The 62,519-nt window shown below is 44.1% G+C and overlaps 3 protein-coding genes across 6 annotated transcripts in view; 2 read left to right on the top strand and 1 right to left on the bottom strand.

Annotated features, from left to right (window-relative positions):
• Nucleotides 1–11,018: 11,018 nt before the first annotated feature.
• Nucleotides 11,019–15,067, bottom strand: LOC115549312 (zinc finger and SCAN domain-containing protein 21). The gene is made up of 2 exons (XM_030364454.1): nucleotides 14,834–15,067; nucleotides 11,019–13,685 (listed from the first exon to the last, which is right to left on the bottom strand). Exons 1-2 carry the CDS (start codon nucleotides 15,024–15,026, stop codon nucleotides 12,625–12,627), a joined length of 1,254 nt encoding a protein of 417 aa, XP_030220314.1. The 5' UTR covers nucleotides 15,027–15,067; the 3' UTR covers nucleotides 11,019–12,624.
• Nucleotides 15,068–15,466: 399 nt separating this feature from the next.
• Nucleotides 15,467–48,067, top strand: LOC115548460 (myosin IXb). Of its 4 annotated transcripts, none has more exons than XM_030363112.1 (42): nucleotides 15,467–15,850; nucleotides 16,166–16,946; nucleotides 20,839–20,933; nucleotides 21,227–21,289; nucleotides 22,931–23,030; nucleotides 24,740–24,840; nucleotides 25,503–25,626; nucleotides 25,798–25,887; nucleotides 26,011–26,127; nucleotides 26,511–26,645; nucleotides 27,080–27,201; nucleotides 29,048–29,189; nucleotides 29,933–30,122; nucleotides 30,575–30,650; nucleotides 30,893–30,985; nucleotides 31,121–31,160; nucleotides 31,344–31,466; nucleotides 33,121–33,201; nucleotides 33,330–33,440; nucleotides 33,585–33,707; nucleotides 34,205–34,354; nucleotides 35,372–35,517; nucleotides 35,902–35,979; nucleotides 36,978–37,238; nucleotides 37,461–37,545; nucleotides 38,324–38,521; nucleotides 39,374–39,474; nucleotides 39,587–39,651; nucleotides 39,951–40,141; nucleotides 40,782–40,889; nucleotides 41,156–41,326; nucleotides 41,568–41,600; nucleotides 41,695–41,806; nucleotides 42,158–42,231; nucleotides 44,324–44,516; nucleotides 44,949–45,077; nucleotides 45,684–45,789; nucleotides 45,980–46,111; nucleotides 46,293–46,416; nucleotides 46,641–46,744; nucleotides 46,924–47,060; nucleotides 47,326–47,541. In XM_030363112.1, the coding sequence occupies exons 2-41, from the start codon at nucleotides 16,167–16,169 to the stop codon at nucleotides 47,054–47,056; spliced, it is 5,400 nt and encodes a 1,799-aa protein (XP_030218972.1). In that variant the 5' UTR covers nucleotides 15,467–15,850; nucleotide 16,166; the 3' UTR covers nucleotides 47,057–47,060; nucleotides 47,326–47,541. The 4 variants fall into 4 exon arrangements, with proteins under 4 accessions (XP_030218972.1, XP_030218970.1, XP_030218971.1 ...); XM_030363110.1 differs by having other exon boundaries at nucleotides 15,468–15,850; nucleotides 46,924–47,048; nucleotides 47,326–48,067; XM_030363111.1 differs by lacking the exon at nucleotides 38,324–38,521 and having other exon boundaries at nucleotides 15,469–15,850; nucleotides 46,924–47,048; nucleotides 47,326–48,067.
• A 1,313-nt stretch (nucleotides 48,068–49,380) lies between these two features.
• Nucleotides 49,381–62,519, top strand: part of mfsd14a2 (major facilitator superfamily domain containing 14A2) — a 16,130-nt gene continuing 2,991 nt past the window's right edge. Inside the window, exons 1-11 of the mRNA XM_030363114.1 lie at nucleotides 49,381–49,641; nucleotides 52,224–52,319; nucleotides 54,531–54,593; nucleotides 55,104–55,231; nucleotides 55,713–55,827; nucleotides 56,075–56,293; nucleotides 57,687–57,800; nucleotides 59,146–59,217; nucleotides 59,618–59,730; nucleotides 61,307–61,404; nucleotides 61,890–62,047. Of these exons, the coding sequence (XP_030218974.1) occupies nucleotides 49,558–49,641; nucleotides 52,224–52,319; nucleotides 54,531–54,593; nucleotides 55,104–55,231; nucleotides 55,713–55,827; nucleotides 56,075–56,293; nucleotides 57,687–57,800; nucleotides 59,146–59,217; nucleotides 59,618–59,730; nucleotides 61,307–61,404; nucleotides 61,890–62,047 (1,260 nt within the window). The 5' untranslated portion in view covers nucleotides 49,381–49,557. The remainder of the gene's footprint in view (nucleotides 49,642–52,223; nucleotides 52,320–54,530; nucleotides 54,594–55,103; nucleotides 55,232–55,712; nucleotides 55,828–56,074; nucleotides 56,294–57,686; nucleotides 57,801–59,145; nucleotides 59,218–59,617; nucleotides 59,731–61,306; nucleotides 61,405–61,889; nucleotides 62,048–62,519) is intronic.

Genomic DNA, 62,519 nt, shown 5'->3' with positions numbered 1-62,519 from the left:
TGTTTAAAACAGCACTGTGAACAGGAAGGGTTTGATAACATATAGGCCTACTTATGTTGAAATGTCAAATATAACACACATTCGCACACAGGGATCCTAGAATTCGCTCAAAATCAAATTACAATGGCAGAACACTGGCATGGACCATAATAGCCGGTCACAATTTACTCTGCAAAGCTCTGCTGGAAAAGGGTAGGCAGAGTGTGGGTCACCTTGGCCTGGACAATCAAAAGTCCCCTTAAGTGGAATCCAATGAAACATCTCCCTCCTCTCTAACCTGCCTCAGTCCTTGGGCGCTGCTGTGAAGACGTGGGAACAAGGTGAGGAGAGGATACAGCGGTGGCGTCATGCATACCGTGTTTGGCTTCAAGGAGCGGACAGAGAGGTCAGGGGGAAGATGGATGGACTGTCTTCCATTTTGCGCGACAACAGAAGGAAATGAGGGAGCGGCATGAGACCGTGGAAGGGAGAGAAGATGGATGGAGGGTGCGGCGTCGACTCAGAGGGGAATCTGTGTTAAAGCGTCTCACTGTTTTCACCCTGTCTCAGCGAGGGAGACGGTAACAGCCAATGCATGGGAGCCGTGTGGTATTCCTCACGTGTCTTTCCCCGTCGTGTGTATGGTGTTCCTCTGACAGCTCACCAGCAGCTGTGTATGCGGTGCACACACACAAAGAGTGCATTAGCCTTCGTTGTTCAATAAACAACACATCTTCAGGGTCTTTCAATGAAGTTCATTGGGTGCTGACTGGTTTAATTAATTTTCATTTTGCACTCCAGTGGTGTCTAAGAAGGCCTTGGTAGGCTAAAATAATAGGCCAATTACGGTAAGTAAGCCACAAATATCCTATTTACGAGGTGCTACTCTTTTTCTCGAAACCTTGTACCGTAATCTATATTAGGGTCCAAGCAGAGCGTGAATGGTTTTCTAATGACCCATCAATGATAAAAAAAGAAATGTCCGTATGCTGGTGGTCTGCCCTCTGAATAGAGGTAATGACTAAATAAAGCAAAAGGTTTGTTTCGCACTAGAACTCGTCCTTTATCTGACTGCTAGAACAGTCAGTGCACCAGTACTGAGGTTGTATTTTACGGAGCAGCTCTGAGATATACTCTATGACCCCATGTTCTGGATGCTTCCTGGTCCCCAATTTGGACAATAACCCTGCACCCCCCCCCCCCCCCCCCCCCCCCCCCCCCCCCCATCATCCACAAACGAGATTGCTAGGGATAGCGAAAGGACACAATCTCTTTTTTTTTGTCCTTTAATGACAAACACATCCAAGTTTTCTTTCTCGCCGTGCGTGGACTGCTATTATCTGCGGGGTTTCTTTTTGGAGGCGACCAAACTTATTTGTAAAAAAAAAAAAACCTCCATAGCAACATCTTCTTCCTCAGCAGGTTCACGGCCAGGCCTTCTGAGATGGACTGTTGTCCACACACTGACAGTGGAAGAGAAGTCTGTTCCCTTTATCGCTGGCAATCAAAATGTCGCTTATTTTTTATATCGCTTTTTTTCTCTCACAAAGATGTTCATGCGTCAAAGAGGGGGACGAGAGATTTTAAAACACACTGCCTCCAACCCCAGCCCCACCCCCACCCTCCCTACATGGGTTCCCGGGGGTGGAGGAGTTAAAGGCCTCCACATGGCGATAGACATCTAAGGTCTATTCAACCTGACAGCTGCACACCATTCATTGTTGGACATCTAACATTCTATTTAGGGCCGGGTGCAAAATGCTCCCCAAACCAACCTCGGTCACATACTGAAATAGTTGACGTTGTGTTGCTGCCGGTTATCGTCTGCTTCAAACAATATCCCTCGATAGGTATATCCTGTCTGGACTAAACTGCAAAGAGTGCACTTGAATGGACATTGGGCCACGCCTCTGCTCTAAATAGTGCAATGTTAGAGATGTTAAGCCATGAAGGCATTCAAAGCCTTTACACAAACGGATATCGCTATACTGACTCGAGGCTGTGCTGTAGTTGGAACAGGGAGCAGTTTAGCTCTGATGCTATTGAATTCATCTCTTGTGTCACCACTTATTCTAAGAGAGAGGATGTACTATATATTCACTTTAAAAAATACAAAATGTGGCCACTTGGTTTGAGTGGGAAATGTTTCCTAATCGGAGCAGATACTCATCCTCTGCCTGCCTGTATTCTAATGAGTCACCAGAGGTGATGTGGCGAGGGGTCCTTTATGCTGAGTAAACAGCCCTTGAAGAGAAGCAGCCAGCTCCGGACGTGACCTTGGTTACACTAAGTCCAAGGAACGGCCAAGGTCCAGGCCGGAGCAGAGCTGTTTAACACAATTATGCTGACACATCATCCACTCTCTTGGCTCCTTCTTTACACCGCTCTTATTTTCCTAAGTGGCAGTATCTTATCTGCACGCGATAAATCTGCTGTATTTTTGCCTTGTTGGAGCGGGGGAGAGTGTTAAACGGATGGTCGATCACACCGTTTTAATATGTTCGTACTGTTTTCATTTAGAAATGGTCTGCTTCAGCCACTCTGGATGTGGCAGTGCGGTGTCCGACTGCATTAAGACCGTGATGTAACCGACGTTTGGTCTAACTTTTTGTAGAAAAGGCAAAAAGAACAAAACAACTGCTTGCTTATGTAAACCTAAAGAATGGGAGATGCGAAGGTCCGTTTAAATTGAGGGCTGAATCAAAAATAGGTTATGGCAATCGTACGCCTGGGAGTCTGCCCCTCCTATCAATGCATTTGTACACACATCTGCCCGGTCAGAACTCCTCCACAGTAACTGGGGAGACCCGATCTGTTGCCATAGCAATGAAACGATGTCTTGTAACGGTTGGCCTCAGTATCCGAGTGATACTTTGGATGAGGCGAAAACTTTCCTTGATCCGCCCAAGGGTCAAAAACAATTTGGATAAAAGCATATTTTGGCATTAGTCAATGTGCTTGTTTCCGATCATTTGTTATCCAGCTATGGCTTGATCCATCGGAGCATGAAATATTAAGGGCGGGGCAAGTTGACCGGATCAGGAACTTATTGATCCTGCTTTCGTGCCACTTGGATTAAAAAGAGTCGTAGGTGAGCTTCTCAAATCAATCTCTTTGCTCAAGATGCCAGCGCTTAGCAATCAAACCCACGCACACACACTTGGACTCACACACACACATACACATACACAGGCGCACTTACGCATGCCCGTATGCAGGCACACACACACACACACACACACACACACACACACACACACACACACACACACACACAACGCTTAAATGCTTTTTCAAAACCGTTGTTGTCTTGATACTTTTTTTGCTTTTGCGTTCTTGAATCTATGTCATTGTTTACCCATTAGGCACAAATGTTAGCACATTTGAAACCTTTCCCTATTTCATAAACATTTCTGTTCAGACTATCTTTACAGATTGACTACATTCAGTTTTAGGCCCATCCTTCAGAGATCTATTTCATTGACAACACCAACTCCAAACAAGACGCTATTGAATGATAGTTTACGTTTTCCAGAGACCTCACTGTACTGTCTATGATCCGTGACAGCTTGCAGAACACTGCTGCTTGACCGTACCCAGTCCTCCTCAGGTCATCTGTAAAGACATTGATTCAAACAATAGCCACCATCTTGATGGCTTATTTTTTGTGCATCTGAAAGTATTCACTCCAAATAGTTCAAAAAGTATCTTAAAAACCAAGCATAGTTCCTTGGTTTGAAGGGAGAAATGTAAAATAGATATTGATGTAAGCCTATGTGTTGAATAACAAATCCCACTGACTGTGTGCATAGACCTAAACATACAGTAGCCATAGTGGGGTGCCCTGTCGACCTGAATGATCGGAATGCTAAGTTGTCAGTGACTCCCACCAACAAAGGTCAGGGAGTCAATTTCACATATGTCGTTTTCTAGCTTGTAAGCAACTGGATATCTACTGATCCCACTGGGAGGCCAGTACACCAAGGTGTTAATTGTTGTTGTTGAAGCTGCAGACTACCAGATACCCGTGGATTTCGCCGTTGTATATTCGTTTGATTTCTAGGGAAGTGCAACTTCTAAAGATGTAGGCATCCGTCTGTTTCAGCAGTGGCATTGGCGGTCATTCCGGATCTGTCCACTAGGTGGTGCTCATGTACACACAACTAAACTGGGGGCAATCCTGTAACAAACAATGCGACAAAAGCGGATAAGCAAATAAAGATTTAAGTTAATGATCCGTTTGTTGTCATTTGTTTCACTTTTCTTAACATAGACGGAAACCTGTAACGTTAGCCTAATTGTGCCATGAGCACAAACGGCTGGGTAAAGATGGCGTCCATTAAGTTGAGTTCATACAGTTCGTACAAGAATTGTCTAAATGGAAACGAATTCGTCCATCACCACATTGTACACCAGAATTGCTGAGTCTTTCACAAACATGACTGTTTACAGGACTAAACGGAATATCTCACCCAACTCTAGTGTTGAACGTTTCTCACCCACTTTGACAATGCCAGATGCGAGCTATTTGTCCATCAATCCGTCCCTGCAAACAAAGCCTTCTGCCTAGTTGAAGTTTATCCTACTTTCTCCTCCTCCAAAGTTATAAACATCAGAGCAGCCACCTCTCAAAAATGACAAGCTTCCCACACTCTCAAGCCACACTTCTATGTATTTCGCACTCAAATTACACTACATTTTTTTGTGTCCATCTTTTTGATGGATACATCAGAAATATTTCATCTTTTTTGATGAATACAGGCCACTTAAATAGTAGTTTTGGCTCAATTAATTTGTCCCAATGATGCAACATCAATGTGTGTTGAACTTGAATAAATCTCCATCATTGATTGAGCCCTTGGAAATAAGGATGTGATTGAAGAGGGAATTAATATTATTCTGTCGGAGCAGAAGGTCTTTTAATGTCTCTAACAAAATTTGATGTGTTATATTTTCCCTAAAATTGTCCGCATAGGTTAATTTTCATTTTAGGGTGAAATAATATTATTTTTAGGCTTATATCTTTTATGAGCGATCTTGGGCTATTCGGTCGATGTGATTGGCTGGGGTTTTCGAGCGATCTGATTGGATGGTTTTTTTGAGGATTGGACCGGCTGGGGCTTTCGAGCTATTAGAGTGGTCTTCAAGCATCCGACAGGCTGGGTTTTTCGAGCAATCTGATTGGCTGGGGTTCTTGAGCTATCGTACTGGCTGGGGGTTTCGAGCAATCGGAGTGTCTGTGGTCTTCGACCAATCGGACTGGCTTGTATTTTCGACCGAGCTGATTGGCTTGGGTCTTCAACTATTGGACACCAGTAGAGAAGACAGTGAAGGAGACAACAAAGCAGTTTTTGAAGGAAACAGTGGAGAAGACAGTTTAGAAAAGAGTGGAGGAGGCAGTGGAGAAGACAGTGGAGGACACTACAGAGAAAACAGTGAAGGACGTAGTGGAAAAAACTGCGGAGGAGTCAGTGAAGGAAACCGAAAGACATTAGTGGAGCAGCCGCCTATATCATGGCCTTTATGCACTTTTAACAGTGAGTGGTCAACAAAGTGGCCATCACACACACACACACACACACACACACACACTCTCTCACACACACACACACACACACACACACACACACACACACACACACACACACACACACACACACACACACACACACACACACACACACCGGACAAACACACACGCACACGCACACACTTGCTGAAAAATATGCTGAGTTCAATCATTCTTTAACCCCATGCCCTAATAATAGGACCCCCTGTTCTTTAAGACTACACTGAGGTTGAAGTTCATATCCATTTGTATTCATTGCAAATAATACAAAATAGTAAATAGTATAAAAACTACTATTTAGTTTATTTTGAACAAACACATTTGTAATAATCAATTATGAGCAAGATGTAAAATTGCTCGAAACCGTTTTTTGATTTGCAATAATAAAAGTGTGGGTTGAAAGGCTGCATGTTTTGCGAAGTTCAGGGTCGTCCCACCCCAACCCACGTTATCTCACTCCAAACTTTTCTTTTAACTTGGCTAAGGGTCTATGCAGAGGCCATTTAAATGGTTCATAAGCCTACGTATTAAAAATATTGTTTTTAACTTTCAGTATAATAATCTTGATGTGCATGGGGTAACAAGAATTAACATAGAGGTATCAATCCGCCTTTTTAGAGTTAGCACAAGGTGTTGCAGGCAGTTGCAGAGGACTGAAAAAGAGATAGCAACTGGTTTCCAGAATTAGAGTTGAGCATTTCTATGTCGATTATTTTGTGAAATGTTATACTCAACAATTAGTAAGATGCTTCCCCTGCCAACAGGGGAAAAAAGGATGTTCAGGAAACTGCTGATGTAATTAGTAGGCACATAATAATGGGGATGTCAAAATAAGCAATCAAGATGGTGGCTAATGGAATCAATGTCTTTACAAAGGATCCTGACCAGGACTTGTTGGCCTATGAGGAGACCAGAGGACCCGGTACAGTCAAGCAGCAGTAGCAGTGTTCTGCACGCTGTCACGGATCATAGACAGTGAGGCCTCTGGAAGCCAGCTAGGCCATTAGCCCTGAGCTAATAAATCCGGGTCAACCACCATTCCGTGCTCTGCCCATCACTCCAAACCAGATCCAGTTTCACACTCAGCCAATGGTCCGTCGCCGGGAATTTTATGCCTCACTCGGGTTTCAAAACAATGACCCTGTAAAAAACAGATAGATCCACTCACGTAACAGTTACAAATGATGTATAATGTTGTGGACTCTTATTACAATGTCGTGTCCTTTACCATTGGGGAAAGAGAATAAGAAACGAACTTGGACCTGGAACCGGACAAAACTAACTCAATATATAGGCCCATATTGTTTCAATCATTGTGTCATCTCAAAGAAATTCTGCACGTTGCAAAGAAATTGTCCTTGTGCACATATCCGCTATCTATTTCCTCTTCAGAGTGGATATTGGCTCAATCGGAGGGTGAAATTGTTTCTGAGCGTAACACCAAGCTAGGGTTTCACAGCTTGGCCCCGCTAAATGGACAGGTCCATTAGGGCCAAAGAGGAGCGCCATGCAGAGTGCTCTTCAAAGGCTGACGCACACACACACACACACACACACACACGCACGCACGCACGCACGCACACACACACACGCACAGGCGCACACACACACACACACACACACACACACACACACTCTCACACACACACACATGCGTCACACCGCAACAGGATCGCTGTTTCAGCCTAATGTCCTGCTGTACACGAAAAGTGGCACCGAGTGGCCACCTTCTGCTTGAAAGCATTATTTGTTGTGATTTACTGGTTAAAACCAGAACAATTTTATTCAATAATCTCCAACTAATTTGAGATTAAAATGAGGTCGCTGCCAGGTTGTCTGTAAACAGGAGTGTTTCTTTGGTTTTGGGGGCTCAAGTAAAAAATGTACAGGCCCCTTAAAAGACGAATGAATAATGAACTGCTTCAAACGCTCTGTTACACAATTCATTATTGATGCTTTGACATCCAAGATGTATTTTCTGTTGTGTTTGAGTGTTGGATTGTTTGCAGGTCATTAAATCATCTTTCCCTCTTAAGTAATAAACAACACACTTTGTATGGCTTTCAAAATGAGGAGGGAATGGGAATGGAGGGTAACGAATTAACATTCTGTTGAGTAGGACAACATTTCTTGCTTAAAACCACAAAAAACACACATTTACATTCTCTTTTGGTGCATGAGGTATCACCGAATGGAATGATGTCCAAGTAATTAATCATGCTGAGGGAGGAAACACAACATGTATATTGTCCTACGATAGGAATACAGAAACGCACACACACACCAAGCGTTGGGGGGGGTGGGGGGGGCAGTAAATTCCTCACCTGTCCCAGCATCCGCCCTCCCTACCTCTATCATCCCCTCCTTTCCTCCATCCCGCCCTCTACCCCAACCACACACCTCCCACCCCATGTTTTTTCTGACACCCCCCCCCCCCCCCCCCCCCCCCCCCCCAACACACACACACACACCGCCCCACCGCCCCCAGTCTCCCCGTCTCGCCAGCCGCTCGCTGAGGACTGAGAGATGGGAGATGTGTGTTGACGGTGCTATATGGAGTGGAGGTTCAGGGAGCCAGAGCCACACCGGACTCACTCCACACTGGGCTGGACCGGCCGCACGCACCCCGAGGTGCACTCTGCGGCTTCCTCTGCCCGGACTTTCTTCTCTTACAGATGGTGAGTCACTTTCCCTTTCTCTCTGATACACACACACACACACACACACACACACACACACACACACACACACACACACACACACACACACACACACACACACACACGCACGCACACAAATACAAGTACTCGATCCTGACAGCCTTCTTCAGTAAGGACAGCTTCTAAAAATGTCCTGAGCTAAACTAACTGACCCCGCTGTAACCATCAGGGCATTGTAAGCTGTGGGGGTGCCCAACTCGCGGGGCAATAGAGGGGTAGAGGGTTGGCCGATGGGAGATAAATGTAAACATAAGGGTTTTTTCAGTGGCACTGTGCAGAATGTACATATCAGAGAAGTTTGATTCATTCAATTGTGTGATGATATATTCGCATTTTGGAGACCACTGAAATCCCTTCAATGATCTGGAAAATTAACCAATTTTCCACTACCTTTTCTTTATTTAATTTGCTGAAATTGTTATCAGTTCTTCCACTGGCTGCCTCAAACCAAAAACAAAGTATTCAGGGAAGAAAGTGCTATTCCTTTCTTAGGCAGAATTACAGCTGGTTATAGGGGCACAGTGCGGCAGTGAAGGTCATGTTCTTGTCATGTTGTTTGTTCAAAACCCAGGATGGATCACCCTGCTTCATCTCAGAGAGTCCCAGACAGTAGGGGAGAAAGAATAAAGAGAGAGACAAGGGTGAGAGGGCAGCATGTACGACAAAGAACCGCAGCTGCCGTTTCGTCTCCTGAAAAGGCAGGTGAAAATGACGTAATGACATCTGGGCTCAGGTAACTTGAACACCGATAGCTTTGAAAACCAATCCAGAGCTTGAGATGTGTGCAACAACTTTAATTCCACTCATTCTGATGGGCTTCTTGAAAATGTTTCATGTGTGTGTGTTTCTGTGTTTCTGTTGTTTCTGTTGTTCCACATTATGATTTGAACCAAGTCCAGACAACGAATGGAGAGTAATTGACACTGTGGTTGCCTTGGATGGTAAACATCAAAGTGAGGAGACACAACGCATGTGTGAGCGTGGGAATGTGCCCGGGTTTTCATCGCATGCTGTTGGTCGCTATAAAGTAAACGTCATCTTTGCCCTCATCGACGTGGATAGATGGATGGAGGAGGGGGGGGGGGGGGGGGGGGGGGGGGGGGGGGGCATTGGCAGCGACACATCGTGATACCGAAGTGTCTCACGATGTACATTGATGGATACACGGATACACTGATGTCACACCAGCAGTTTATACTCTGAAAGACGAGCCCTTGCTTGTCCCGAGGCTTGAGAAGCTGAATACAAACGGGTGGGGGGGTAGGGTAGTGTTGTAATCTAAAAAAGAAAGCTGATAGCGTCATATTCAGGTTTGTACCCTACACCAACCCCCCCCCTATTCAAACGTGTTTGAGCGTTAACTAGTGCAGATGTTCAATAGTGAGGAGTCCTTTTATAAAGAGCTCTTTGGAAGCTACGAGACCCCATGGATGAAAAATGAATATTTATCCTTAAATAGTTCCTGCACAATTACTTTGAAATGCATCAAAGTGGCACCGTGTTCGATGTAGAGCCTTAATCATTGTCATATTAACACTTGTAGCCTACATAGGTCTCACCTCCCACCTCACTGTGACGATCGTCATGACTGCTCTTCCAGTCCAGCCCCGTCGAGGAGAATCTTGTGAAGACGCAGAGCTTAGCTCATTAGTGAGCACCGAGGCAAACCCTTTTGTTCACAGTGGCTAAGTTCAGTGTCTGACATGAAAAGAATGAGTTCCGGCGTTCCGGCACATTACCCCTCTGACCCCACCCTTCTAGGTAGAAGAGGAAGAAGAAATAGAAGACGAGAAAGAGGAGAAGGTGCATGAAGGGGCAGACCACCTGCTGAATGTATAGGAATGTCTTTTTTTTCCTTCTTGCACGTGCAGACATGTATCTGCATGCAACAAATGTGTGATCACTGTGCCCAGTTGCCCACCATGAATTCAAAATGTTATCGATAAATTAGCCAATATACAGTTCAATGAATTAAGATGTAAAGGGGTGATGACTTATTTATCATTATTCAGAATCATTTATCATATCTGTATTTTGTATTTGCCAAATGAACTGTTCATATGGGTTAGGGCAGAGGTCTTCAACAGGGGGTCCGTGGAGGTACTGCAGGGGGGTCGCGAAAGTTTTGGTTGATTCGACTTTTTTTATATATTCCCCCCATTTTTTCCACAAATTGAAATGTTTTTAAATACACATTAACATGAATCCAACACACTCCACGGTTACATGGACACTTTTGATCCGATTTCTAATAGATCTATTCCTATCATGCGATCCGAATGTAGGCCTACTATATGGCATTTACAAAAGTGGTAAGCGCACATCTGGAGTGGCTGCGACATTTTTATGTATCTGATTTTAATTAAAGCCTAGCATGAGAGAGCTTTTCTCTGCCTGCTCCTTCAATTACGAAGAAGGACAGCACAGCGTCGTAAGTTTCTCGTCCGGTCTTTATATCTACCCCCTCCTCCGCCGGCGCAAAAAATACGTATGGATAAGAGTGCGCAGCCAAGACTGTTGGGAGAGAGAGAGAGAGAGAGGGAGAGAGAGTGCTGTTATGTAAGGGATAGAACGCCGGTCCTTATCTGGAAAATAAGTGATAAGCAGAGAAATAGTCTGCCAAAGACGTTGACGTCGCTTAGCAACCAGACACGCTGGGGTTGATAAATTACCGGACTACTCCCGGAGTATTAAGAAAGAGACTAACAAACATCCCTTATTTTCGTTTTTTTTGCAATTGACAGACAATGTTGATCTTGGCAGGTATCAGTTTATTATGTTATGTTATGTTATGTTTATGAGTGGCAGTGGCATGGCCACCCTACTCACTGTACGTTGCACATGTTAAAATGAAAACATGAATAGATGAACCTGTGTATTATTTGAATATCTTAGTATTGAATGCAAAATAACAAGGTACATAGCACTATGGGACCAGTTTAACACAATTTTATACAATATATAAGTAGGGGGTCCCCGCTCCATCTCTCCATCAGTTTGGGGGTCCTTGGCCTGGAAAACGTTGAAGACCCCTGGGTTAGGGTTTATGTACTCCTGTGCCTACTGTACTGGAATCAGTGTGACCATGAAACTGGCTCAGTCCAGCAGGGACAGCAGTGAGACCCGATTTCTGGACCAATGCCGTTGTTCATAACATCATCACCAAAGACGTCATTTAAAATTATAAAAAAAAGTTAAAAGTTAAAAGCTCTGATTGAACTGTCATAAACCACAATGCTTTACAACCGCACTGCTGAATATATTATTCTTTGACTCTGGATGCATTGCAAATGGGATGGTGTGGTCTCTGCAGTATTTGTTATTTATCCTGTGGTTGTGTATGTCAATCTGTCTGCCTCTTTCTTTTTCCCAAATGGGTCCTCTCTCATATAGCTATAAAAAAATTTGAGATTAAAATCCCTGCACATGTATTGTGTATTACAAGTGTGAACCATCTGTAAACCAGAATCTGATTAAGATTAGGGAAACAGTTTACATCCACGTATTCAGAATACAACACCTTCTCGTTAAGTCCCCTTATTAGATGTATTTAAACGTAGGGCCTTTGGTCTCTGATTTCTGGCAATATTCTTCCTTTAAGAATAGCATATGAGTGCATTTATCATTATTAATAATACAATTACCATTATTATATCATCGCAAATTTTAGAAGAATCAGGGGATAGTATTAAAGAAATAGAACACTGTCATGTATTCCAATATTGAATTAATAAGTGGTCTCTGCAAAGCAGACTGGGTCTTGCTTTGCTTCCTTATTGCTCATCATTACGGATAGGTAAATGTAAACAGCATTCAATACAGTAAGCAAATCTGTCGGGCTTATGGTTTAAACTAATTACATTTCAGAATACATGACTCTGCAAATGCTGTTTCGATTAGCTTGGGGGCCCTCAATGACATCATATCCTGCTTACCAAAGCACATGCACTTTGGATATAAAATTGCAAACATCTTTCTCAAATTAATGGCCTAGGTAAGGTAATACTGAATTCAGCTTCCAGCAGCAGATGGCGTTGAAAAAAAAAGAAGAAAACTCACTTTCCATTGATCTTGTGCAGAGAAGCCTAATCCAGTTTGGGAAGAGGACACATACTCACTCTTGAGGGCCACCTGGTGGCTCCAAAACTCAACTCAAAAGGTTAACAAGGGAACCTTTACTATACGGTAAATTTTATCGTATAACTATCGTCCAAACATGAAAAAGCTATTCATATGAACGTAAATATTAATAAATGTGACGAAATAAAATCTGTCAATAAATATATGTAATAAAACCCAGAGGAATAGCTTGACCAAAACAAAAATGCCTGTCGTTCTCCATCCACCACCGCCTCACTAATAACTCATTGTCTGGCACGACATCGGCCAGCGGGCAGCGGTGGTGGCGGCGTCGGTCGATCCCGACCCGTCTCCGGCGGCTGCATAGCGTCCGTCCGGCGCCCCGGCGCAGTGTCCGGCGTCGTCCATCGCCATCGCCCCGGGGCAGTGGTGCCTCACGTGCACCGCCAGAGTGGCCTTGCGAGAGAAGCCCCGGCCGCAGGCGCCACAGGTGACCTGCAGGCCGCTCGCCTGCGGGCACTTGTGGACCTTCAGCGCCTGCTTGAAGTTAAACCTCTTCCCGCACACGGTGCAGCCGTAGGGCTTGTACGCGCTGTGCACCTGCACGTGCTTGGTGAGGTTGCACTTGTTGACGAAGCTCTTGCCGCAGACGGTACAGCCGTGGGGCCTCTCGCCCGTGTGGCCCTTCATGTGGGCCGTCAGCGCGCCGCTCTGGCTGAAGCGGTTGCCGCACTGGGGGCAGGCGAAAGGCTTCTCCCCCGTGTGCACCCTCATGTGGATGACGAGCTTGGAGTTGCGGGCGTGGCCTTTGTTGCACACCGGACAAATGTGTCGCCGTGCGGGGGCCGGTTGTGGCCCCTGACCTGGCCGGTAAGGGTTCGGGGGCCCATGCTGCTGCTGCTGCTGCTGCTGCTGTACTGCGGAGGCGAAGGCCGGTGGAGGCTCAGCCCATCGCCTCTCCGACTGGCTCCTGTAAGGCGACGAGCGTCGCTCCGGGTTATTCTCGGAGAGTAAACTCCAAAACAAACGGTCGGCTTCCTCGATTTCCTCCGCGGGATTTCTTTGGATGTCTTCCGGTCCGCTGAAGCCATCCTGCGGTTCTTCCTTAATGAAACTAAGGTTGATTTCTTTCGGGCTTTGGATTAATTGTTTGAGATCTTCTTTGGTGCTTTGGAAGTCGGTCCCCACGTGCCTTGGGGTGACTTCCTCTGGTTCGTCTTTAGGGGGCAGGGAATCAGGCCCCACCTGGTTTGGTCCACTGAGGTTCTGTGAGGTTCGCTCCTGTTGCTGCTCTGGGAAAACCACTGCCTCATCTCCTGAAAAGGACTCCTCGCAGCCTGGAAGGAAGAATGAAACATAATAAGACAAACTTCTTTGAAACTTGTGATGTTTTACACCCATCCACGCCACCACAGAGAATTATAACTTTGCCCTCAACCAACATGTAATTACTTGCTTCCTCTAGTGACCACTTGGGGGTGACATAATTATGCGTAAACATTTGCACCTGAGCAAAAGTATTCAGCTGCCTCTGGATGGACAGGTGGTTATGGTTAGTATAACGTTAGAGATGGCTATGTAACAATTATCCGCCAAAGACGAAGTTCATAGTGTGGAAGTTCATAGTGTGAATAGTGGGGAATAGCCCCTGAGACCGAAGGAGCCTGAGGTGTATATTTATTGTTTTAGTATATACTACCCGTCACGTGAACACTCCAAAAAATGTATATCGAAGTATTTGAAAGTAGGATAATTCAGTAAACACACGATTTGATATGGTTATGTTAGGTGTTTATGTTTGGTTAACAGTCTATCAAACCATAAGTATCTAACACTTTCTAGGATTCGTATCTATACCACTGCACTGATGCATCCTATCGGATCTTATGGATCCGATGCAATTATAACGAAGTATCGGGCCATCATATTGATATCCAAAATCCTATACAATTTTCATGGCACTTGGATGTATGAAGATAATAACTCAAAAGAAAAAAGAGTGAGTTTCTAGACTATAACTGATACTACAATTATTATTATTTATTATTCAAGTCACAGTTGGTTTACAGCTACACAATATAACAGGTAGGCCTACACACACGGCCAATAGATGTCGCTCAAAATCTCTAACTTGCAATGGAATAATATCCCCTAATATAAACCAAGGGCTGAGAAATAGCTTATACAGCAACTAAATACATCACAACAATGGTTCAATTGTTACATTCATTAAATATTTCCCAGAGAAGGTAAACGATCGCTATCATGTGTTATTCATTGGTTATGCAGTCCATGCCAGGGCTCAGTGGTCCGCTTGGCCAGGGGGCTCACAGAGAGCCGCACGGACGTCCGTTGTAGGGACGATTTAGGCACTTCCGAAATGACCAAACTCGTGTGTTTACAACATAAATAAGAATCCTGACCGTGCTAAACACGCAGATAAATCGAAACAGGTGAAAGAACATGTCTTTGAGAATATACGCACCAGCGTTGTGTAAATACCCCACTGGGTCCAAAACTCTGTCCAGCAGCTTGCCTTTGCGATCGTTTTCTTCTTTTAAACGAACGATTTCATTGTCATATTCAGTTATCGTTTTCTGAAATTCCACGAATAATGTTTCAATAGCTGTAGTAAGCATCTGGTTTACCAGAGCTCTCATTTCATGTAGTTTAGACATCGTAAATATTATCTGTCCTGCTTCCTCGCCTGCCCATGGTACTTCCGGCGATACCTTCAAATTAAAAGCCCCCTCATGCCTTCCCTGCTCCAAGGCAAATACAGTTCAGGCATTGTGATGTTAAAAAGCTGATGGAGGCTATGAATTTATGTTAAATCATATATTTTTACAAGACTTCTGTCTTCAGACCATACCTAGATGTCGATAATAATTAAATATGGCAGACTAATTAATTAAAATTCGTTTATTTTAAGGTTTATGTGCCAATACGATATTATATCAGTTAAATAAACCAGTCATATGCATCGAAAGTGTAATAACCCTTGTTATAAATGTGGGAGTAGCCCACAGGGAGTAGCCCATAGTCTTTACAGGCTATAGTCCTATTGTGAAAGAGACAGTTGTTTTATACTTCTTGAGGCAGAATGAAACAGCGTTGTTTTTTGTTGTTTTTACCCCTTAGCAAAGTCCTTATTTACTTTCTATGCTAATTAAATGGACCGGAAGTTATTATTCAGCTATTCTCGCTGACTTGTCGGTCCCCAGCGGTCTGACGACGAGTGCGTGTTAAGAAATCTAGGAAGTAACTTTTTTGCGCTCCGAAAGGATTTTACTGTAATTCATAGTTGTACGCTTCGAATGGGACCATATACATGTAGTTTCCCTTAGTTTTGTTTAGCCAGGTTTTTCAGACAGCGCAGGTGTCTTTCTATTATTTTTTTTCCCTTCAAGGTGTGCAAGCGACAGCGCCAGAGGTGCGGTGATTCCTGTTTCTGTCAGGAATGTTTTAACTCAAAAATGAAATGAACACTCTTCTCTCGAAAGTAAGGATTTTTTTCTTCTGTTCTCATTTGTGGCATGTTTATAAAACAAAGCATTTGACATCGTTTTATTTTTTTTCATGCGTTTCATTTTGACACGTTTTAATCGTTCCTTCGTGGAGTCGTTACCGTCTGCGTTTATTCGCATGTATTTTCTAGTTGGTTACCGCACCTATACTCTTCTAATGTCACGTTGCACGTTCATTTCACACTCAGACACGTTTCAGAATCGACATTTTCCAAAAGACAAAGCAGTTCCCAAAAATATGAGTCTATTCTTAAGCGTTTCAGTGTATTCGGGTTTCTTTTTCTCTTCAGGATGAGCAGTTTGCAGGGCGCGCAGACGAGCGGTCCCGGTGACCATCCGTCCCACGTCATCCAGATCTACCCTAGGCTGAAACAAGTCACCGCGCAATGCCTTACCCTGCAGGTCACCGCCGCCCAAACCACTGCCGCGGTCATACAACACGCAGTGGCCACCCTGGGCATTGACACGCAACGCTCTTACAGCCTTCTGGAGCTGAAGGAGAGCGACGGGGAAGAGACGGTCCTCGAGGATGGGGAACACCCCGTGAACAGGTACTTTCTGTGGCCCCCGGAGACCCACAGATGGCATCCCAAGAGCAAAGGCTACTACTTCATCCTGCAGCCTCTGCTCCAAGAGGGGGAGGCCTGGCTGGAGGAGCTGGTGGAGGACTACGATGACCTTTGCCGGCTCCCGGAGCTGAGCGAGGACGCCCTGCTGCAGACCCTGCGCAAGCGCTTCTACAAGAAGAAGATCTACACCTACGCCAGCAGCATCCTGGTGGCCGTCAACCCCTTCAAGTTCCTGCCCTGCTACTACAACCCCAAGTACGTCATGATGTACGAGAACCAGCCGCTGGGCAAGCTGAGCCCGCACATCTTCGCCGTGGCCAACGTGGCCTACCACGCCATGCTGAACCGGCGGCTGGACCAGTGCATCGTCATCTCCGGGGAGAGCGGCTCGGGCAAGACGGAGAGCAGCAGCTACCTGGTCCACTGCCTGACGGCGCTAAGCCAGAAGCGCTACGCCAGCGGTGTGGTGCGTACGCTGCTGGGCGCCGGGCCTGTGCTGGAGGTACGTCCCCCCCCCCCACACACACACACACACACACACACACACACACACACACACACACACACACACACACACACACACACACACACACACACACACACACACACACACACACCTCCTCGTCACCCCCATCTGTCACCACCAGGCCGACTACTGCTGTCACACAGCTCACAGCTGACACACACCCTCAGCCTGTCAGTGTTCATTGTGCCTAGTGACACCGGCCTTGTGGGGATCTGCCCGAGTGGATGAGAGCAGACAGACGGAGGTCAGCCGCTTTGTTTATAGTGGACGGGCGTTGAATGCATCCCCCCCATCCTGTTTTTAAAACATCAGACAGCTGAAACTGATTCCTTATATGGCCCTGACGTAAATGTATCTCTTGTTACATCAATGATCTGATGAACAATTGACATCAATGGTTAGATTACCTTCTAACCAAATTATCATTTTATTACATTTTTAGCCCTGGTCGTATATTTTGTCAGTAGGGAGTGGATTTAAAGTTCTGGAGTTTCTATAAATGATTGTCATTTGATTTACATGAAATACAGATAGTAACTGCTAGTTATTTGGGAAGCCATGTTGTCTATTAACTAGAGTTTCTCTCAACCTATTTTAGACCTGGTGATCTTGTTGTACCTCATTGTGGTCTTGAGGTATGTCTAAGGCTTGTGAGGGCTTATTGAACATACTGTATATCCGCTCGCATGCATTCGTGAGCAGATTTGTCGTGGTTGTTGCTCGACGCGGGACCAAATGTGTGTTCAGGACAGAGGTTGCACACAGAATGACAGATGGACAACACATGTGTGATCTCAGCAGGCGCCGGGCCATACAATGTAACTCAACACAGACAGAGAACAGGGAGGAACCTTTTAGCTTTACGTTCTTTCACGTGAAACTGTGCTTCAAAGGATTCCAGTTTTCGATTGGATTTATATCATAGGCTCCTAAGGATTCAATTAAATTCAATTTTATTTGTATAGCCCTTAAACACCATTACAGTGTCAAAGGGCTTAACAGGCCAAATATTTATGGCAAGGATGAAACTAAAAGGACCAAGATACATCCTACTGAACTTGACTATTGTTTCCAGTGTAGGGCCATGTTTCAGTTCCACACGTTGACGTGACAGTAGAGCCTTTGTGGTTCTGTTCCTGTTCTCTGGTACTTGGAAATACCAGACTATTTAATATCTCAGTAAATAATGTATTTCTTTTTAGCATTCCAGTCTCCATGCAAAACGGTTGTGTTGATAAACACTTCCAAACACTTCCCTCTCACACAAGTGTCATGCTCAGGCTTCACTCGTGGTCTCAATGAAATACCTTACCATATCGGTAGTAGTTCAAACACCAATGCTAATTATTTGTTAACATTGCATTACATGCTAGACGTTTCCTGAAACCTGAACAGCATGGCGGCTCTATGAGTGGCTAAGCTTACATACAATGAAGTTCGACCCACTTTGTTTCCCGTCACACACACCCATCCCGCCATTTATAGAGGCTCCGCTTCAGATTTTGTCTCTGAACAGGCCCAACAGGTTTCTAGGAAATAACGAATGGATCCTTTTCCTAGGTATCCATATTGTTCCTTGTTTTGAATGGAGGACATAGTTTTACTGATGATAATGACTCAGATGTCTCTCTAAAAAAACAAGTGTGGGGGTAAAGGTGGTTGACCAAGGATAATACTCAGCCAGCTGTGTGATAAGGATAGGGCAGGTCTAACAAGAGAAAGAAGAAACGGTTGGCACTAAGAAGAAACAGTTCCTTCTTTGGAGGTAGCTTGGCTTTAACACGTGACCTTCATATTTTAAGAATGCTTTTCAAATAATCGATTCCACAAGCGGGCTATTATAACAAGGGCTCAGTCTTCTCCTTCATGATGTAGGCACAGTACATTTGATTGTATGTGTGGGGCAACTGTGCGTGTTTGTTATTATCTGATATTTGATGTGCTTTTTGTGGCGGGATTGTTGTTATATTATAACAATATGTGTGGCATGACGAAACCAGAACAAGAGTTCAAAACTAGGCTGACCCCATCTGACACAAGTTTATAATAGTTTCATTTTTATTGGGGTGGGGGGGTGTTAAACTCGAGAACGAAGTAACGTGTCCATTAGTGACGATTTTGACGCAGAGTCTTGTGCTTCAGTGTGTGGGGAATGTTTTGGGCGTTGGCGTTGTGGGAAAACCAGGTAGAAGGAACGTCTACATGTCACGACAGGACCAGCCAGGTGATCTGGGATCGCTGCGTCTATAAAACCCAAGCTCTCTTCTCTCTTTCATACTCGTGTCTCTTGGGTCTCTTGTGCCTGCCGCTGTGTGCATTAAGGCCTTAACTTCTTCCATCGGAACACGCTTTTCACTTTTCATTTTCTCCTCCAAAACGAATGTCTCTCTTTCGCTGTCCCTCTCGCCCTTCCCGTCCTCTCGGTTCCCTGTGCACAGCGGTGTAAACAACCCCTTGATCCAGGCCATTCTGCAGGAAAAACACTGCTAAGACGTATTCCACACATTGAGTTCACTGTTTACCGAGGTGCGCTGTGGGATGGAACATTCCAGAAACCTGCACCTGTGTAGAAGCAGCCCTCTCCTGTCAGGACAAGAAGAGTCCTTATCGTTACATAGCACATCTTCTCCTCCTCCTCCTCCTCCCTCTACGTCTTTTCCATCCACCCTCGACGCTGACGTAGGCTCAGGTTTGAAAAAGAATGTCTGTGTCCTTTTTTCTTAGACGGTAATGATTTTGGAAGGAGTTGATGCAGCTGATATGACATCCAAGTTCAATCCTTAGCCATGATGTCCCATTCAGTATTTGCCTTCAACTCGTAAAGAGGCTGCATGGGGACACCTGTACCTGGCAGAGAGACCACACTGTTGTTGAGATCTGCTTTTCCCTCCTTTCCCAACCACTTGCATTAACATATTCCCTGGTGAATGCGGTTCTACTGGAATGGATTGTTTTGTTTTTTTGAAAGTCAGTTTATCGCCCAATCGGGCTGAGGCCACTGAGGGCTGAAAAGTACAACCCGATAAAAAGAAGATACTTTGTTAACAAGCTCAGTGCTTGGTGCTTATTGCAGAGTTTATTTTGTATTGTTTGTGTTGTTAAATGGATGCAACACGGCTCTTCTAAAATGCCCCTCAGGCATTCGACTGTAACAGTGGATGTAACAAAACACACATGGAAGAATGCTTAACATTTAACAACAATGTTCAAGGGCAAGCCTACTGGCCCAACACAAGGTCTCCACTATGAAGCCGGAGTATTCGGTATTTGAGAGCAACCAAACAATAAAAGAGTCACAGTAAATGGTTGGTTGATCATTAGCCACGTCTGCCGTGTCCAGTAGGTGACATGTTCGTCAGTGAGTCACAGGAAATGAATGATTGACACATTTCGATTTCAAAGTGTGGGAAAATAATTTCCACAATCCTTTAGCAGTTTTCTATCACCCAATTGAACACATTGTTTAAAAAGTATGCTACCATATACAATCTGACCATGGTTTTCCGAGTCCCGTTTCTCAAACATCTCTCTTTTCGAGGCCTGCTTTTATTTTATTGATGTTAAAGGGGGCCAGGAAGTGTAAGGGATAGATGTGCTGTTTCTACATTGAGAAAGCAACATCTCAACGTACACGTATGAGCGATTCAAAAGCCTTCCCCGTAAGAGCTGGAGAATGTGTTGGAGATAAGAATGTGCATCAAAGCAAGACACTGAAATAATGGCATTAATGGCAAAGGTTGGACTCGGATAATCAACCTCTTAATGATGATGATATTGAAAGTGCTCTCCCTCTTTTTATGTTTAGCGATGTGTGAGAACATATTAAAGCTCACATTTATCGATTATTTATGCTATTTTTTTTTTTAAGGCTTTCGGGAATGCTACGACAGCACAGAACAACAACTCCAGTCGCTTCGGGAAATTCGTCCAGCTCAACTACCTGGAGAGTGGGGTGATCCGAGGGTGAGGCGTGGCCGTGTGTCTTCTGTACTTTATTTATTTACCTCACTGTCTCCATGGTGATGTTGATCTCTTCTGGGCATCTGAGCTTTGTCACTACCCTGTATCGAGGATTTAATTGAAGGGGATAGAAGCCAAGAAGAGAACTGAATATATTTAAAACGTCTTTTGAAATGGGTGCTTTTTCGTCATCCTTTTATTTTAATTTCTTGTGTTCATTAGTTAGGTCATTCTTAGTCATATCCGTTGTATAACCAATTCCTAATTCTCCCCCTCCCCCCTCATTGCCATGGTAGGGCCATCATCGAGAAGTACCTGCTGGAGAAGAGTCGTCTGGTGTGCAGAGACACGAGCGAGCGGTACGAGCCCAGAGATGACTTGTTGACCTTGTACACGTCAACATAGACGGATGGATGGGCTTTGGGTTGGCCTAGTCACACGTCACATCCATTTAGCGTGTCGAATGAATCTCAATGTTAAAAATACTATTTTACAATAATGTGCAGTATTTTGCTTTGCCACTGCTGCTTAACTCGTTTACACTGTTGACAATGTTTCCATGGTGAGTAATCAGTAATTGAAAAGAGGACACATGTTTATTTCTGGCCAGAAGCCCCATCAATTCAGACTTCCCTTTTCTCCTAAACCATGGGGCACTTACGAAGAATAATATATTTTTAGGACACTTCGGACAGCAAAGCATTGAATTTAAATTTAGAGTATGATCATGGGAAGATGCAGGAAGCAAAACTACCAAGCATACATTCAATGAGACATTCGGTGTACATGATTCTCATAGCGAACCTTCACATTGTGGGCACTAAATACAAAGGAAACAAAGGTGAGGGAGTGACCATCGTGGAGAGTTTAGGATTGGCCATGGCTGTGGGGGAAAACAAGTTAAACTGCAAAACACTATGGGTGAGGTGGACAAGTCGGCATATCTGAAAGCAATGCTTCAAATAAGGCTGCAAGACAGTTAACGGGATCTACATGAGTCATTCATTTGGCATGGCCTCCGTATCAGACTTTGTGGCTACAGTGGTAGTGCAAATGCCATCTATTTTAAAGGTCCCATGACATGCCACCAGGTGTGTGTGATTAGCCTTACAAGCCGTTTTGAAAATCTGCCCCATCACAAGTGGACATCTAGTTGGACATCTGTCCCACATCTAGGTGAGCACGCCCACTAGTGATGTCTGAAGAGGCAGATTTTCAAAATGGCTTGTAACAGCTAAACAACTTCACACCTGGTGGCATGTCATGGGACCTTTAATAATCTAGGTTCAAGGAGAATGTATACAAATACCTTTTCAATTGACTGGTAATTATATGAACAAGGCTTATATAATTGTATATTATAATTAGGATTTACTTTTCCACGACGGCGTTAGGGTTGCCAGTCCAGCTGGATCACCAGCTCTAGTTCCATGATCGAGATAACCCGTGTGCCATCATATATGCTGGCCAACGTATAGCTTTCACAATCAATAATAAAGCCTGTTATACATATCGTTATAATACATTTTATTCTTTTATGCAATTTATAAATGTACATTTACAGAATTTTGACTCCTGATAACGAGAGAGGGGTAGCACAAGTCATTCTTGGTTACGTTGTTAAATATAGCACACTGCCGCATTATACTGACATGACGGCAAGTAACTAATTCTAATTATTGATAAAGTACAATACTACACAAATCTGAAAATATATATTCCTGGGGGAATGGTAAATCAATCTTGGATGTTTTATAACAAGTCAAAGTGTTTTATCCTGTTTTGTTTCTTTAATTTACAACGAGACTATAAGGTCACGTAGAGCTTCCTAAAGTATTATGGTCTGGCTAATGTAATCCAGCCCCATTGACCTTACACTGCGGATGAGAATGCAAATTAGTGCAAACGTAACTGTACGGTTACAATCGACCCATGTATTTCCATTACGCAAAGGTGTGCTAATTTGCCTGCTTGTCTGTGTGTGGCCTTCGAACCATCAGGAACTACCATGTGTTCTACTATCTGCTCATCGGAGCGTCCAAAGAAGAGCGGAAAGAGTTCAGTCTGTTGCAGCCACAGGAATACAACTACCTCCAGCAGGTACCTTCACTGAGCCTAAGCCTTCTGTCATGTTCCTTTTAAGATGTCAATGGCTGATTTCTGACCCGATGTAAATCCAGCCAATTGATTCCATAAGCAATACATCTCTTATGGCGCGTTTCAGCCGAGCGGGCAGTTGGGTGCGGTACGGCCAAAAGTTGAAAGTTGAGCCGTATCCGAGCGACACCTGACTGCACCACACTGCTCGGTGGAAAGGCGTCATAGATCAGGGTTAATTTACTGTGTGTTTGGGTTTCACTACAGGAAGTCTTGAACGGAAATGAGGAACTCCTAATGCCCCGTGATACACTTGAAGTGATCCAACGTTGATTTGTTGTGTCACTTATGCGTCATAGCTGTGTGTGGGGTTTTCCTGCCGGTTCAGTTCTTTCCTCATACCAAAGTTTCATTTCCTAAGTTTTCTCAGAAGTAGAGGAAATGATCCTAGGTGCTTCTGAGCAATGCAGGATGAAAAGAAAGTGCATGATTTGTACATTCTGACCCAAGGAACCTATATTTACGTTATCCAGGTTGTGAGATTATCAGGAGAATCAATCATTAGGTGAGTGCTGCATGCAGCGCTCAGCTATTTTTCTTTATATGTTTTTTTTCTTTCTAATTCTCTACAAACTTTGGGACCTATCTCCTTCCTACATTTTTCGAAAGAGACTCCATAAATATTTTAAAATATTCAGAATAGCTTGGAATCGCGCGCTTCTTTTCAGATTTTTTTTAATATTTTATACTTTTTAAGATATTCTACTTTTAAAATATTATCTTTTCCTTAACATGGGAGTCAATGGTACAGTCTGGTACGTCAACTGTTTAAGACGTAACTGAATCAATTTTCAACCGTTTATCTTTGTTCAAATCATTTAAGAAATCTACACACTTGTATCTCCAATATTATCTAAAAGGAATTTCGATATCATTTAAAATTTCTTCAGAATCACAGTTTTAGTTTCAAACCGTCATATTCTACAGTTGGTCACATTCTAACACTTAATTTCTTAAGACATCCGTCCAATTTCAACCGTTTACCTTCGTTCAAACCATTTAACAAATCTACACACTTATATAATTTAAACTTTATTCAGAATCACAGTTTTAGTTTCATACCGGCTTCATTTTCAGTTGGTCTCATTGATTAACGTTGACGCTGGAGCGTGATGACGTTCAGCAGTGTTGCCAGATTGGGCTAGTTTTGGAGGATGTTCAGGCAGTGTTGCCTGAACATCCAGTGTTGGGTGTTTTTTCCCACTCTATTGAGCTACTTTTAATCACACACACACACACACACACACACACACACACACACACACACACACACACACACACACACACACACACACACACACACACACACACACACACACACACACACACACAGAAGTTAGCCTAATCAATCCACCGCACACATACAGGACATTATATGAATGCTACTTAGCTAGCATTCATATATTGCTAATTAAGAGAAGAGATGCCAAGATATGTTTATTTTGTATTAAGTACATCCGCATCATAGCGAGAATTGTTCAGGAGTAGTTCAGGAGAACTAAGAGAAGAGATGCCAAGATATATGTTTATTTTGTATCAAGTAAGTCTGCATCATAGCGAGAATTGTTGCAAGGTCATTATTACTGTACACAAATACACACTTTTTAGGACAGAAATTACTTGATGCATTCTGCTGATATTCGACTCCACAGGAAGACCTCAGTATAGAAGGCGAAGAGAAGCTCAGACACGAATACAAGAGGCTCCACCAGGCCATGGAGATGGTTGGCTTCCTGGCGTCCACCAAAAAACTGTACGAATGGCTTTATTTATTTAAAAACACTTTCTGTTGGCCCTTTGTTAAAGTGCTTGGCGGAATGTCCGTGACTTCTCTCTGCATTCCCAGGAAGGCTTTTAGAAATACCAACTAACATGGGCCAGACAAAGGAGGTTTCATGGGAACGTTACGTTTTTCCCACTATCTCATGTGACTTTGTATTTGTGGTTCTGCAGTAGCTTATCTTTTCATAAAGACTCCTTTTTTTTTTTAGAAAGGAGGGTATGATCACATCTGGAACGGCATAAAGAAAACATGTAATTGAAATGTTTGTCCGTCAATTTCTACCACTAAAAACATTGCCAAGGTTGTGTGCCCTCTAATTCGGTGACAGTCAAAGGTTAGGCCTTGTATGTCAACTCTAGAGAAATTGCAACAAGTATGTCAGTTTCTGAGTAGTCCCTGCCTCAGGGCGGACACATGTATGGGTATTCTCTGTTTCAACTTAACGGTTGGGTTTCTATGCTGAAACTTGCCAATGCTATGCAACTGTATCCATACTGTGAAATGACATTGTGTGTGTGTGTGTGTGTGTGTGTGTGTGTGTGTGTGTGTGTGTGTGTGTGTGTGTGTGTGTGTGTGTGTGTGTGTGTGTGTGTGTGTGTGTGTGTGTGTGTGTGCGCGCGCGCATGTTGCAGGATCTTTTCCATCCTGTCAGCCATCCTGTACCTTGGTAATGTGACATACACTGTATCAGAGGAGGGAGAGGTGATCAAAGTGGGTCCGGACGATGTCTTGTCCACGCTGTCTGACCTGCTCAAGGTAACCTAGCTAACACCTAGCATACCGCTGACACAAACATGCCATACACCTGCTCTGTTAGCCAACTATGTCATCCAACTATGAGCAACTACTACTAAAGGTTATTAATTTCCAGATAACCCAACCTCGTTGAGTTATCTGGAAATTAATAACCTGTCAAATTATTTACAGGTTAAACAGGAGCTGCTGGTGAACGCGTTGACACAGAGGAGAGCCGTGGTGTCCAACGACACGCTGGTTTTACCCTACATGCTAAAAGAGGTTAGAAAACATGAACACGTCTATGTGCCTAAATGTGGGGCAGCTTCGAAACGCTCTGAATTGAAACCATAGACGGGGGAGTGTTGAAGGAGTGGTTAACGGCGTCTGTGTGCTTGCCTGTAGGCCACCACAGCACGAGACTCGATGGCAAAGTCCCTGTACAGCGCTCTGTTCGACTGGATCGTCCTGCACATCAACCACACGCTGCTCAACCGGCGGGACATGGAGGAGTCTGTGTCGGTGAGTCCTGAACTCTGACCTCGGTCGACGCACGGTGCATCTCTGGGAATAACCCTGGCACAAGGACTTCTAAGAGTTAGGGCTTTCATTAACATTTAAGTGATTTTTGCAATTGAATGTTTTTTCATTGGGTTCAATGATGGAATAGCTGGTGGAAAGCTAGTGAGATCAGGGGTTTATTTTTAATCTTATACCCTTCTTGATCAATAATTGTGTCGTCAGGTTAAAGTCTATTGGAAATTCTCCATCTTCTCACCCTTTTGTCTAGTCAAAAACACACACATTCTCACACAAATAAGCAAAACCACATGGTCAACTTTTATTTAGCCTGGCATAGGGCTTGTGATAACACACGGTATATATTGCTCCTCCACTCTCTTCAGTGTCTGTCTATTGGCATCCTCGACATCTTTGGATTCGAGAACTTCCAGACCAACAGCTTTGAGCAGTTCTGCATCAACTACACCAACGAGAAGCTCCACCATTACTTCAGCCAGTATGTGTTCAACCGTCAGCAGGCAAGTGGATACACCAGCACTGCAAAGACCAACTTTTGTATTTTATTCCAATGCATCATCAGTAGCTGTTAGTGTTGTTGCCCCTGAACCACGGCAGCCCTTGTGCGTGTGATGTGTTTTGTATGTGTTTGCATCCTTTACAACATCACCACAATGAAATGGCGGGCATAAACGTGAATAGACGTACATTTTCTGCTCATCGTACATTTTCTGCTCAAGCTTCACATCGCAGAAAAATTCAATGAAATACACAAAATATATTTGCCTGCACCAAATTCGTTACCGTTACATTGGAGTTTGTGTGTGTGTGTGTGTGTGTGTGTGTGTGTGTGTGTGTGTGTGTGTGTGTGTGTGTGTGTGTGTGTGTGTGTGTGTGTGTGTGTGTGTGTGTGTGTGTGTGTGTGTGTGTGTGTGTGTGTGCGCGCGCGCTCCAGGAGGAGTACCTGTCCGAGGGCATCAGCTGGTCCACCATAGCCTACGGTGACAACGAGGGCGTCATCAACATGTTCAGCAAAAAGCCGACGGGATTCTTTCACCTGTTGGATGAGGAGAGCAAGTAGGTCTCCTCAGTGCAGTTCTTGTGATGCGTTGGGGATCTCACTGGATTTAAAAGAAATTTGGTGGCGGCAAATCTTGTCAGATATTTTAACTGAAAGAAACAAAGGCAAGGCAAGGCAACTTTATTTATATAGCACTTTTCATACACAAGGCAGACTCAAAGTGCTTCACATATAAACATTGTTATACAATAAAATAAAATAATCTATAAGTAAAAGAAAACATATGCAAAGAAATGAGTAAAATAGAAAGTTAAAAAGGCTTTTTAGTAAGTAAAATTGAAAGTGCAATGTATTTAAGAAAGTGAGAAAATTAAATTGAAAGTTATTTAAGATCAGATCAACAGACTCTCTGGAACCCAAGTCGGGACCACAACCCGACCTTAAGGACAATCTATTACAATATTCTAGGACTCTAGCCCAGAACCAAAGGCAAACAACAAACAACAAACAATTATTCTAGGACTCTAGCCCAGAACCAAAGGCAAACAACAAACAACAAACAAATTCACACTTCGTCAAGCTCTTAATGACACAACTTCATTACTCAGCAAATGTCATGTATTTTTCTGGTAAAAATAGAAAATAAAGGGAAAGTTAAAAAGGCATTTTAGTAAAATAAAGGTAAAGTATTTCAGATTTAGCAGAAAGCTAAAGCAAACATAAAAGTCTTCAATCTTGTTTTGAAGGTGCTCAGAGTTGGGGCAAGTCTTAAATCCTCAGGGAGTTTATTCCAGCTATTTGTTGCATAGTAACTAAATCCTGCTTTCCCATGTTTCGTGTTTACTCTGGGGATAATTAGCAGATTGGTCTCAGAAGATCTTAGTGTTCTAGAAGGCTTATGTAGTGGAAGCATATCAGTTAAATATTTTGGGCCCAAACCATGTAGGGATTTATAGGTTAGCAACATGATTTTAAAATCAATTCTCTGACCTACAGGAAGCCAATGTAACGATTTAAGAATTGGTGTAATATGTTCAAATTTTTTGGTCTTTGTTAAAACTCTAGCAGCAGCATTCTGAACAAGCTGAAGCTTCCTTAGAGTTTGTTTTGGGAGACCTGTAAGGAGACCATTACAGTAATCAAGCTTACTAGTGATAAAGGCATGTACAAGTTTTTGTAAGTCTTCGGTGGACATGAGCCCTCTAAGTCTTGCTACATTTTTAAGGTGATAATATGCAGATTTTGTAACTGATTTGATGTGACTTTCGAAATGTAAATCAGAATCCATGATAACCCCTAGGTTTCTGGCTTTGATTGAGGTTTTCAGGGACAGAGAGTGAAGGTGTTGGGTTACTTTAAGCCTTTCCGTTTTAGCACCAAATACAATTATCTCTGTTTTATCCTCATTTAGCTGAAGGAAATTTCGGTAATAACAAAGCCAAACTTTGTATTTGCTATTTACACTATTTGCATGACTCCTATACCAGTAGTATTAATAAAAATGTACAGTCCTGTTATTCATTCTATCTATATTTCAATTTACACTATAGAGATAACTTTACCTTGTTTTGCTTCCAGAAGCCTAAATGGTGAATCCGCTGCAGAAAACGCAGCGGTTACTACAGTTATTTACCATGTATTAACAAGATTCTCTGATACTGATTTCAACCTGGCATCAAACCAATATCCGATACCACTATCGGATTCAGGGATTCATGTTAACGCTCGCCCAATCAAAGGGCATTTCACACTTGAGCCAGTATAATTCCCCGGGACCCATTGAGTGTGTTCCAAGACAGGCACATGCACTTTCGCTGTGGTTGTGATAAAAAGGGTTGGACGCTCATATCCTGTGTCGGAGCTTCCATTCTAACCTTTTACTCTTCCCTCTGGTATCCCCAGCCTCCCTCAGGCCACAGATGGTACTCTGTTGGACAAACTCAAGCAGCATCACAAGGACAACCCTCTCTTTGTGGGCACCGCAGTGATGGAGCCCGCCTTCGTGATCCAGCACTTTGCTGGCAGAGTCAAATATCAGATCAAGGTACTTCCTAATATCATCCATTGTCAAAAAAAAACTGGTGTCTCAAATTGCATTCCGTCTCTATTCATATGAGCTTATATCAAGCAGTATTTCAGACAAGATACCACAAACCACATTGTTGGCGGTGACGTTGGAGACATCTCTTTAAGCTTTGTTTATGTTTATCTAACTACATGGCCACCTATTCCAGCCACTCAGAATCGTACATCTTGTATATGGAGGTGGTGCTTTCCCGTGGGTTAGTTTCATACTATCCGGACACTCTTTACCGCACAAGAGCGTTCTACTTGTAATTGGAACTCCTGGGGAGCTTGATATACAACCTGGGGCTGGATTTAACATCCAACCTGGGCCTTGATTTAACATCCAACCTGGGCCTTGATTTAACATCCAACCTGGGCCTCTATTACCCATCCAACCTGGGCCTGGATTTAACATCCAACCTGGGCCTGGATTTAACATCCAACCTGGGCCTCTATTACCCATCCAACCTGGGCCTGGATTTAACATCTAACCTGGGCCTTGATTTAACATCAGACCTGGGGCTGGATTTAGCATCCAACTGGGCCTGGATTAATCATCCAACCTCAGCCTTGATTTAGCATCCAACCTGGGCTTAACATCCAACCTGGATTTAACATCCAACCTGGGCCTTGATTTAACATCCACCCTAGCTCTGGATTCAGCCCTGAAGCTCGGGGTACTGACCCCCCCCTCCCCTCCCTGCGCCGTGCCTCCAACAGGACTTCCGGGTGAAGAACACGGACCACATGCGCCCCGACGTGGTGCTGCTGCTGCGGGGCAGCGAGCGCGCCTTCCTGCGCCAGCTGGTGTGCTCCAGCCCGGCGGCGCTGTTCCGCTGGGGCGTCCTCCGCGCCACCATCCGCATCACGGCCGCCTTCAGGGCCCTGGCCCGCCGGGGGGCCCAGACCGGTAGGCCAACGCGGCCCTCGGGTCCCCAGGGTGCCTGGGAGATTCCGCTGGGAGGCTTTCAGGAAGAAGTGTTTTGAGATCTACAAATGGATACACACACGAATAGACTGCAAATGATTTTCAGCGCTGATTATCATCAGTCATGTCATATTACTACATAACGCTATTTTTTTTTTGTAGAATATATTATTTTTGTGTTGTCAAGGAAACAGCCGGTCAATTGTTTTAATTGGCGGTTGTCGATGAGGAATTTTGATTTCATTGATAAAAAACGGTTAGAATGTTGAGGAGAGCCGTGATTGGAAAGAACGCACACCCTTGGAATGCTATTGACCCATCAGAATCAAGTGTTCAATGTTACCTTGGTATAAATGCTCCTAGATTTAAGTGTTTTGGAGTCGGTGTGTGTGTGTGGGGTGTGTGACTTGGGTTGTGATTTGTCGTCCTTGCAGATAGCCCCCGACGCACCCAAAAGAAGTCATTGCGAGAGATCAGGAAAAACAGCCAAATGTACAAAAGGCTGTCAAGGTAGAAACAACGGGGCCGTGTTCTCTAGCACCGCACACGAAAGAAGTACCGCACACTGTCTCCTCCCCCTTGATCCTTTGGTACCAAATACGATCACCAGAAAACCCGAACATTAAGCCGAATATAATCTGAGTACTCATTGTCTTGCATGGGGGGGGATTAGAAAACATTCAATGACCATACATATATCAATCTAAAGTAAGTTAGATACGTTTATGATTAAGCTGTACCTTCATTGCCAGCCCCAACATGACCCTGGACTTCTCCTTCGACCACTCTGACGAGCAGCCCCTCGAAGTGTTTGAAGACATCTTCGACAACTACGAGCAGAGAAAGTAAGGCCCACAACACAGCCCTGCTTCAGCATGTCCTCTAGTGTATGCTCGGTTTACCGGCATACACGTTCACCGACTCCAGAACCGGTTATAAGCATTGGGACAATGTGTGTTTTTGTTCTATTTTCCCTGTAGAAGAAACCGAAGTGGTCGGCAGAAGCAGATTATTCCCAAGGTCAGTGTTTTCCTCAATTCTTTCTAGGCTCAGGATGCTCCACACCCATGGCATTATCTATTTTCAGTTCCACTCTTTTCACCCTTCTTCTTATCGTTAAACCGCCACCTATCCGGGATTTCAGGCCATCAGAGCGGTGGTTCAAGTTAACTTGTGTGTTTTGTGTGTGTGTTTTTCCAATAGAAACTCATGGACTCCCACTCCCTCAAACACATCGTGGCTCTCACCGTGAACGGGCGCACATCCCAGCTGGTCCTCCACCCCCACCAGAGAAAGAAGCCCCCCAGTATTAGCGCTCAGTTTCAGGTGTGTACCGTCCAACTTTAAACTCAGTCCAAAGGGTTTTATTGTCAAGTATGCAGTACATCACTTTTCTGATGACAAGGGGAGGGGGCTTTTTTCCTGCAAGATTAAAGCCATAGATTTAACATCTGTAATAGTAAATACAAAACCACTATTAGGAAATCGTCCATCTGGTTAATTTGATCCATCTAAGTCCCTTTGATGATGGCGTATAGAAAGCTTGATGCTGATTACTCACTCTCACTCTCTCAAAAGCTCATTAACAACTTCTCATTCACACTCTGCCACCACCAGTAGAATCAAACTCTCCCTGTAATGACACTGTGACGTGTATGGTAATGGTATAGAGTTTCAACGGTCTAAAGTTACAACAATGTTGAACATGCTCTTAAAGTCTAATGGAAAGTTAGCAAGTCAACGTTTTGTTACTTGCAGCTATTTCAGTAGAATAAACTTAAATACATTAACTCATCGGTGCACATGCCTTCTGCTTGACTCACGTCAGTCTGATTATCATCAGCCTTTGGGACGCAACTCTCATGTTCCCACGCTACTTCGAAACCACATCAAATTACGTACTTTGTCGATTTTTTGATTGAGGTTTCCCTAGCTGCAGAACTCAAAACTTAAAGACGACATTGCCTAACTGTGTTTCCAACAAAGTTTCGAATCATGGAAGATTCAAGGTCCCCTAGTAAACATGTACTGGTTACCATATAAAGTTCATATTCTCAGAGACTAAGGTAAAACATTAACATTTGTGCAGTCAAAGAATTAAATAAACCTTTCCTTCCACAATGATTATGAACATAAGTTGATATGGTGTGGCCGTAATTACTCATTTAACAAGCTGAAATCCGGGTGGGACCGTACTGCCCATGTCTGTAGCTGATCACACACAACAGTAAGGACTCTCAACAACATACACTCTAGCCCAAAATCACATACTTCACGACCTAGGAGCTATTGAAGACTAGGGTAAGGACCTCATTTAAAATGTGTCAAAAGAATACTATTGTTTTGCTAAAAGGTTAGACTAAATAGTAGTATGATGGTGTAATTCATATTCAAGTTGTAGGCCAAACATAAATTATGTTTAACTGTTCTCCCTTTTGAGTTTGAATATGCCTAAGTGTAATGCCTAATTTATACAACATGGATAGAAATTATTGATCTCATCCTCATTCATGGATATTCCTCTAATCTAGATATTTTTTCTATAAACCAACTAGCTATTTTAACCCTAATTTCTGAGGTTGATATCATTTGATTACTTAATAAATTATTTTGTGTGATTGAAGTTATTGGCTACTGAAAACATTGTGTTTTACGCCTTCAAATTGGGTGCTGCGTTCCTGTAGAGGCAGTTAAAGTAGCATGAACGGAGCCCGGTGTCTGTATCTTAAATGCGATTGTGTTTCTGTTGGAAATTACAGCAGTTGGATTGGAACCTTTTTTACAACAACTCCTTTTGCTGTCTTGCTGTATTATGTTTTATTGTAGCCCATTAGTATTTCTCTGAAAATAATTCTGAACAATAAAATGTTTCTTGCTACTTACTAATTTTGCAGCTTCTTGTAGAAATGTTACATTTAAGGCAATACAAGAAAAAAGGCCGATTTGAAAGCATTGACCGGACATGTGCTTGTATTGATAGGCGTCGCTCTGCAACCTGTTGGACAGCGTTGGGAAAGCCGAGCCCTTCTTCATCCGCTGTATCCGCTCCAATGCTGAAAAGGTAAATCCGACCTCGCTTGTTTCTAGGTCTCTGCATCTGCTAAGGTAGAGTTTTGGGGAGTCGGTGAGTAGTTCATTTTGGGGCACTGGTCCTAATGTGATGGTGCGTGTGCAACATGCTGCTTGCAGAGGGAGATGTACTTCGACGAGGCGCTGGTGCTTCACCAGATCAAGTACTCTGGCATGCTGGAGATGGTCCGCATCCAGAAGGCCGGCTTTGGAGCAAAGTACACCTTCGAGGTTTGGTTCGCAAATATCATTACATCTCGCTTTTAAGTAGCGTTAACAATGCAAACATTGAAAATAACGCATTTCGAAATATATACAAATGACCAAAAAGGACCTTGATAACAACTGTCACATTTATCATTTTCAATGGCAAAGGAATTTGTGAAGAAGTTCTGGGTATTGATGCCGAAGGGGGCTGCGGCAACATCAGAAGATATCACAAAGCTCTTCCAGAATATGGGCGTCGACCAGAGTACCTACCAGATGGGAAAAACCAAGGTAGCAATCATTTATTGTGATTAATATGACTTAATAGCTTGGCTTTAATGTAATTAAGGTTTCTTTTGTGAAGACATCCTTCAGCCATTCATCAGTGAAGTGCTGTGAGAATATCAGCTCTGTGTGAAGGCACAACTGCCTTTGTACGAAACTATTGTGATTATAGCTCACTCACAAAGATCAGTTCTGACCAATCAGGGCATCTCCTCCCTGAATGATTAGCTGAACCCACCTTTCCTGTCAATCCCAGTGTGTGAAATCATCACTTCTCAATGACGGAGAAACGTAAGGAGGGAGCAAAATTGGAAGGGTTGTTCCTTTTCAAAATCTTGCTATGCTTTTTTCTCTCTCTCTACAACTCTCAAATCTTACCTACAGCAGCTTAATGTTCTGAACAGGGGATTATGTGTAGTGTTTTTCTGTTACCAAGGGAACCTTTATATCAGCCATTGGCGAAGGGGATAAATGCCGTCTCATGTATTCCTTTCTCCCACCAGGTCTTTCTGAAGGAGAGCCAAAGACAGCGACTCCAAGAGACCCTCAACAAGGAAGTGATGCGCTCCGTCGTCATCCTGCAGCGCTGGTTCCGATGCTGCCTTATAAGGATGCACTTCCTGAACAAGAAAGACGCAGCCCTGCTCATACAGGTATACAGGCCGAGAGAGCCGCATTCAGTCAGTGGCAGAGTGGCTTCTGAAGAACACTCACATTGCTTATTGTTGCCTCTCTATTGGCTCACGTCCATACCAAAGGGTTATTGCTAAGTTCATTAACCGCAACCAATTTGGGCCGTTAACATTTTCTTTGCGTTCCAATAGACACAAATTGGCGTAACTAATGTTGGTTCTGAAGCAATTTTTATTATTATGAATGTGTTATTATTGATGCAAGAAGTTATTAAAGATTCTTCTGGATGAAGACAATTTTGGAGTTACTTACATTAGAGGGTTAGTTAGCCTTTTAACAGAAAGTGGTACAGAAATCCTGTAAGCTATTTTCATTTTTTTCAAGGTCGGAAAAAATAGTCTTACTTTTTTCAATTCCAAATTGTAGAGGTATTTCCTTATAAAGGTCATTGTGTACCGGGAATTTTGTTTTTCTCCATCAGCTTTTAGAGTTAAACAGCTGTGGAATTCCTGAATGGGGCATTTTTTTCCCCCTGAGATTGTGTTAACCATCATGGGTGCAATTGCAGCAATAATATTTAGTTATTTTAGAGTGGATACTATCCACAAGATCACTGACCGAGGCCAAAGTGAGCGCAGGCAATCCAGAGAATGTGTCCATAAATAGTAGTGTAGAGTAGTGGTGTTTTTGCTCAAATTAAACACAGAATAATTTGAGTGACCACTGTCATAGAAATATTAAGACCTTTGGACATAAGTAAATCCAGTGTGTGCCCCTTGCAGTGGGCGGGTCCTGCCACAAGCTGAGTCGATCGTAAACTCTGCGTAATAAAACTGAGTTGTTTGGTCCTGCTGTCGCTGGAGTTGTCAACATGAATATAAAAAGCACTGACAATGGTTTGATAGTCATACTCCGTCCATTTTGTAGACAGCAGGTTGCTGGCTATTCGGGCGGGCCGTGAACGGTTAATAGTAGTAAACCACGAGTGGGAGCTTATCTATAGGCTTGAGTTCACCCGGAGCCTTTCTGTTTTTCAGCGCTGCTGGCGTGAGTTTTATGAAACCAACCAAGGTCGGGCGGCTATAATCATCCAAACAGCGTGGCGCACTTCCCTACAGAAGTCCGAGAGTCAGGATGAGGGAAGCAGGGAAGAGATTTCCAAAAGCGGTCCTGGACGACAGAGGTATGACACTCTGAGGGCTCCCACCTTGACCCCTGAGGTCTGGGAGGAACCAAGGCTTGTTGTTGTTATCCTCAGCTGTGAGAATTGACCTCTGTTTTTCCACTGTTTGTACTAAATCAGTAATTATTATTATTATTATTATTATTATTATTAGCTATTTTAATTATTATTAAAGTTAATTGAATTATCTTTAAAGCTAATTTAATTATTATTAAATAGAAGATGGATTTTACGATATAACTGCAGCAGTAGCCATAGAACAAAAATTGGCGCCGATACACATGTTACAGTTTAGTGTGGTTAATGATAATAACATGGGTGTAGTCACGGGTGAGTTCCATTAATGTTCCTAACTGCAAACTGCGGATGTGTCCTTTTTGCCAGTCTGGAGAGGAGAGCGCTGCGCAGACAGGATGTGGTGGATACCAGCCCCTGCAGGAGCCCAGAGCGACTGGGAGACGGGTAAACATGAGACCGTGGCCCTGTTCACACTGGGGATGCATGGGGATTAAAAAATATCACGATTTTTTTCTTGGTTGGATCTCCAATGTTCACTTCCTACTTGTGAGGAATCCCTTAGCCGGATGCCTCACCCCCCTGCCACACAATTCTTTTATTTAAATGTCTCTAAATAAAAGGCCCTGCACGCTCACAACCGTCTCAGCCTGTTAGCATGTAGGAGCAGATAACGACAGATCCGTGCTTGATATGTGCTAGGACGCACTTGTTTCCGGTGTCCACGTCCACGTCGATGATTTGCAGAATCTCTGGGCAGAGATTCACGCAGTGACCGTGGTGCACCAGTTACGTCTTTCTCAATCATGTTAAACAAAAAAGTAAATAAAAAAGTAGACACATGAGCATTTGACGAGTTGATGTAGTGTACACAACTATCGTGAGTGCTTTTCACAATGGTTGTTCACATCTCTCGTACGTCGACCTAGAAAGGATCATCAAAAATACCACGATTCTTTCTTGGTTGGATCTCCAATGTTCACTTCCTACTTGTGAGGTACCCCTGACCCGGATGCCTCCCCCCTATCTGCTCCTTAAAGGCTGCATCAGCGATGTTGGGTGACGTCACCTCTGTTGGTATTTACAGCGAGATCCCAAACAAACAGGGCCAGCTCGCCCCTCCCTCCCGTGTTTCGTGCATCCGGTTAAAACTATCATGAACGCAGCGTCAAACCCCACAACACCCACCCCTGGTCGGTGATTGGTTGGAATACTATTTATTTTGGTTTTTGAGTGGTTTGTAGCACCATTTTGTTTTTGCGTACTATCTCGGGGCATAGGCTGCCTACAGAGACGTTTTGACGGCCTGCTTATGGAGCGGGCGGCTAGCTGATACAACCTTTAATGACCTCTATCTGAATTAATTGTGAGTCTCTGGATTAAATCGAGACCCCTGCTCCGCATTATCGGCGGGGCCATCTTTAATCCCCCCGGCTTCCTCCTAGTGACGGGACCGGAGGCACGGGGAGAGAGGAGGGCCGGGCGTCCCCCCCAGCCCTCACCAGACCCTTCTCCGTCCCCCTGGACCCCCGACAAGGGCCCTACACCTTGGACCCCTCCCCCTCCTCCATCTCCCTGCAGCGCTACACCAACATGGACAGCATCCAGGTGAAGGGCAAAGAGTGGAAGGAGAGGCGGAGCGAGGGCGACAAGACGGATGAGTCCAGCCCAGAGAGACTGACTCCCAAGGCCAAAGTAGCTTACCAGTAGGTCCACTTTGGTCAGATTACATTGTGGTTCAAATAAGTCGTGTTTCTCATGTGTTTGTTTGGCTGCTGTCCAATCGCTAAAAATCGGAATTCATGAGACTCGAGTTTTTGGCTTTAAGATCAGGGCGATGTTTGTAAAATCTCTATCATGCTCAGCATTCCTGTATTCATACTCCTGATTCATCCCAATCGTGACTGTGCTTTGATCCTGCCATCCAGGACCAGGGGGAAGTCCATGTCTGTGGATGAGTTGTCAAAACTCAAACACTCGTCCGGCTCTGATAGCTCCCCTTCTTCCCAGGAGGTAGCCTCATCATTTCCCCTCACACTAACACGCCTCATCCCCTCACACCTCATCAAATCATCGCACATGTTTAACGATGTTTCCAGGGATGGAGGATGTCAATTAAACTTGTTCGTGACAATTTTACAGTTGAATTACTGTTGGTTATGTCCCTTTTAGTCCCGTCATCATAAAGCTGCTGTAGGTGAGAGTCGAGAGTTGTAAAGAGAGAGGACGAAAGAGCACAAGTTATTTTGGAAAAGTTGTTCAAACTAAACCACAAAACAATTGTCCCCTGCCTCTGCTCCCTCTCTACGTTTCTCCGCCGTTGAGAAGTGTTGCATTTCAAACCTCTGATTGACAGACAAGATGTATTCCCCATTCAAGATGGAGAGCCAATGCCATTTCTAACATATAACGTTCAACTTATGGCTCTTAAATCTCACCTACAGCACCTTTTTAAGGGGATTCTCTGTTGATTCTATATTAACCTGAGCTTTTAACATTTGTATATTTCATATGATTTGGGGTTCTAACATTGTGTTAATGGCGGTTTGATGTTTGGATTTGATTTAAAAGGAATTGTGTATTCTGTGTCATACCTCATTGTGTCTGTACCAAAGGCTTACCTTCTGTCAGTGTGACAAGGTAAGATCCTGGGACATCACCCTACAAGATTTCCCCTTTAGATTTCCTAATTTTTTGGATTCCTCATATTTCTGGGGGAGCTGGGGAGAGGGAGGGATTTGTTTAGCGTTAGTGTTTCTCTGACCTCACACGCTCTCCCGGTCCTAATCAGGGCAATGTGCGGAAAAACAAAAAGCCCACACGAAAGCGGCGCCTAGCCTACGCGCGCAGCGGGGTGATGTTTAACTTGCGGCGCTCCCGGGAGAGCGAGTACTGGCACTACCCCTTGCCTCCCATCAGCCCCACCAGCCCTAGGATGAAGAGCTCGGTTAGTAGTGGTGACGTCTGGGGAAGCAGAGCCAAGGGCAAGGTACCCTCGCCCAGACCCGCCCATCGGCGCCCCGTTCTGCACGCAGGCCTTGCATGCAACGCCCTGCCGTCCGCCCTTTAGCCTCCTGAGCTTTTTGGGAACCCCGAAAGAAAGGGGTAGAAAGTGGAGCTTTGGCCTAAGAATGAACGCCAGACACATTGCCGTTTCTCTTTGCCGCAGCTCGTCTCTGGCTCTTTGTGTTTATATTAAATGCATGTTATGCCTGCAAACTGTACAGCGTCAGGGCCCCAGTTCTCTAGAGGATTTGACTCAAACAGAAGCCGCCACACCCTCTGAGGTATTTCATGTCACAACTGATGTAAACCATTTATTTTATTTTTACGGACGTGTAGCCATTAGCCGTATTCTCCTTCACAATGCAGATATTTTTTATCACTAAGGTGAAACATGTAATATTGGAAAGCAAATTGTCCATTTTCAAGTTTACTCAGACTAACACTGGGGAGTTGTTGCTAAAGACGGCAAATCGTAAAATAAACATAGCAATGATAATCACTCTACTTACTTTGTTACGCAAAAAGTTTTGTGGGAAGAGAATAGCTTTGCATGATAACAACAAACGGCAGACCCAGAGTATACAAGATCTATGCCGTTCCCTGGACTCTTTGCTTCTTTCAATGTAGTCCTGTGGTGGTTGGGGAACTATGGGATGCTTCCGGGTACGACACACGTTGGTTACCCCCTGAAGATGGGGGGCCAGGCTGGAGGGCCGCGGTGCTGCTTGGCGTTGGGCTTTTGGTGACTGCAAGCAGAATCAAACTATTGTCACAGAGAGATGGTCCTTGGAGGCGTGTCTTTGACCGGAGCCTGAATTCTCTCTACCTTGTTCAGTCATCAGCAGAACCCGACGGGAGCCGGTACAGCCTGCCTCCTAAAAGCACCCACGAGAGTTCCCTCCGATTGAGCCGCTCAAACCCGACCACCCCCGAAAGGTCTGTTCTTACTTGCTGTTCATTTGCTGGTATCAACCGGTATCGATCGTGTATAAGGAAGTTGTGAGCGGAATTTGTGTGAGAAGTCTGCATTTTCTTTTTTTTCATCCAGGCCTTGGTTTCTCAGCAAGATCTTGAGGAAGAAGGCTCCCCTAATGATCGAGGCCCACAAAGAAGGTAGGCTGATCTAGCACAAAGGCCAATGTGTCCCTCAACAGTTCCACAGTCCCAACATTTTGCAATGTTGGTATCTTCTATGCTCTCCACTTCTACTAGTGGTTTAAAAAAAACACCTGGTCCCGCCCTGTGACACAAGCTACAAATACAAACACTCCTGAATTACTTTACTGGTAGAATGGGGTAATATTAGTGAATAGGAAACTGGAGAACAAAAGAGCAAATACAGTGGTTACTTATTGTTTGCTTTTATTTGCTACAAGACCCAACGATTAGTCTTTTTCCATTAATGTCGTTAGAATCTCCAGCCGCACTGGCCGCCTCGTCCAAACAGCCGCAGCACAGGCCCGGCCAGGACAGCTTCAGAGTCAGCAACCCCAGCATTCTGATCAGCCGGGCCACACGCGGCAAGCAGCTGAAAGCCGCCCTGGACCGAGATGTGGCCAACAGCAAAGAGCTGCGGCACCTGGACGAATTCCTGGGCAGTCAGGTGAGGGCGGGTTGGAGGTTGTTTAATTCACAAACCATAAAGAAAGATCAGTTGGACAACAGCATTGAGTGGTTTGAATATTTGTTTATAACTCACTATAATTAACCATTATTCGCAAAAGAGGTGAGGCTGAGGTGAATAATTGTTAATTGTATGGTATATACTAATTGTAGTACATACTACACAGGAATACTCCAAAAATAAACTAGATAACACTTTTTGCCGGGAATTATTTGTTATTATTAGCGGTTTATTCGTTTTTGTTAGCAAAACCAAGCGTTTTATCGCTGCTATCGCTTTATCGCGCATGTCTAATAGAAAGTGAACGGGCGCTTATCGCTCAAAACGCTTTATAGCTTTTGGTGTGAACATGCAGTTAGGAGGTTGTCGTGTAGCATATACTAATCTGCATTATATTCATTATATTAATCAACTCATTAATGTGAGATTTTCATGCAAACATGTCGAACATTCCAAGTATTAAATGTAATATATAATATGAAGGCAGTTTTCTTAGGAAAGGAATGCAAGATACAAAAGGAGTCAACAGACAATGTTTGATTTGGAAGTCCGGCCCATGTCATTAACTGAATGCTATATTTTTAGCTGTATAGTCTAACTTTCTTGTTTGGATGTGTAGGTGATGGAGCTGAACGCCAGGATAAAAGATCTATCCGCTACAGAGAGCATCTTCCTCTCGGCCACCTCGGAGTTCAGAGTCATTATAAAGTGCATGTACGCTTACCCGGTGAGTTAGCTCACTGGACGCGGACAATGTAGCTCTAGCTAACCGCTACGTCTCCCAATGTGCTCGTCTAAGGGGTTATGTCAATACCATTTTTTACTTGCTTTTCGGAGGAACCCAACACCAAAGGTTTAAGTCGAATATATTTGTAGGTTCTGTGGTAACTGGAAACAGCTGGATTATCGTGTCTGGTTCCGTTTTAAAGAAATCAATAAAAAATTATAAAATGTACTTGGTAGTAAATCCAATATTTGCCTCATTTTTAACAGAAGCCCCAGGTCAGCTACATAGACCTGCTGAAAGGTTACCACAACAAGGTGAACCGGCTGGCCAGCCCCCACCGGTTGTCGGAGGTGACGCTGGTGGTCAACCTGTTCCAGTCCATGCTGGACGGCTTCATCAGGGGTCTGGTCAAACAGGAGGAGGCCGAACCGGTCAAGGTAGGTGACAGACAGGTGTGAGGGGCTGGTTATTGATTGTTAGCCCTGAACAATATAACGAGATATATTTTGAAATCATATGATTCCCTACAAATTATTCTATTGATAATCATCGATAATTATTATTACACAGGGGATGTATATATGTTTAGAAACATGATCCTCACTTCAATATTATTCACATTTTGAAAAGAAAAGATTACCTAATTGTACCATTTTGTTTGTCTTCCTTGCCAACAAGAAAACCAAAAAGAGGAGAAAAAAGGAAAAATGTGTAAGTTTCTGATGTGATCCCCTTATTATTAGGAATGGTGTCCCAGGATCTCTGCCCTGTTAACAACCCTGACGTATACCCCTTCTCCCTAAAGATGGAGAACCCTCTGGATCACATGTTCAGCACCTACCAGGTCAACATCATGCAGTCATGTGACCTGTGTGGTTCCTACATCTGGGGGATGGAGAAGGCCTACATGTGTAGTGGTAAGGAGCTGTAGATTGGAGACCTTGTATTTAAAGGGGCCAGTGAACCCACTGTTACAGCTGGAATTAAACAATACGAGATGGAATAAAATACGTTTTGGGTCTTAAGTTTTAGGTAAGTGGGGGGCGTGTTATCCCCATAGTAACGACCCATGCCAAATTTGTGTTTTTAGTACCGTTATTGTGTGTGTGCATTTGAATGTGCGATTGTATATGAAATGCGCCACACAGGTCTCTAGGAAGCCTTGTGCTCTATTGTGACGCAGACATTAAATAAATAATAAAAAAATATATAATGTAGCACTGGACAAAAGTCTGCTCAATAGATGTAACGTCATGTTTTTGTTTCAGCTTGCAAATTAATATGCCACAAGAAATGCCTGGCCAAAATCATCACAGACTGCTTGACACGCTGTGCAAGGAAGGTATGTAGAGATGGTATTGAATATTGCAGAAGCTGCTTCTATCTAGTCACCTTTTTGACGCATTTGTATTTTTCTTATATTCTCCGGGTTTTGGAGTTTCCAAAAGATAGGAAGTTACAAAAGACTCAGGACTTGTTTGCAATGCCCAGACATGCTCTACTTGATTTTAAGTAAATATCAGCCTGTCGATATATCTTTCCAAGCAGGGACGTGCACAGGAATTTTGAGGGGCAGTTGCTCTGACCTGAAAAAAGGGCACCCCCCCCCCCCAAAAAAAACAAACACTGACAGGCTATATGAAGGACTGAGAATAAAAGGGTCTTTATTAATATATTAATACAAATAAGTTAAACACTGAAATAACTACTACTAACGATAATGCAGAAAAACATGACTTGAAGAAAAACATAACATGAACACAAACATAATTAAACAACATCCTATCAAGTTACTGATAAGTTTCTCCAAATTGACATATTAAAAATGCAAAGCTTCAAAAGAGAAGCCTTCAGAACCTGATAACGGATCACTAGATAACACTTGTTTTTACTTTATATTTTTATTGTATTTAATTGTTTTATCAAATTTAGCTAGTAAACTGAGTGTTTAAAGCGGGTTTCAAAAAACATTTGCGCTCATGTTGCCAAAACATAATACAGAAAACGGATCGCTAGATAACACTTGTTTTTACTTTATATTTGTATTGTATTTAATTGTTTAATCAAATTTAGCAAGTAAACTGAGTGTTTAAAGCAGGTCAAGGACGAAATAGCACAATACAGATAACGGACAAGTGCGAATGAACGAGCATGAAGGTTCGCGAATGTTCGTGAACCTTTCACGTCATTCGACGCGATCGTCCGTTGCCAGGCAACGGATGACGCGATCATCTGTTGCCAGGCAGGTTTAGAATGGATTACGTATGGATGACGCGCCCGGTACAAATTTGGCAGCCGGTACAAATTTGGCATGACACCTCCTTTAGTTGTCTCTCTCTCTCCTGAATCCTCCTCTTTTCACTGGGCATTTCGGCTTCACTTAACAATAACAAACAATACCCAAAATAGTGATAAGATTTAGGCATGAACCATTTTGAATGAAATAATTCATGTGATGCATTACTTCCATCTTTTATTCTTCTTTTTAAAACGAAATGTTAGAAACTAACTATAAGCAGACATGTAGCTTAGTTTGCCTACCAAAAAATGTGTAGACTGGCTGCTTGTCCGCAAGCTAGCTAGCTGTCTGATTATTTAGGCTAAACGTGACGTGGCAAACTGAGCCTGGATTTATGAAGATTGTAATTCATTTCATAAAACGTGATGATGATTGTTTGTTTGTTATACATCTCAAATTCACCTTTTCCGACAACATCAAGGCAGTCGTCTCACAGGTGCCGGTGTTCCGGTCGCGTGCAGCGCTGCAGCTACGTAAAGCAGCTTTCACACGCCGCGTTTGTCCTCCCCCTACTGACTTTCACTCTCAGTTCCCGAAACGGAATTGAATGAGGCTACGCTTACTTTATGAAATGTTTCGAGTGGCGATTTTTTTTATCTAGGCCTACATGAAATTCTGCATCCATTAAATGATTAAAAAAAAAAAAAAAAAAAGGAAGGGCAACCTGAGTCGAGGAGGGCATATGGGCAGTTGCCCAAGCAACCTGAGCAACCCCCCTGTGCACGTCCCTGTTTCCAAGTCTTTGTAATGAGTTTGTATTGGGTAATATGACAGGAAATGTTAACCGGTTGGCACAAATGGAACAGAATGGAGGGTAACTTTGGAAGAGAAACTAAAATGTGTAAACTGTTTTGTATTAAAAAGTATTGTGCAAGGTCACTCTCGACAAGGGCTGAAAATAGCGATTAGAGTTTTATGGGGCGCGGCATGCATTGCCCGATAATATCAGAAGGGGAAAACCTTCATTGCTTCAAAGAAGGTATCCGATTCCTAACCTAGGACATAACAATGAAAAAGAAAGAATCTTCTTCCTAAGTGTATGCACTCATTCAGTCTATGTGCATTCTATCCTTGAACACGGACCACATTTATCTTTACGTCCCACGCTGTGTGTGTGTGTGTGCGGTTGCATCAGGACAGCAGCACGTCCGGCTCCCTTCACTTCGGGGTGGACGTGAGCGTGCTCTCCAGCCCCGCCCAGCCGGTGCCCCAGGTGTTGGAGATGCTCCTGGTGTACGTGGAGATGAACGGCCTGGACACCGAGGGCATCTACCGCAAGTCTGGCTCGGCGTGCCGCGCCAGGGAGCTGCATCAGATACTGGAGACAAGTGAGACTGGGCCTAGATCAGAGTTCTGTTCAGCCCGTAGGTTAGAACACAGATGTGCCCGTTTGGGGAGGTAGATACGATTCCCCAAGTCTAGAGCGTCCTCAAGGACCACAGCTCATGGGGGAATGAGGGGCATCCGCTTGAATGCATGTTTTACTTCGTTGAGTAAGAAAAGAGTAGATGACATGATTGCCTGAATACAAGGTTGAAGTGCTCACATTTATCGAAGAGGGTAATGCAATCCTACAGAACTATAACTGATCGAGACGTTTCAGAGTACCTACTTCAATTATGAAACTTTTTCCTGTTATGCATGTATCATTTATCTGGTGTGGTGGAAGTGGGCTGTGGTGCTCGTTAAAGGGACACTTCTGTCCATGGACGAGCTAGTCCTACAGATCTGAAGCTCGATGCTTATTCTTTGTTTTTCAGATCCCGAGACGGCATCTTTAGAAAACTACCCCATCCACACCATCACAGGCCTGGTCAAACGGTGGCTCAGGGAACTCCCAGAGCCCCTCATGACGTTCAACCTGTACAATGACTTCCTGCACGCGGCCGGTAGGTAATCTTTGACCAATGTGGTTAATTACTGATTTAAACCGAAGTGAGAAACACAGGCACCCACTCAGCCACTTCTAATGACTCTCAAACACTTGGCTTCCCTTTATGCAGTAAGCTATACACACAGAGCACTTGACCTCTCACGGCGCAAGCATAGCCCCGATAAGAGATGAAGCGAACTACTGGAGAAACAAATATGTCTGAAAAGTGCACTTCTGCAGAAACAAGACCCTGTCTCCTAGTCTTCTGTGATGCTGTTCTTTACCCAAGGGAACATGCTGAGTGCATTTTACTTTAAGTTCTCCTTTGAGAGATTTGTGATAAAGACTCCAACCTGGCAGGTGCCTTGTGCTGTCACACTCAGCTGCTGTTTCCTAATTAGGCCATCTGTCAGGAGTTTGATCAAGTGCCCTGGCGTGAAGGCCTGAAGTGGTTGATAGTTGACAGGAGCATTACTCATTCCCTATTCCTACACAGATTTCCTCAAAAACATCCTATGCATCCAACTGCCTATGGATCATCCAATGCAAATTCAAACCTGCAAAACCTTAATTATAACATTTATATTAATCATCATGTTTTCACAAATATGTTTCCCTGCAGAGTTGCCAGAGAAATCGGAGCGAATAAGAGCCATCTACCAAAAGGTTGATGAACTCCCTGAGTCGAATTACAGCACACTGGAGCGTCTGATCTTCCATCTTGTCAAGTAAAGGCCCTTATCTTAACAATATCTTCCTTTATCTCGTCTTGTGGCATTGCCAAACACTAAACAAACCACAGCCCTGCTTGTGGACTGACGCTGGGATTTTCTGGTTGGTTTGCGCAAAGATACGGCAACGTAACTCACTGAAAGTCGTCTGCATCGCGTGACGATGTGTGTCTGACTCTCTCTCTAGAGTGGCGAAGGAGGAGGTGCACAACAGGATGACGGCCTCTTCCCTGGCCATCGTGTTCGCCCCTTGCATCATGCGCTCCCCCGACGCAGACGACCCCTTCCTCGGCATGAAGGATGTGAACAAAACCACCCAGTGAGTCCTCCTCCTCTTCATCCCCCCCCCATAGTCATAGTATTCTCATGGTGTTGGAAGGACAATCCCATCGTTGCAGATCCACAGCGATATCGATCTCAGTGATGGAATACAGTCCATTCCTTTTATATTGCCGCACCAGACGTTTTAGATGACTCATGTGGGCTGTTATCGTCTGCAGATGTGTGGAGGTCCTTATCATGGAGCAGTTCAGGCGCTACACCGAGAAGATGCAGAACATCAAGGAGCTGGAGTACGCCGAGACCCTGGCCATCCACCAGCTCCAGCTGAAAAGGCAGAACACGGTGAGGGTCCATCAGGGGGCATAACAACGCTGAGTAGAGCATAAATCTTGGTTGCAAATGATGTTAAAGGGGACGGCACACATCTAGGTGGACACGCCCACCTGTGATGTCAGAAGCTGCACATTTTTAAAGCGGCTTGTAAAGGCTAACCACACTCACACCTGGTGGTATAATACGTCCCCTTTAAAACTACCCCTCGGCCGCCTGCCCTGTTCCTTCCTCAGATTGCTGAGAAAGATGCAGAAAAGGATGCTATGCAGCAGATCAACTTTGACAATGACTACGAGAAGAGCCTCATCGAGAGAATCAAGTCCATCAAGGAGGAAAAGTGAGACAAAGTTTCCTTTTCTTGCATCCTTAAGGAACCAATTTGTTCTGTCTGATCGGATCTGAATAATGTAACCTTTTGTTAACAATTTACTTTTGGAATTTGAACCTGAAATACTACAGCTCTGAATATATCTGTGTGTGTGTCTGTGTCTGTGCGTGTGTGTGCGGCGCTTCCAGGGAGGACCTGGCGTGCACGCTTCCCGACCTGGAGCAGGAGACCTCCGACGACAACCTGGACAACCAGTGGTCCGTGAGCTCAGACAGCCTGGGCTCGGACCGCCTGGGGAGCCTGGACTCCGAAGGTCAGTAGAGAGGTATGGCCCTATCACATTTCCCTTTTGCTTTCCCACTAGAAGCCGGACATGGAGACAACCATGGTTCTGGTTTGGTTCACTGGGTTTTTTGGTTTAACGTTTAATACTCAAATCAGGGGGGGTTGTCGACAGGTACACCTGCATATCACGCTGACGTGTGTCTGTCTGTGTGTGTGTGTGCGTGTGCGTGTGCGTGCGTGCGTGTGCGTGTTACACGCCCAGACCATATGCACTGACTGTCTCTTATGGTTCATCTTACTTCCAGGGAAATGTTCTGGAGCGCAATCGACGACAAGCCAAAAGCCTGACTGCCCCCCCAAACCCCCAGACCTGGCTGAAAGAGTCAAGCAAAGGATGGGTCGGACCGACGAGCCCCCTCCACTGCCACTGACTGAACCCCCACCTCTAGACCCACCGGCTGACCGGGCCGGCCCCTCACAGCCCACCCCGACTGACGCCCCCTCCCTCCCCGTAGTACCCGCCCTTCCCAAAGGGCCCCAGCTCAAAGGGAAGAAGATCAATGGGAATTTAGATGGCCTGAACATCCCCTTTATAGACGAAGACACGGATAACGCAGACAAGGAACACTCTGAACAGTGCCCTGGGATATAAGACGGAGCAGCATTTGTAGCAAGAGAATTACAAGAGCTGTATTACTGCAACAGGAGAACAAGAACTGTGGATTCTCTGCTCTCTCCTGCCGATCCGATCTTTCATGATGGAAGCTGCTGGGGATTTAGTCCCGCAACTCTTTTTGTGTAGGCCTATATGATGGGAGATTTTGTAAACTTTTTCTTCAGTGTTTTAAATATCTATGGTAACATGGTTATTGTATGCATATAATAACGTTAACGACCAGGCAATATGAAAATGTACGTGTCTTTTTTTTATGCTTTCCACATTTGGAACTACCACCTTTTCAATTCGAGTTGGGATGGGGAATTGGCAAATTTAAAGATGCAATATGTAACATTTCTGCATTAAAATACCTACAACTGATACTGTTATCTGTTGTCTAGTTTTGACTTCCAATATCCCAAATTATGCAAATAATGTAAACTCTGGTGAGGCTGCATGTCAATGGGGAAAAAGGTAATTGAGTAGAGACTTAAATTAATGTGATCCTTTAAATATCTATTGAATTGACTACGATTTGCTAGACTTTACTTGGGTATATGTCTCAGGTATTAACCTTTTAGCATTTACTTTTTTATCAATCCAAGAGAATGACACCATTCACCTTTTCACTGTTTTTTTACTATTTTAAATGGGTCAAATGTTATTTCGTTGGAGAGCTGCGCAAAACATTGATATCCTCCTCTCCCCCTCCCTCCAACACATTGACAACGGATCGTCTGTGAAGCTCTCTGAATCAAAACATGATCATGTGGGATAGGACGGTTGTTGTTGGATTTTTCCCCGTAGAGAAGACGGCTGCCGAAGTATAGCCTATATAATCTTATATTATATATAATTATAACATAATCAATCCGGAGTTAACGAGTCAGCATTAGGATTGTCAAAAATGAAAATAACTTCAATTAATACACGGTCTAAATATAATAGTAATCGTGGCTGTGTTTTGGATGCTTTTTGAAGAAACTATCTCCACAATAGTTTCTACATATAACACATTGTTCACTCACTGAATCTACACAATGTTCACTGAATCTATGCATGTCAGATCGATTTCCACCGGCGAAGGTGGTGAAGGCAATCGATTAGGTGGAGACGGCAATTCCCAGGATCCGATGCTGCTTCATGATGTCATCAAACTACGTAGGGAGTTATCTGTTGTCATTGTCAGAGATAATTATTCTTTCTTCATGTCTGTGCACGTTTTGTCAAAAATATTTGTAGATTTTCTATGCAAAATGTTTTGTCCGCTGTCATAGTCTTGCCAAATGCAAAACAAAATGACCACCTTATTTTTATCTCAACATTAGCAAAGGTACATCTTGGCTTTTACATAAAAACTCATTATTATAATTGATTAAGATAATAACAAGTGTAGAATTCATATTTTAATATTTTGACCAGAAAATGTGTCTACCATTTAGAAAATGCCTCCTATTACCCAGTATTACACGGCCCTTAAATCTGTATAATAACTCGGTTCAGTGAGCTCACTGCTGATTGTATGTTACCATTTAACATTTTTGTCCTTTTGTTCTATATAGAACTGGTGTTGATATGAGGGGAAAACATTTCTGATGAATGGCACAAGAGTTGTGCTTGACCAATCAAACGAATAAACCCAATTTCCTTCTATTCGTATCAACCAATCCATGGTAGATATTGTGCCGAGGGGCGGGTTAATGTGTAGTACAGGAAGACGGCCCAAAGTGAGGTGGGGATAGGAAATCATTTAGTTGGTTCGCTACTGGCTGGAGCTAAATAGCGAGGTGGCGAGATTACAAATCAATAACATATATATTAGTCATTCTGATACATACAACGATGACCCGCTAACCCCAAGAATGGACATAAGTTAATTATGACGGGGGAGAAAAAGAAGAAAAAGCGGCTGAACCGCAGCATTCTTCTTGCAAAGAAAATTATAATAAAAGATGGAGGCAGCGTGAGTTAAATATTTATTTTTCCTCGTTTGCCTGTCAGTTCAATACATTTGCCTTCAGTGATTCAAAGTTAGCCAACTTGACAGTCCGAGGTGAAGCCCCACTGCACTGCATTATGTGTGTGTTTGTGTTGTTGCTTTATTCATGTATAAGGCCAGAGCTTGTTGACCGTTAGCTCGGCGGAGGAGCATCCACCTAGCTACTGTACCTAGCTCTGATGCTAGCTGCGATGCTAGCCCGACGTCGAGCGTTTACACGTCAGCTTCACTGAAGGGACGCTAGCTAGAACAGTACACACGGTACCTACGGTGTATACAGTTCGTACTCTCACCTAGATGGTCAATATAAACACGGCCCGACAGCGTAAATTCAACATGCACTTGTTGGCGTTGGTCAACATCCATGTGTTTGTGTCCAGGGGTGTTGAGACTAGGTTCTTCAGGTTACATTAGCACTTGTCAGCATGAGGTGATTTCAAATATGTCCTCGTAAGTTACATCAAGTGGATGAACCGTTCAACACTAACCAAACTTAACCCAACTCTTGAGCTGCACGGACCACTGATCGTTACTAGTTATTTTTTATGTTATATATATATGTATATTAGCTGGCTACCTCGCTTCTGGAATGAGAGGGACGAGTATTGCATGGAGAATATGCAGCTTTGTTGGACAAGTTTCCAGCAACCATGTTACCCGAAATAGTCGATCAAATCCACATTTCAACCTTTAAACAAGCCACCCGTTGGCTTGTTGAATGACAAAACATTGAAATATGAACGCATCCGGCCAGGCGTGTGGTTTAGTGTTTTCACAGGTTAGTCGAGACCTAAGCCCATGTGTAAGGGGTGTATAATATCGTTTTTAGGTTGAGTTTAAGTCAGTATGTTGATAGCTAACGTTTATTAAGAACAAATACGAGCCGCCCTAATCTATTCTTGTTAACAGCTGCTATAACGTTCACTTCAGATGTCTAGGCCAGGGTTAGACATAAGTTACCATCCGGCTCTCTGCTCTACTTGAAGTGATGGTCCGAAAAGTAAAGGCTAGTATTCACACATTTAAGACGTTTATTTTTTTTAACAACTCGGGTATGCTTTTTGACAGACCACTAAACCAGTGACCAATGGTAGCTGCGATTCAGGTTAAACACCTGACATGATGTAACCTGTTAAAACCGGGCACCTGCACTGACATGGCTGCTGTCTCCCTATATTACTTAGGTGGAACCATAATTTTCAACTATATATATTATTTTTTTACGTACATCCATTAATTGTGCTGCCACAATGAGGAAGTGACATGTGTATTTGTTCCTCATTTTGCCGTGAAGCAGGTGGCGTGATCACATTAGGAACTGAAATAGTTGGGGCCGGTAGGGTTGGCTTTGAATTGGAAAACCTCTAGTGGTAACGTATCCCTATATAGGCTGTCACACCCATGGCTGTGGTCTGTTCTCCCATAATGCTCTGTACCAGACGCCATGGGGATAATAATGAACCACCTGGAATAGGACTGGTTTGTAGTATATTCCTTGAGCAGATTCTGGCCTACTTTATAAACTGTGTTGTCACATGTAAAACGGCTTCCTGCCAAGGCTTCTGCTCACCATACACTTAGTCACATCACTCTCCTGATGTGCAATCAGTTCATTCTATCACTGTGTAATGACATATCCTCTTGAGGGAAGGTTCTGTTTGTGTGTCATCATTGACCAGATCTATACCGGCATTTCGCATAATTTAGTAATGGAAGTGGATATGTTTTTTTGATTCTTTATATCAGCATTGGTCAATTGTGGTGTAGGGGTGGTTTTCGCGTGATGTACTTTCTGTGTGTTTGCCGCACGGTGTAGAATGAGTAATTGTAATACCAAGAACCGTTTTAAGAAGGTGCTTGCAGCACTCGGGCGGGGATTTCTGTGTGAAAATGGTAATAAGTACAGTGTTTCCCCCAGTAAATGTCTTAGTCAAGGAGCGGGGGGGGGGGGTCTCCCTGGTTAAATTCAATTAAAAAAGCTTGATGTCACGACCATTGTTGTGAACACCGATGCATTATTGATCTTTATTTTTACACCTGATGGAAGTATGTTTTCTTTCCCTACGAGAGTTTTCTACTTTGTTAATGCATAATAATAAAAAAAAAAAAATTGATATTTTTTTTAATTTATTTTATATACATTGGTAGTCAAGGCGGGGCCCTATTGTTGATAAGGCGGCCGCCTTAACAACACAGTGCTGGGGGAAACACTGAAGTAGTACTAGTATCATTAGCTTGATAAAATGTTCCTCCCTGTCAAATGTATTGATATTGGATTTCATTGAATTGTACCAGCTTCTGCCCAACTTAACCACTGTTGGATCATTACATTTAAATGATGAACATAAACAGGGTCCCCTTAGTAGGACAGCATTAACGGTTTAAAGAGTATAGTCTTCTCTGGTAGTTGACTCGTGTTAAGCCATGGGGGTTGTGTCTTCCTACACATATTTAAATGAACCATTAGCGTTGAGCTAGTGTTTACTTTGTGTGGTGAGTGTATTCGCCTCTCTGGTAACGCCTGTCTCTAACTGTCTCCCTTCCAGCCCCAGGGAATTGGTGAGCCCAGTGTTTACCATGCCGTGGTCGTCATCTTTCTGGAGTTCTTCGCCTGGGGTCTCCTCACCACCCCAATGCTCACGGTGAGCCTGTCCTTATACAACCTACACTCCTGACATTGACATAACTCTTTTCTGATGTATTCACAAACCTAAGACCTATCGGTAAAGGAACATTTCCCATTGACGGGAAATCACAGGCACCCAGCACTGCTCGTCATAAATAATTGAATTGCTAATCAAAAGGGGGTGGGCACCCCTATGACGCACTCTTGTTGTCTATGTATCTGTGTGTGGTTGTGTGTGTGTGTGTGTGTGTGTGTGTGCACTGGCTGATGCTTTGCTTGGTGTTAATGGACTGGGAAATATGAAAAGGGTATCAAACAATGCTTTGTCTGAGCACCGGCCCTTTGTTGAGATGGCTTATCAGGGGCTCAGTGGTCTGTGTTGTCAGAACATGCCGTAGACCAGACGCTCCACTTGGTCCACAGTGAACAGAACTGACTGTGTAGGGCGATTCTGTAGGCAGGCCCAGAAGTGTCAGCTTTTCCCCTGAGGCTGTTGAGTTACCAGGGGGAAAATCCTGATGTGAAAATAAAATTATTTACTTGCATTTTAATTTTATTCTAATTTGAAGCATTTCTTTCAGAGTTGGAAACAAAGTGGTTATTGTGTTAATTTCAATCTCATTTAAAAGATTTCCACCCATCTTTCGATGGTAGAAGAAAAGAAGATAGCTACATTCTTACATTAAAACCTAGCATTTGTTATCACCACAAAATGATAAGCAAACATTCAAAGACCATAACCTTATGGCATACAGTTATTAGAAAGTGACGGTTATATTGATGCTAATTACTAGTGGATGTTTGTTTTACTAGTTGCATCATTTTTGGATAATTGGAGCATGGCAGCACATTAGAGAGGCTGCTTCACTGCCCTCATTGAGAACATCCCTTCATTTGTTAACAACAATGTCGGTTCTCGCCTAAACCACTTCCTACGACCGCGTGCGTGATGATTGGTTCCTTCTGCCCTAAACCCCGTGACAGACACATTTTGTTTTGTTCATGTTTGTGTTTGTACATCCTAGGTCAATGGCCAACATGAGCTCCATGTACTCTCCAGGGAGATGGACTTTGAACTTAAAACTGCTTTGAGGTTTTAAGCTCTTGGCTGAAACCGTCTCCCTACACTCATTTTCAGCCATTTCACCAGGCAATCTTTTGCTCAAGGTCACAGCTCTTCAGAATCGACACCTGTTATCGAGCGATCTCACTCAGGCTTCATCTGAGGCTGCCTATCTGGGCTTTTAAAACAATCATACTTCATTGTTCTGTCTCTTTACTCCCTTAATCGATGAAAGAAGATCATGGATGTCCCCAAGCACCTGTATTTCTAGTTTTAACAGAGATTGAATTTGACCTCTTCCTTATTGTCATGCAGACTCTGTGCTCGGTTACACAGCCATGGTAAAGTGCGTAGTTGTTAATGGTTGTTAAGGTGGAGGGGGAGCTTGGTGGTTTGTCCAGGATAACGGCTCCATTGTTAATGGCATCAGTGGAGGAGAAGACTGGGGAAAGGTCCAGAGAAGTCCCAGTGCCTGGGGTTAACCGTTGGTACCCAAGCTAAATGCAATTGATCGAATTGATGCACTCTGTGCCACTCGACAAGATGGTCCATAGGGAAATTTGGTGTGTGCACCAAAACAGAAATCCATTTGATAAAGTGACAGTGAATGAGCCACCACTCACTCAGTCACCCTCCCCCACATCTCCCCTTGTATTGAATCCTTCCCAGCCACTGCTACGGGAGGCCTTGTATTAACACATCTTGATAAGAGATACCCTGGCTACAAGGGTGTCTGTCTGCCTGTCTGCCTGTCTGGTATTTTATTCCATGTATTATTCGAAGTTATGGATTACCAGGATAAATTGAGATTGATACACTTCTTCTCACATTAATACTCTGAATCAGATCAACTCAATTGTTCTTATATTTGTTCTTGCTCCTACCTAATAGTGTGCTGGAACCTGATCAACGCTCCAAATCAATTGTTATCTATTCATGCATCTCTCTGTAGCTCTCATGATATAACTGGCCCAAGGGCATCTTTTGCTGCTCTTGCATCTGTTGACATTGCGGTCAGGCCTCCCTGATCCGTTTGCTCATCCCCGGTTGGACTAACATTTGGAAGCCAACCATTGAGCACAGGTCATTGTTTGACTCATGCGATTGCCTCTTGTGGCTGAAGTAGTTTTGCAGCGTTATTAATGTTGCATGTTGTCTCCCCAGGTATTGCGCCAGACATTCCCCCAGCACACATTCCTGATGAATGGGCTGATTCATGGAGTCAAGGTAAGAGTTGGCACCGGCCGACACCCCAACTGTTATTTTGTGCTCCATTTTCCTGTCCTTTATCTTGGCTTCCAGAGGTAAATCCTTATTTTAATCAGTGCATTTGTAACCTTCATGATAACCATGACCCAATGTGGGACGTCAAGGGTCTTTTGGCTTAAATGTGTGTATTTTGCCTAATGAGTATCTCAAGCAGTTCATACTTGTTGACAAATTGTTGAATAGAATCCAAACCTACACAAGTGATGAAATGTTATAACCAGGGCATCTGCCAAATAGCCTTCCAACTGAATATGGGCAGCAGTGATTAATAAAAGACCTCAAATAGATTTGTTGTGTACTTGAATCTGAAAGTAACAGTTCATCATAATTCAATGCTCCGCCCCATTACTTTAGTTTTTATTGTATGCTTTCTCTTTCGTATTCTCTGAAACGCTCCCAAAATTCCTGCCTTCTTCTTTTCTCCATATGGTTTCCTCACTCTCTTCTCCTCTGTGCCTCTCCTCACAGGGACTGTTATCGTTTCTCAGCGCTCCTCTGATCGGGGCGCTGTCGGACGTGTGGGGCCGAAAGTCCTTCCTGCTGCTCACCGTCTTCTTCACGTGCGCCCCCATCCCGCTCATGAAGATCAGCCCATGGTGAGCGTGAACCCACCCAAGAGCAAGCCAGAGGCTGCTGACGACAGTCAGAATATACGTTTTCGGCGGTTATCTGATCTCTCTTGCGAAGGCAGCCATTGCCCGCGGTACACTTTTGGCATACACTGATGCATGCCATTTAGAAGCATTCCTCAACTGCTGAATCGCTCCACCCAACAAATGGTCTGGCTGGCACATGTGTGAGTGTAGGAGTCATAACAGGATGTTCCGCCAGTCAAATCGCTATAATGCTTACATTAATCAAATGGAAATGATAAGGCATATGTCTAGCACCCTCGGCTCCACGTGTTGAATGAAAAACGTATGTCGGGACGGTGGTGAGCAGGTGTGAGCTCTGGCAAACCGAAGTCATCGAGAGGCAGACCATGTGTTGCCTCTCTCAGGTCTTTGCATGTCCCCTTTGACCCGTCGTCCCTCTAATCTACGGCTCTGTGGCTAAATGCTGCTCTGCCCCCCTCAGGTGGTATTTTGCGGTGATCTCCATGTCAGGCGTCTTCGCCGTCACTTTCTCCGTCATCTTTGCGTACGTGGCTGACATCACGCAGGAGCACGAGAGGAGCACGGCTTACGGTTTGGTAAGGAGGCCTTTTGTGTTCCCAGGTGAAGGGATTGACTTAATGGACGGGTAGTAGCCTGGGTAATCATCATTAATTGATCGCTTGGATTACACACACACACACACCTTATTGCAAAATAACACTGTGCTCACGGTGGAACACAGAAAGGTACCGGTAGCTTCCTTCTGACTCATCCAGTAACCCTAACTCCGTGCTTCCTTCTCATCCCCCTCCACCCTCTCCCATCCCCATCTGTCCTCTCCAGGTGTCTGCCACCTTTGCAGCCAGCCTCGTGACCAGCCCTGCCATCGGGGCCTACCTGTCCGTGACCTACGGCGACACCTTGGTTGTGATCCTGGCCACGGCCATCGCCCTGCTGGACATCTGCTTCATCTTGGTGGCCGTGCCAGAGTCTCTCCCTGAGAAGATGAGGCCGGCCTCGTGGGGAGCCCCCATCTCCTGGGAGCAGGCAGACCCCTTCGCTGTGAGGAACCCCCACTCTCTGTGTTTCGTTTTCCGGTTAAAGCATAGAAAAGGGGTACTTGAGAGAGGAGGACTGGATTCGATTTTCAAAAAGCAGAGGACTGTTTCTTCTGAGTCTAGTGTGGGCAATAAGCTCCTCTTACTGAGCGGTTCAAGTAGTGAGTGGTTGGCTCAGTGCATATTCAGTGGAACAAGCATAGCAGGACATTTTGCTCTCTGGGGTAGTACAATTGACACGCACACACTCGGATTCCAGAGAGCTGTCCCTGGAGTGACCGCTATTGTCATGTCTTGGCGGAGTTCAACTCTGGCCAATGGCTGATGGGCATTTCTCTACTCCCTCAGCCAGAGGTTTATAGTCCAACATTCCAAGAATGGAGAACCGTCAGCCCTTTCCAGTCCTGTCTTTTTAGCGTGATGTGCTGCATAATAAACATTATGATGAGGAATAATACAGCGACTTTTGGCTGGGTCTAGCGATTCTCAGTTTGAGGTGCATACGGCCATGGTGCACATCCAGTACAACTTGAAGGCCGATTATGGTTCCACGTTCACGCAACGCAAGGACCACGCAGACGCATTCTATACAGTCGTCAACCTGTTTTGGTTCTGTGTCGAGTTTTGGTGTGCGGACCAATCACAGCCCTGGCTGCTGCGTCGCCTCGACGGAAGGTTACAATATTTGGGAGGCGCACGTCAGGCCCTTGCGGTGGACGCAAGGAGGGACGTAACGGGTCCGTAACCCCCTTGCGTGGCGTGAACGTGGGACCATAATCAGCCCTTTATTCTAAGGGCTGTTTTTTTTGCTTTCTAGACCTAGGCTTAGCCGAAAGTGCTGTGTCAACCATAGGCGTTGTGTCACCTTGCCGTTATTTGTGCTTCACAACGAGCGTCACAACGATAACGTCATAATTTATGAGGGGAAGGGTTCGACATCGAGAATTAAGGCCCAATCCCATTTCTACCCCTTACCCCTTCCCCTTCCCCCTCCCCCTTGTTTTGATGGGGGAGAAATGGGATTGGGCCTGAGGCCCAATCCCATTTCTTCCCCTTACGCCTTCCCCTTACCCCTTCAAAACAAGGAGGAGGGGTAAGGGGTAGAAATGGGATTGGGCCTTAAGCTCAGTGGTTTGTTGGTTTGGACGGAGCCACCGTGTCTGGCTGTGGATCCTCCATCGATTGGGGTGGTGGGGTGTTCCAGCCTAAAGGGAGCTTGATGGAGCACTCGCTGGGCGCCACGCTGATGGGAGCTGAGGGCTTACAGAAATCAATTGATGAGAAAAAAACGTATACTACTCAGATGAACCCATGTCGTCCAACACAGGATTTCTGCCCCACGTTATGCTTTTAAAAGTGTATTAATGCAACCTGTTCTGTGTTTGTTTTGCCATCAGTCTCTGCGTAAGGTGGGCCAGGACTCCACAGTACTGCTCATCTGCATCACCGTGTTCCTCTCCTACCTCCCAGAGGCTGGCCAGTACTCCAGCTTCTTCCTCTATCTCAGACAGGTAAACACTCACTCGCTCACTCTTTCTAAAAACTGGTTAAAGCTGTGGTCCATAGTGTCCCAGCTTGATGCAGTGGTAAGCAATGTATCAAAGCTCAGACAAAGGGGGTGGGGTGTTTAAATATATTTTTGTATTCACGACGCCTTCAAAATCCAGCCATCTCGGGTGTTGTCCTGAAACGGAAATTGATTACACACACTCAACCATTCCTCAACAAGATTGGAAAAATAAGTCCTGCTGAGCCCGGTGCTTTTTGTAAGTTCCCATTGTCTTTTTCGCCCATATTTTTTGTTAGATAAGTAGACCCCTATTAGAGGCTTCAGCAGAAACAAATCTCTTGCCAAATAGTCAATGACATTTTCAAATCAGCAGCCAGTCACACTTCAGAGGTCTGTCATGGGATTCAAGACACGGAGGATGAATTGGAAGGGGGGGAGGGGGAGACAGGGGAGTGGGGGATGGGCTTGGGTTTTGGCAGTTGAATGCCTTAAGATAAACTGACGGCAGGGTGACCTGCTCCTTGTCTAAACTGGTATTATAAAGGAACGCTGTTGTTGTTTTAACAGCTCCTTTCTCACTTTGTCTCCCCACCGCCTTCGGGAGAACCTGTTGGGCCAGTCTGACACTCGCGCTCTCAGACTACCTTGTGCTTCTCCTGTGCGACCTATTTAGCAAAATAAAATGGACGCATTGAGGTCCCTGGGTGCATCTCCCTACCCGACTACCCTCAACTCGCCCTCTTCTCCCTTTTTCAATCCCTGCCTTCTACACTGTCAGATCACTAGTAAACACCGCCTTATGGCAGGTGGTTCGCCGATGTTTCTACGACGAAAACACTGCGAGGCCCAGCGGCGCTGTTGTTATTCGAGCGTCGCTGGGCTATCCCGTTGGCGTTTCTGATTCTGTTTTGAAGGGCGTGTTTGGGGCTTCCACAAGCTATATTTAACTTTGTGTCATTTGCTCTGCTGTACCAACCCGGCCGCCATCAAGGCATTCTGTGGTTCACCATCACCGTTCACTTAATGTCAACTCCAGGCTAGCTCTACCCACCAACGATGTCTAAATTAGTGTTACAACAGTAAACTCAAAGAAGTACAGTTACAGATTGTCCAAGTTTCGCGACCAAGCCGTCTGTGTAGCCCTGTCATTTAGAAACCGGCGAGTCAAAATGTGGATATTCATTTTTTGTTTGTCATTCTTCGGATATCTTGGTGTTTACGAGCCGTTCAGATAGCCAGACCGCCTCTGTGTGTTTTGGACATTGGCCCGCTCTTGTCAACCGCTTGGATTGTTTCCCCTCGAGCGATTCACTGACCTGTGGTGTGAATGCTGTGTCGCCCCCCAGGTGATACACTTTACCCCTGAGACAGTGGCTGCCTTCATTGCGGTGGTCGGGATACTCTCCATCTTGGCTCAGGTACCCGATAGGTCACTTGTCACTTTATTGCATACATGTATTTGAGAGTATGCATTGTATTTGTGTACATTTAAGTAAAATTGGGGTATCTAGAGGTTTAATTAAAGAGCTTTTTATTTATCATAATGTATAATACAAATGTGAATGTATGTGATTGGTTAGGCGTTTTAGGGAACATTATAGTTCTATGAAGTGTAAACACATAACATTTTGTCTTAAAATGTTCTGTGTATATTAGTTCCTAAGTCGCAGTTCTTTCAGGCAAAGTTGTCATGTGATTTGATTTTAATATAATAATAATAATAATATAATTATATTATCAGAAAATGCCTGATCCAGAATAGGGACTTGTGTTCTGTGAGGGACTGCAGAATAAATTGTGAGCGTTCCCTTTCCCTAGACGGTGGTCCTGGGGATGTTAATGCGCTCCATAGGGAACAAAAACACTATCCTGCTGGGCCTGGGCTTCCAAATCCTCCAGTTGGCCTGGTACGGCTTCGGCTCCCAGCACTGGTCAGTACTCACACCTGCGCACACACGCCACCAAGGAGAGCAGCGAAACCCTTCCCTCGAGTCACTGGCTGTGAATGAAATCACTAATGAGACTTGCTATGCAGATTTAGTCAAGGGCACTTTAAACTGTAAGGGCGTGGGTATGGTTTGAAGGAAGGAAAACAACAACAACAACCCAAGGGCTGAAACTGAACCAACCGCCTCTTTTAATGTAGAAGTCGTCTATAGTCTAGGACAGGGGTCTTCAATGTTTTCCAGGCCAAGGACCCCCAAACTGATGGAGAGATGGAGCGGGGACCCCCTACTTATATATTGTGTAAAATTGTGTTTTATTTTAAACTGGTCCTATAGTGCCATTTATACATGTACCTTTTTATTTTGCATTCAATACTAAGATATTCAAATAATACACAGGTTCATATATCCATGTTTTAATTTTAACATGTGCAACGTACAGTGAGTAGATTGGCCATGCCAACATAATAAACTGATACCTGCCAAGATCAACAATGGCATTTTTAAAACACAAATGTGGAAACCAAAATAAGTGATGTTTGTTAGTGTCTTTCTTATCACTCCGGTAGTAGTCCGGCAACCCCAGCATGTCTGGTTGCTAAGCGACGTCAATGTCTTAGGCAGACTATTTCTCTGCTGATCGCTTATTTTCCCGATAATGACCGGCGTTCTGTACATTATCCCTTACATAACGCCACTCTCTCTCTCCCAACAGTCTTGGCTGCGCACTCTTATCCAAATACGTATTGTTTGCGGCGGAGGAGGGGGTAGATATAAAGACCGGACGAGAAACTGACGTCGCTGTGCTGTCCTTCTTCGTAATTGAAGGAGCAGGCAGAGAAAAGCTCTCTCCTGCTGGGCTTTCATTAAAATCAAATACATAAAAATGTCGCAGCCAGTCCAGATGTTGCAGGTGTGCGCGAGAGACCGTATGAACGTACGCTTACAACTTTTGTAAATGCCATATATATAGTACATTCGGATCGCATGATAGGAATAGATCTATTCTGATTAGAATTCGGATCAAAAGTGTCCATGTAAACCATCCATAGGCATAGCGCTTCTGAAATGACGCTCCTAACCCTAACCCTAACCCAGCAATTAAAATTGCACAAAAAGCATGTTTGGCATTGAAGTAATAGAGCTATTGTACTTAAATGGGTAATTATGTAAATTTCTTTGTGGATTTTGAAAAGAAAACATTGTAAATGTGTATATATTTATTTGCGTTTACCCAGTATAGCTCATTCTTAATCCTTCCCTTTTTGTATGGTGAACTGCGAGGAACCAGATGGATGAAAACCTAACTTTGTTCCTGGGGATGATTGTGGCTTCTGGTTCCTTTTGGGTTATCACACATCGTTCTACTGCTAAATCTGCTGTGTTCAAAGAAATCATTTAAGAATCAAACTAATCTAATCCTTTATTTAATTAAGAATTAGCAGTGGTGGTACCTGAGGTAAAATCTAGGTTCAGAAAGCAGTGGTTTTTTTGGGGGTAAAGTTGAGGGGGACAACCATCTAGCAGTGTGTTGTGTGACACTGGGCCGTGTTCTCTGCAGGATGATGTGGGCGGCTGGCGCGGTGGCGGCCATGTCCAGCATCACCTTCCCCGCCATCAGCGCCATCGTGTCCCGCAACGCCGAACCCGACCAACAAGGTAGGGTTCTTCACAGTGATATCTGCCTTTTCTGTTCTTTATTGAACCGTGTGTGTCTGATCTGGAGTATAGTGTTTGAAACAGTTGCAACTTTATCTTAAATAATGGGGATGTCTTTAGAACGGTACGTCTTGTCTTTTACATCTGCAACATACGTGGCAAAATCTTTAATGTTGCCAAATATACAATCTTTATAATCCCATCCGACAGTATCCACGCATTTAATGCATCTAATAAATTCATGTAACTTTGACCTCTGGTTACCTGTGATGCCGTTTGCTATTGCTACATTTTCTAAACGATTTAATCAAAATTAATCTTAAATGTTAGTTGAAGCCCTTCTACCCACACACTTTGTGAGCTGGAGCTCAACTCGTTTTTTGTAACCTTGGCATCAAATGTATCGTATCGCCCTGGCGACGTGACCCTTACGTTTTTGGTGTGTTTTTGTTTCGGACGCGCACCCCCCCACCCTCCGTCCCCAGGTGTGGTCCAGGGGATGATCACAGGGATCAGGGGTCTGTGTAACGGTCTGGGCCCGGCGCTGTACGGCTTTGTGTTCTACCTGTTCCACGTGGAGCTGACCGACGATGAAATCCACGGGAAAGACGGCAAGATGAACATGGCCAACCCCACTGACGAGGTGAGCCCCCCCCCCCCCCCCCCCGAAAGGCCCCGGGGCCCGGTTTGGTTTCTTACAAGGCACCTCAAAGCGTGATTTAAAGGAGACATCCGGTGTAAAATGGATCTGGGATATGTTTAGTATGATAACGAGTTGGGATGTTCTTTTGGGAGCAAAAAAAGCGCATGCAGACGCATTCTTAAGTTGGATGTTTTTAGCCGATTCTACCAAAACGCTATAAACTTGGAACGATGGGGGCATGTGTTATGAAAATCGCTATTTTAAACAACTTCAAAGGCTAGAAGTAGCCCGACACTTCTTTGGTAGTATCATAAGGGTCATAACATATATAACGAGGCATTGATAACTTTGTAAAAATGATATTTTATACACAATACCATCAGTTCACCCGTCGATGCCATCTTGTCTTTAAGACTCGATAAGTCGATTGGCGAACACATAGCTTGCGTGTTGTTCACGGATGTCACAAGCT

Source organism: Gadus morhua, chromosome 8, assembly GCF_902167405.1.
Source record: "Gadus morhua chromosome 8, gadMor3.0, whole genome shotgun sequence".
In the NCBI taxonomy this organism is placed as follows: Eukaryota; Metazoa; Chordata; class Actinopteri; order Gadiformes; family Gadidae; genus Gadus; species Gadus morhua.
The sequence above is the reverse complement of the archived record's forward strand: the minus strand, read 5'-3'. Positions and strand labels throughout refer to the sequence as shown.

Bases quoted from the DNA above. Each gene is read 5' to 3' on its own strand.
- LOC115548460 (XM_030363110.1), top strand. From the start codon at position 16,167: ATGAGCAGTTTGCAGGGCGCGCAGACGAGCGGTCCCGGTGACCATCCG. The intron at 40,142-40,781 runs GTGAGGGCGGGT...TTGGATGTGTAG, and splicing joins ACGAATTCCTGGGCAGTCAG to GTGATGGAGCTGAACGCCAG. The intron at 40,890-41,155 runs GTGAGTTAGCTC...CATTTTTAACAG, and splicing joins AGTGCATGTACGCTTACCCG to AAGCCCCAGGTCAGCTACAT.
- LOC115549312 (XM_030364454.1), bottom strand. From the start codon at position 15,026: ATGTCTAAACTACATGAAATGAGAGCTCTGGTAAACCAGATGCTTACT. The intron at 13,686-14,833 runs GTGCGTATATTC...TCTTCCTTCCAG, and splicing joins GGGGTATTTACACAACGCTG to GCTGCGAGGAGTCCTTTTCA.